General features: G+C 36.3%; 3 protein-coding genes and 3 long non-coding RNA genes across 6 annotated transcripts; 3 read left to right on the top strand and 3 right to left on the bottom strand.

Moving 5' to 3' along the window:
* The first annotated feature begins 203 nt into the window (after positions 1–203).
* Positions 204–20,282, top strand: LOC125654740 (gelsolin-like protein 2). Its single transcript, XM_048884781.2, has 13 exons — positions 204–851; positions 1,486–1,566; positions 4,844–4,917; positions 5,418–5,492; positions 5,587–5,658; positions 6,770–6,897; positions 7,523–7,631; positions 8,652–8,762; positions 9,718–9,804; positions 14,237–14,340; positions 15,710–15,788; positions 15,930–16,025; positions 19,012–20,282. Exons 1-13 carry the CDS (start codon positions 845–847, stop codon positions 19,105–19,107), a joined length of 1,119 nt encoding a protein of 372 aa, XP_048740738.1. The 5' UTR covers positions 204–844; the 3' UTR covers positions 19,108–20,282.
* Positions 20,283–21,742: 1,460 nt separating this feature from the next.
* Positions 21,743–24,741, top strand: LOC130048576 (uncharacterized). Its single transcript, XR_008797356.1, has 3 exons — positions 21,743–21,986; positions 22,533–22,592; positions 24,568–24,741. It is a non-coding gene; the product is annotated as an uncharacterized LOC130048576 (long non-coding RNA).
* An 8,408-nt stretch (positions 24,742–33,149) lies between these two features.
* LOC130048573 (uncharacterized) lies at positions 33,150–35,294 on the bottom strand. The gene is made up of 3 exons (XM_056145487.1): positions 34,867–35,294; positions 34,284–34,315; positions 33,150–33,299 (listed from the first exon to the last, which is right to left on the bottom strand). The coding sequence occupies exons 1-3, from the start codon at positions 35,121–35,123 to the stop codon at positions 33,208–33,210; spliced, it is 381 nt and encodes a 126-aa protein (XP_056001462.1). The 5' UTR covers positions 35,124–35,294; the 3' UTR covers positions 33,150–33,207.
* Positions 35,295–35,730: 436 nt separating this feature from the next.
* On the bottom strand, positions 35,731–51,305 carry LOC130048571 (protocadherin Fat 4-like). Its single transcript, XM_056145476.1, has 5 exons — positions 51,107–51,305; positions 48,840–48,980; positions 48,320–48,480; positions 43,531–43,645; positions 35,731–39,764 (listed from the first exon to the last, which is right to left on the bottom strand). Exons 1-5 carry the CDS (start codon positions 51,303–51,305, stop codon positions 35,731–35,733), a joined length of 4,650 nt encoding a protein of 1,549 aa, XP_056001451.1.
* LOC125670884 (uncharacterized) lies at positions 43,725–47,034 on the top strand. Its single transcript, XR_008797354.1, has 2 exons — positions 43,725–44,095; positions 46,639–47,034. It is a non-coding gene; the product is annotated as an uncharacterized LOC125670884 (long non-coding RNA).
* LOC125657682 (uncharacterized) lies at positions 46,386–48,120 on the bottom strand. Its single transcript, XR_008797358.1, has 2 exons — positions 47,717–48,120; positions 46,386–46,997 (listed from the first exon to the last, which is right to left on the bottom strand). It is a non-coding gene; the product is annotated as an uncharacterized LOC125657682 (long non-coding RNA).
* Positions 51,306–72,089: the final 20,784 nt, after the last annotated feature.

Here is a 72,089-nt window from a genome sequence, read left to right as displayed (position 1 = left end):
AAAACCATTACAAATTAATGAATTAAAATACTTAGAATGAAACTATCTAAGACGGTGTCAGTGGAGTTACATATCGAGAAAATTCAGATAAAATAAGGGGACAAATGTGTGATGGCTGTTCATCTGTTTTATATGTGAGCTCTGACGAGATTCGTTGTTTTTTGTTGTTTTTTTTTGTTTTTTTTTGGGGGGGGGGGTGTTAGAATTTGAGATGGATAGATTGCTTGAGATTGATTTCAGAAAAGCATACAATGCGATACATTGGGCTAAACAAAAAGCGGGAACTAAATTATGCTCGACGACAAGTCGAGGAAAACTCTTCACATACACTGTACATACATATACAAGGGAGGAAGAGAAAGAGGACATTTTAACACGTGTTTATGGGTCGGATGCCGCTCACCAATGTATATTGTATATTTAAATTATCTGGACGTCAGTAACATTCCTAAAAAAATAATTAAAGAAATCAAATCTCATGATCGTTGTGTCATCAGTTTTTTTCCATGTTACATGAGTTATAGTGAAATTCAGTGGATATTTTCTGAAACGATTTGAATTTCATTCCCAGGGTAAATATCGTGTCATCGGCACATGCATATAGAGACTAATAACACCCACCCACCAGATATACGTAAAGGTACATGTACCTCGCCTTAAGTGCAACCAAGCATACTCCCTTGTCACGTTGCATCCGTGTCGATACCAAGCGATGCGGAACACTTGTTATCAGTAATAAACGATCGTAAGTTATATTCTGTAACACATGTTGCGCTGCGGTTCGTGAATAAACGTGTGTATTGATTGTGGGTATTGATTCTTCTTTTTACATATAGCCTCAACAATGACAGGTAAGGGATCCTTTGTTTTTCTTGCTGATTATGGTGTAAAAAGGTTGTTTTTTTTCTTAATTGTTTCTTTTTATTATGAATTTATATTGACTATCTTACAAATTACCGATAGATTTTAGTTAGACGAATGAATAAATAAATCTCATAATTATTAGCTTAAATCAAACCTGAAATGCTTTGGGAGATGGGGTGGGGGGGGGGGGTAGAAGGGACTGTTAGAGCGAAAACACTGTCATGATGGACAATGTAGTTAGTATATACTTTTAGTTTTAATTGTTTATATCCAAATACTTTTTTTTTTAATTTCATGACATTATTGTCAGCTGCATGTGTCAACGCAAATATGTGACGTAGTGCATTAGATTTTTATTTTCATATGCGAACGGTGCATATATACATGTACATGCATCAATATAAAATGCCGTTATTTTGTTTTTAATTCTGCTTTTGAATCGTGTTTAATGATTTAGTAATCAGCAGAGCGTGTCAGCAGATAGTCGTGTGTTACTACAAAACAAAAAATAAAAATAACTTAAACGAACAAAAATCACGCACTTTTGTTACTTTGCATGTGGACGTGAGACCAGCTGGCATTAGTGTACTGACATTTTAAAATAACGAATTATATCCTCAGGATTGATCAAACAGAAACAGTATAACTGGAAGGATTCAAACTTAGAATTTTTCGGATCCAAAGAAGAGCGAGACATCAAAAGTAAGTTATTTTTGTTTCTGTTTGTTTCAGTAAATTATTTTTGTAGTTTATTTGTTTGTTTCAGTAAGTTATTTTTGTGGTTTGTTAGTTTTTTTCAATGAATTATATTTGTATTTTGTTTGTTTGTTTCAGTAAGTCATTTTTGTTTTTTGTCTGTTTGTGCTACGTCACTTCCAAGATTTTTTTCGCTCATATTGAGACGTCACCAGTTGTGATCTAAGTTCCACAGATTAGGACCTACTTATGGTTTCTGTATAGCAGTTAGGTGTCCTTGATTTCAGTTGAATAAATTAAATCATACCTATTTACTAACATCAAGCCCTTATTTTCACGTCTACTTTACCCAAAGAATCCTAAACCTATCTATCCTCATTGATTAGGACATTGCAAGTTTTGGAAATCTCATTGATTGTTTATTTTATTATGACGTCACTTCTTTTTTTAGTATGGGGCACAGCCTGTTTGCTAGTGCATTCAAACCATATCATGAAACTTTTAAATTTCACTACTCTGTACATACATGTATGTACACAAACCACCACCTGTTTAATTCGCCATTATATAATTACCATTTCATTCTCCAGTTCTGTGTGGAATCGCATATCTCTTGTAAATAATTTTTAGATTTTTCGTAATTTAAATTCAAGATAAAATGTCTTGTCAATAAATACTTCCCAGAATATCGCTATTTAATTAAGCCTAAGATTATAGTTTCTCCAGTTATCTATTCGCCATCAAAGGTCAGTTGCTACTGTACCAACAAATCGAACTTCCCTTTTTTTCAAATATTTCTGTGCAAAATGTGAATAATACGCAAAACATGTATTAAAAAAAAGAAGCAACATTACAAATTAATCAAGTTGTTTGAATTATCCATGTTTACTGGGTATTTGTTGTTTGAATTATCCGTGTCACCCTGGGTATTTATTGTTTGAATTATCAGTGTTTACTGGGTATTTATTGTTTGAATTATCCGTGTCACCCTGGGTATTTATTGTTTGAATTATCCGTGTTTACTGGGCATTTGTTGTTTGAATTATCCGTGTTTACTGGGTATTTATTGTTTGAATTATCCGTGTTTACTGGGTATTTATTGTTTGAATTATCCGTGTTTACTGGGTATTTGTTGTTTGAATTATCCGTGTTTACTGGGTATTTGTTCTCAGGTATTTCCCTTACAGACACACTCCATTGAACTCTTTTCTCACATTGATTAGAAAATTGCGCTCGGTGTACATATGTAGCATGGTGGTAAATAAGTTTCAGTAAATACTTTATAAAAAGGAAAGTTTAGAATGTGTCCGAATTTGTCAATAAACTGTAAAATTGTAAGAATAGGAACTCTTAAACAATAACTTAGAAGAATTTGTTAGAAGCAAGTGACCTTAATTTTGAAATATTTTTTACCTTTTTGAACTTCATCACCTGCCTGATTAAAGTAAAGCTTTGATACATGTATGTTACGCTGGCAACACATATATCACGTGTTTGAGCGTCACGTGTGGGTTTTTTTTACACGTACTTTTTGCTTAATTAATTTGCGATTTCAGTTTTGAACTACATGTACATGAGTCACAATTTCAAATAGCCAACACTACAACGCCATTACATATCACCCTTATACAGACCCTATAAGTTTCATTCATTACCATTTGATAATTACATGTATGTTTATATCTCTTTTAAAAGGAAGAAAGCAATGGGTTAACGAAAATCACAACTGTCCATTCAGCTATCATACCAAGTAAAAATCACAACTGTCCATTCAGCTATCACACCAAGTAAAAATCACAACTGTCCATTCATCTATCATACCAAACAATTGCACCATCATCATTTATTGTACCGCACTTCAGTTGATAATTGTTTATAAATATAGAACCAGACATCTTCTAATTACCTTAATCATTAGTGGAACTAATTCTGTTGTCAATGTAAATACCGTTGTGGTTTTCATTCGCTATTTCCTATGTACAAGGCTCGGTACATGTAGATGTCAAATGTCATGAAGACATTATTTAGACTAGACTTAAGTTTGTGTTTACTTTCAGAGACAGACCGTGTTTAATTAACATCACATGGAAAACATCTTACGAGAGACTTTACAAGAGATTCCCACATAACTTAAAACATTTTTGTATTGTCAAATACATATATTATTTCAGATTCACCAGATATAGGTAAGAGCGACAAGGTGATTAAATCAGATTTTTTGCGCATGCATACACACAAGTCAATAATCAATATCCGATTATAAACATCAGAAGGGAGAACTTGCCCGTATGATTAAATTTTCTGAAAGACGTCATGGCTTATTTATTTACTTACTCTAATTTAAGATATTTGCAATTAAAACCGTCCATGGTTGTGTAGTTTATTGCTTTCGTGATTTAATATCATTTTATGTTTCTTCAATCTTAACATAATGTCTTTTTTTTTTTTTCGTGTGTGAATGAAAAGGATTTCGATGAATTTTCCCACAACTGAAATTTCACATACTACATGTATATATAGCATAAGTTATCACGCGCATACCAAAATAGGTGTATCTATCTATCTATATACATGTATGTCTGTCTGTCTATCTATCTATCTCTTTATGCATCTATTCATTACCTCTCTGTCTATCATTATGCACCTGAAGAAGTAAAGAAACTAATCGAGGATACTTAATCAGTCTTGTGATAAATATACATATATATATATATATATATATATATATATATATATATATATACTTCTCTACTACCTACTTCCGCCCCGCCCAGGATTGAACTCACGAGATACGGAACCAAATATATGATAACAACGTATCACTGGCGCGCTAAAGTGCTCGACCATTTAGGGATATGATATTTTCGTCATGCTGTTTATATATATCCAAATTGTGTTTTTAAAAAACCACAGTGTCCGGTATAAAATATCAAAAGAAATAGAATAAACAGTACACAAAGTTAAAAATTTAACGCAAGCGCTTTCATTTTATAATCCTCAGGCGTTACATTTTAAAATAGTTTTGAAATGGCCTGACGTCAAAACTATTTTAAAATATAACGCCTGAGGATTATAAAATGAAAGCGCTTGCGTTAAATTTTTAACTTTGTGTACTGTTTATTCTATATATATATATATATATATAATTTTGCTATTGCTTAAAGAATTGTTTTGTTGTTGTTGTTTTTACAGGAAGAAACTATCTTTATCACTTGCTTTGAAAGAGCGGGATATATGTTGTTTATGGGGTTTTTTAATATTCCTCCGATTACTTTATTTTCAGAATCTGCAGCGGCATGTGAAGTTGCCTGGAAAACAGCAGGAGTAAAGCCCGGGATTCAAATATGGCGGATAGTGGTTTGTTAGCAGACGATATTCACTATACTATATATACTATATATATACTCTGTCAGTATTACCGGTAGTACTTCTAAATGATTCTTATTTATTTTCAGTGTTATAATTAATTGCCTGTTAACATGTACATGCCCTCCGAGGGCCCTTGATTGGTGAATAAACTATATATATATATATTAAAATCAGCAAGTTTGCAGAAAAAATCTCACTTAGGATATTTCACTTTGTTGTACAAAATTGTTCCCTAGAATGCTTACTCTTCTGATTTTGAATTTGTTTAATATTTTGTGTGTGTGTGTGCGTTTATCAAAAAAAAAATGTAAGTCTCGAATTTGGAAATGTTGTGTCAGTTCATTATAATTATAATGTTAATTTTGGAGGAGACCCATGGTTTGGAGCAGTTTCATTGTCCACGAAACGATCACACATAATACATGAACACATGAAATCGTTAAGAATAGAATGTTACTATCAAGCAACTTTATATATATTTACTACAGAACTTCAAAGTCACGAAATGGCCAGTGGAGGATTATGGGAAATTCTTTGACGGGGATTCCTACATTGTCTTAAATGTAAGCGACTTTGTTCTATATCAGATGTCATCTCTCCTGTAAGGTTTTCTTAAACCCCCGTCCATTGTTTTTCTTCTTGTAATTTTGCCTTCAGACATACCAGAAGCCGGACTCGGATGCACTTCTGTACGATGTCCACTTCTGGATAGGAAAATACAGCACACAGGTAAGAAAATACAGCACACAGGTAAGAAACGACAACACACAGGTAAGAAAATACAGCACACAGGTAATTCAACTTCTATATCCCTGGGGATTCGGGTTAGAATACGTTCTCAGTACCCCCACCCCCGGGAATCCGGATTAGAATATGTCCTCAGTACCCCTTGCTTGTTGTGAGAGGCGACTAAATGTTGCGGTCCTTCAGATGAGACCGCAAAAACCGAGGTCCCGTGTCACAGCAGGTGTGGCACGGTAATGAATCCTCCCTGCTCAATGGTCGCAAACGCTGGTCATAAGCCTAACTTTTGCTGTCCTTCACCGGCAATGCAAATTGTGAATAAATATGCAAATCATGGAAATAGCAACACTGCAAACTGAATTCGGTCAAGTTGATCCAATTCTGAGCCTTTACAGGCTTTCTCGTGTAGAGATAGTCTGTGCAGTGTACTGGCTTGGACATTTTTTACACATATAGATTAAAAATAGCTCTGGGTGCATCATGGTGGTAAATACAAAAATGTAAGTATCAATAAATACTCTACAGTAAGGAAAGTTTAAAACATGCCCACATTTTAAACTGTAAACATTAAGGTCGTGAACAGGAGGTAGAAATAAATGTTTGTAGCAAATGTCTTTAGCGTGGTTTTGGAGGCATCAAATGAAGGAGCTCTTTGCCGTGTTTACGTGGGATTTTCTATTATTTACTCAAACAACAATGTAGATCGATCATTAAAACCTGGAATGTACCAACAACAGGACGTTTTTGATGGGTTTAGATTTTGGGGTGATTATTTTCCGATAAATTTTGAAGTACATAGTTGTAAATAATGCAAAAAATAAACGAAGTTATATAGAGCACAACGTTGTGGTAATCTTTGCTTTTAGCAAGATTGAACCATAGATAATTTTACAAAGTTTTATAACATTTTTTGGGAGGGTGGGTGGGTGGGTGGGTGTTATCCCATGTCTTTACTTTCTAGGAAAAAAGTTATTACTTGTATGTTTGAGATGAAACAGCTTTCTGTACGCATTTTTAAATTCAGCTTCACCTGCTTACCTATATTATTCAGGATGAATATTATATATACTGTATATTCTGACACCTCGTTATTCAGGATGAATATGCCACCGCCGCCTACAAGACCGTGGAGTTGGACACCTTTCTGGATGACATCCCGGTACAGCATAGAGAAGTTCAAGGCCATGAATCCAAACTTTTCAAATCCTACTTCAAAGTATTCACGTAAGTTCAACTTTATCACAAACTGTCATTTTCTTCTGCGTTTTACAATAAAATTGTCGTATACTACAAAATTCCATCATTGTAAATCTTTATTAAATAAATAATGTACTTCAATGAAAAGGAGATTCAATATAAGATATAAATTTATCTTTCCAATGTTTTCGCTTACGATATCTCAACAATTGTAACAATAGCCATGTCCTCATGAATGCGATGCAGATGTAAACAATGTGCGTATGAATCTTGAGAAATATAGTACGTTTATTTTAACATCTGGGGATTCCGAAAGAAATAAAAGTAGAATGTAAATATAAAAAAAATATATTTTTGAAAATGCATGTGGGTATGAACAGCTACAAGCCGACATACTTTTCAGGAAGTACTAAAATGCTTCTGAAGTTTGCTGGTGGAAAGCATCGAAGTTCATGCCCTCATGTATTTTCAAAACTGAAATTTATGTCTTTTTAAAAATATATAGTTCGAGGCCAAGGTCACATAAATGACACACATTTCATATCTTTCACCAAGAACACTCCTACTGAAATGATTATGTTATGTATGATTTTGGTACGTGTATCAACATGGTGACCCAGTAGATCATGCTTTTCTTACAATATATATGCAGATATCTACATGGAGGTGCAGAGAGCGGTTTCCGACAAGTCAAACCCGAACAGTACATACCGAGACTTTTCCATTTCCATGGCGACAAGAGGGGCGTCACAGTCAAGGAGGTGTTGTACTGAAATTATCTATTTCACAATTAGATTTACGTCTTACAAGAAGATAGGAATACGAAATCATGCCCATGCGCAATAAATATGATGGGAAAGGTGACATCACATTTAAGAACAATAAATGTTAATTAATTCAGAGACCTAATTAAGTTACATCAGTATTGCTGTCATTCTTCCTACTTTCTTTATTGAATGTGAGTTAACAATGCCTGCTGGTTTTGTATGCTAACAATGTTTGCTGATTATGTATGCTGACAATGCTTGCTGGTTTTGTATACTGACAATGTTTGCTGGTTTTGTATGCTGACAATGTTCTGGTTTTGTATGCTAACAATGTTTGCTGGTTTTGTATACTGACAATGCTTGTTGATTTTGTATGCTGACAATGCTTGCTGGTTTTGTATACTGACAATGCCTGTTGGTTTTGTATGCTGACAATGATTGCTGGTTTTGTATGCTGACAATGCTTGTTGGTTTTGTATGCTGACAATGTTTGCTGGTTTTGTATGCTGACAATGCTTGTTGGTTTTGTATGCTGACAATGTTTGCTGGTTTTGTATGCTGACAATGTTTGCTGGTTTTGTATGCTGACAATGTTTGCTGGTTTTGTATGCTGACAATGCTTGCTGGTTTTGAATACTAGGAATGCTTATCTTAATCGTTAGGAATACATGCTAATTTGAATTCTAGTACTAGCAATGCTGGTTTTAATCGTTAGCAATACATGATAATTTGAATGCTAGCAATGTTTACTAAAGTAATGCTTTTCTGATAATTCATGATTTTTGTTTATTTCTTTATTGTTTACAATATTTAATAGATAGATGCCAAAGTTAGGTTTATCTAATTACTTAAACATGTGATCTTAATGTTGATGGAAATTGATATCTCTATGACATTACAAGATTGATAAATACCATGCTTACAATTAAAAAAAAAACACGGTGATAAGATTAGCAAATCATTTTAAGAAATAAAAACGATATAGGATAAGAATTTAATTTCCGTATTCACCAGATTCCCCGGATGGAGAAGTATATTGACGACACGGATGTGTACATCTTAGATCTGGGTCTGCAAATTTACCAATACAACGGACGGGGCGCCAACAAGGACGAGCGAATCCGAGTGAGATTTTTCTTAAACCTTTATATGCATGTAAACCAGCGTACCTTGTTCCATTTTTCACAAATGTATTACAGTATGATGTCTGACGAGTTGCAAATAATTGTCAGTTCTGTAAATGTCACGCGTACGTCTTAATACATGTATGTATGTAATGTCGTTTGCATCTATGATCATGGTTTTTTGTAAAATGAAGGCAGGTACTGACAAATGAGCAGTACCAGGTGGTTCAACAGTGTTGTTTAAAGTCAGCATTTTGCAAATACAACGTGTCATTAAGTCGACTGTTCTCTGAGGTGTGTCATTCTACATACATTGTAATTATCAGGTCGTTCTTTATATACTGTCATTAAGTCGACTGCTCCCTGAGGTGTGTCATTCTACATACATTGTAATTATCAGGTCGTTCTTTATATACTGTCATTAAGTCGACTGTTCTCTGAGGTGTGTCATTCTACATACATTGTAATTATCAGGTCGTTCTTTATATACTGTCATTAAGTCGACTGTTCTCTGGGGTGTGTCATTCTACATACATTGTAATTATCAGGTCGTTCTTTATATACTGTCATTAAGTCGACTGTTCTCTGAGGTGTGTCATTCTACATACATTGTAATTATCAGGTCGTTCTTTATATACTGGTTTTGATTACGGGTCACTCTGTTTACCTGATCAAGATATGGGGCTCACTGCGGGTATGACCGGTCAACAGAGGATGCTTACCCCCCCCCCCCCCCACCACCCACCCACCCACCCCAAGGCACTTGATCGCCCCTCTGGTGTGTCCAGGGGTCCGTGTTTGTCCGTATTTTAATTTTGTATTCTTTAGAGTAATTCTAAAATCGATCATTGTTTGTTATTTTCACCTTTTCGTTTATTGTCATATACATATGACTTTATTAGTGCTTCCAACACGTTACTCTTAAACTAATATTGATTTCAAATTTAACTTTCTAGGCCTTGCACTATGTCAACGATTTGAGAATGGAGAGAAGCGGCAAGGCTGTGAAGGCGACTGTGCTGGACCAGATTACAGGGGGCACGGTAAGTCAGGGAATGTACAGTGCTGAAGCAGATCGCGGGGTCACAATAGGTCGTGGAGCAAGCTGTGCCGGACCAAACCGGCTGGTCAAGGTAAGACGTGCTGGACCAGATCGCGGGATCATGGTAGGTCGTGGAGCAAGCTGTGCCGGTGTTGTAGCATAGAATTTACCCCCGTATTGACTTTTCCCCCGAAAAAAAAACACGGGCCAAGGATAGACATTCCCCCCGGAAAGATGGGCCTGGCATAGAATTCTCCCCTAGGAAGAATTAACCCGGGCTCAACCCCTCCCCCCCTAGGAAAAACCGCCCCAGTATAGAATTTCCTCCTAAATGATAGTACTCCCCCCCCCCCCTTTCTCACTTTTTATCTATGTATCCGTTTCCAGTTCTATTACTAGAATTCTCTTGCTTATCTACACCCAGGAATTCCTCTTCTTATTCTTTTTTTTAATTTTGAGCAGGGTCTTGTGTATTACGATTATCATCTTATGTTTGTTTGGGTTTTTTTTTAAAGGAAATTATTCAAATCGTGTAATGGTATTTCAAAATTCATTCATACATCTCAAGTCTTTGCTGTTATCTACCAGTATCTAACATCTGAAACAATCTGATTAAAACCAGATCCTGAGATCCGCTCACTTAGATCGCTACACTAGGCGATTTTGAGCGTATTCCAGGATCTGATTAATTTAATCAGATTGCATCTGAAATAGTGAAGTTGGGAAGAAGATAATGTCTTCTTAATTTAAAATTTCGAATTTAAATAAGCGGGAAAATTAAATTACTTTTATTTACATAGTGCATTTAATTTACGTTTTAGATATTTTAATTGTATATCTTTTAGTCGACTTTTTACGAAAAACCCTAATGATATTGACCATCGTTATTTAAAGTCTTTTGGGAAGCAAATTGTATTTACTATATGCAATTCAAAGTTTTCAGCGTGTAAACCCAACTTCAACATCTCCAAAAATTCCTTTATTTTATGAATATCGTAATATTAATGAGCGCATATCTATTTGATTAAACTATAACAATTTAACAGCACATATTTGTTTCTTTTTGTAACCTTTTTTGATACACTGTAAAATGTACCTCTTTATAGCAATTATAACAAAATTTCATTGATAATTATCTTCAACTGCATGAGTTTGCACCATTCTATATTTATTCAAAAGCTTCTACATTAAAAGAAAAAGATTCCGGTCGATGAAATCCGGAAACAGGAGGGGGGAAATTCTATACCAGGGCGGTTTTTCCGCCCAGGGGAAAATTCTATACTGACTTCGTACATATGGGGAAATTATATTCTGGGGCGCTTTTCCCCCCTATAAGGAATCTATCCCAGGCCCGTTTTTCCGGGGGGGGGGGGGGGGGTCTATGCGGGGGGACAATCTATGCTACAACACCGGTCCAAATAGGCTGGTCACGGTAAGTCATGAAATGTACAGTGCTGGACCAGATCGCGGAGTAACGGTAGGTCGTGAGCTATCAAAGGGGAGACAGGGAAATTATTACGAGAATATAAAACGCATGTGCAACTCGTGAAATAATGTTACCTCTGTTTATCTATATATACAGATGTAGATATTATTATAATTCTATAATTAACTTGATGCAAAAAATATGAAGAAATACAACACAACAGGATGGAAGGATGGTTTTTATTTTAGTTGCATACAAACATAACCCTCACCCTCAGCCTCTCACGAGCACACGAGGCAGGCATGACTTCAATGTTTAAATTTCAATTAGCAAAAACTATTTCAACAAAAAGAAAATTTTACGTAAGATTTTAGTTCGTGCACATTTACTTTTAAACAAAAACAGTAGCCTAGGAACCGTCATATTATATCTTCCTTGTGTTAGTAGCATTCAGTAACACTTCATACAACTCCGGAATTGTACGTTTCCGGTTTTCTTAGCACCTGTCCAATTAACTATAGTGGCGGTCAACAACCGCTTATTGACTTTCATATCCCCCAGTTTATTGCATTGGATGCTGTCCAATATTCCCCGATTGATCATAAACTTGAAAGCAGTAGACGTTATTGGTGGTCGGTTATTGCAATTTAGTCATTTGATATTGTAAAATTTTCATTTATAACGTCTCCATGACTTCCGATTGATTTCTTTTGATACGCTACATCGATTTAGTAGTGAAATACATCACTACATAAATTACCAAAATTGCTGGCAAGATTGAATGAAGCAAAATTCGATTTAACTTTTACTTCACTCTAATACACCGGACATACTTGGCATGTTTATAGATACTAGAAATTGAATGGAAGCTGATATCAATTTTTTCATAGATATCAGATAAATATGAATTACTTTCAGAAAATGTCTCTTCAGTGAAGTTCTGCAATTGTCCAATACATTGGGGATATTGTGTTTCGAAAGCCAAGAGATACAAATGAGTCTGTTTACGAAATCAACATTGGTACAATTTTAAACTTGACCATAAACAGTTTATTTATTCAATATAGCAATATATTTGATGAACTTAAACGTCAGCGTCCTTGATAAAAGCAATTGATAAAAATCAAGGTCATTCACTAAAGTTATATATCAATGCAGCCACGCCCTTAGGAAAGTTTCAGATTTGTTGGCATGTAGACATATATTTAACATTTCCCTTGTATACATCGTGGATTGTATTTTTATTCGAATATTTCCATTGATAAAGCTTTTGGGGGGGGGGGGGGGCGTGACTTTTTTTATCAACATTAACTACTTATAATTGAATTCATTAGTAAATCCTTAGCTGTACTGCGCCTGATTTTAATACATATTATATACTAGTTGTGAGTACTTGTAAAATTTAGATCTACATCTTGTAGGACTATAACCGGAAGTCTGCCATGTTACGTGGACGCGTCATTCTAACGATCCACGAACGTGTACAGAGTTGTCGATCTTTGAGAATTAATTTGAAATAATGCTAATTTTACATGTAAGTTCTATGAGATTCCAATGAAGTGAAATCTTTAACATAAATTGAAAAAAAAACATTGCTATTGATACATGTACATTGTACATATTCAGATGATGATAGGAATAATTTGTGAACTGAATCTGGACTTGCAGATATATCAATAATGTATTCCTTGTCAATACTTGCTTATAGGAGATTTCGGACATTGTTGGTTAAAAACGAAACCTTCGTATCATATAGGATATATTTTATTACATGTATATCGTTCCATCGAAATAACGTGACATCAGTTTGTTAGTTTATTTCACATGTACCAATCAAAGCGATATGACGTCTGGATCATTGCATGCAGTTGTGCAGACAAGTACTTTTCTAAGAATGCAGTTGTTTTCGGACGTTTTCTCCAATATTTCGAATAATAACGTGCAGTGTTGTAATGGGAACGTTTCCTCTTCGTTAGTTTCATCCATTGTTATTTTTCCCCGAAGAGTCTGTATTACATTATTTTCCCCCAATCTTAGTTTCGCCCTGTTTTATTTTCCTCCAATCTTAGTTTCGCCCTGTTTTATTTTCCTCCAATCTTAGTTTCGCCCTGTTTTATTTTCCTCCAATCTTAGTTTCGCCCTGTTTTATTTTCCTCCAATCTTAGTTTCGCCGTATGTTAACCCCCCCCCCCCCCCCCCACAACTTTAGTTTAGCCCTGTTATTTTCGTTCGGTATCATTTTCGCGCAGGCGCATTGAAAACAAGTTTGGAGACGTCTTTACGAGTAAAAGAAATGTCAACTAGGGATGTAAAACAACTACCAAACAAAATTGGCTTAAAATAAAAGTTTTTTTCCCTGCTACTTTGACTTAATAATCGTGAGGTAGTTCAGATTTAACAGGTTTTGAATTCGCCAGCTTAGAAAGGTAGAGTGTTATGGAAGAAACTAGATTTAAGGCAACAATGCCTCTTGAATGCACAATTTTCTAGACATCAGCTCCTTAATGTGAGAAATGTTCAATATTCTCTTCAACGCTTGCATGGGCGTAGGATGAATGCATATAGTTTAAAACATGTCTATAATCTGATAATATAGTAGACGTAATGTTAGTAAGTAAAAGGGGTTTTGGTTTATATTAACCAGGTGTGTATATTTAGAATCACAGTAGTAAGAGGGAATTTATCCAGATAAAAATATTTTATGAAAGTTAGTTTACCGTTTTATTCAACTTCGACATAATCAATAGTTTGTGTAAAAAAAACACGGTGAAGATTTATACTTGTTTCTTATGCCTAATCCCCAAATACTCCTAAATTTACTGCATTGCGTTTTATATATTCCGAGCTGTTACACGACAGCTTGTAATTTTTATAAAGGCAAATGATATTAATGCGTGCACAATACTCTTCTATGTTTATCACATAAGAGTGTTCAACGAAGGGAAATAACTACAAGATAACTCGAAATTTGTTAATTGTACAAGGTTTCACTGCTTCTTCTTTGTAGGGACCATTCTTCCGATACCTCAATCAGACCGATGTAGATGAGGACTTTGATACAGAGAACATTGCCGACCAGACAGACGACAATATAGAACCGGAACTGTACAGGTAAGAACCGGAACTGTACAGGTAAGAACCGGAACTGTACAGGTAAGAACCGTAACTGTACATGTCAGAACCGGAACTGTACAGATAAGAAGACCGTGGTTCCCATATAGCAATTGCTAATGTAGTGATTAGGGCTATGTGGACCATGGACATCGACCTGGACAGTAGATCAGTGCTTAGAGCAACTGACTAGTAATGCAGGGGTCTCGGGATCGAAATCGTATCCAGCCACATTATTACACTGAATATTTACTTATCATTAATGTTGCATCTCTATCCTTTTTTTTTAGCATCTGGTGGGGATCCGGGTTAGAATAGGTCCTCAGTACCCTTGCTTGTCGTAAGAGGCGACTAAATGGGGCGGCCCCTTGGATGAGACCGCAAAAACCGAGGTCCCGTGTCACAGCAGGTGTGGCACGATAAAGATCCCTCCTCCCTGCTCAAAGTCCATTAGCGCCGAGCATAGGACTAAAAAAAATTAGCCCTTCACGGGCAATGGTGACGTTTCCATATGAGTGAATTATTTTCGAGAGGGACGTTAAACACTATACACCCAACCAACCTTTTTTGAGTAAAGCGAGCATTTGAAAGTTTTATTATCTTAAAGGGAAGCCTTGAGAGATATGCACTTAATAATAATAATACCATATTTATATAGCACCCTTTTCATACACTATGTACGCTCAAAGGTGCTTTACAAATGTAATGTACATTATTACCCCGGCAGACCTTATATCAATCTAGAACTTTCTCAGCCTCCTAGGAATCATACAGTGCAAGCTGCCATTACAAGCGCTAGAGCACTAACATGCTAACAATATCTTTCACTATCTATAGCCAGGTACCCCTTTTACACTTGGGTGGAGTGAGGAAATTCATGTAAAGTGCCTTTCCCAAGGACACAGCGGCCAGGACTCGAGCCCACGACCTTTCGGTCGAGAGTCTGACGGCCTAACCACTCGGCCACCGACGCCACACTTCATTGTACTAACGCAAAAGTCTGTGGTTTATCTTCGTCCGCAAAACTCTGCGCAGTTGCAAGATCATGATGTTTCGCTTTTCATGTTCTATATTGACATCAATGACAATTTCAGTCGTAATAATAACATAACTTATCGATTGCGGAAATGACCGAGTACTTACGATTGTGACCATACATCAGTCACGTTTTGGAACCATTTTCCCGCCGTCGGTCTGGTCGTCCAATCATCTGTCCGTTTGTTACTCTCCATGATTTAAGTGCAGACGACACATGTATTACTTATGTAATCTAATTGAATGAAGCATTGCAACCTTGTTTTACCGGTCAGGTGTGAGTGCTCACTCTGTAGATTTCAAACAAATATATTTTAAGATTTTTCTTTCTCAGATTGTCAGATGCAAAGGGATGTCTTGAGTTCTCTCTGGAGAAAACGGGTCCGGTTAAAATCGGCGATTTCGATAGAAACGTAAGTTTTATACAGTTGAACAAGAAACTGCATACCGGATGTGGACATTGTTTTCTACATTTGACATTTAACATTATTGTAGAAAATTGTTTGAAAAATGCAATATCTAAAATGATATCTCCCTTGTTGTTGTTGTTTCAGGACGTCTTTATTTTCGACACCAAGCAGGAATTGTTTGTGTGGGTGGGCAGTCAAACAACCCACCAGGAGAGGAAGAACGCAATGACCTATGCACATGTAAGAATCTCGGGGTCACGTGTCACACAAATTGTACTCATAACGAAGAGCATCAGAAGTACGGAGACAAAATGCCGTGTTGATACACTTTACATACGTACACTGTTATGCTCTGACGTCACATTAACATTATTCTATACATACGCTTAGAGTGGAAAGGAATTTGTTACCTACGTTAAACTTCATTTGTTAACAGCAGGAACTGCATCTGCTAAGAGAGACGTTTGAGCTTTAAATACACATGTGATATCACTTATCAAGTGTGATGGTGGAATTTTGCACATCAATGCAACTTGATGTCAGATGCTGGATGAAATAGGCCTATTTGAATATAAATAAGAAATAAATTTCACTTTTGAAAATACGGGGGTATGAACTGCGATGCCTCACGCCGACAGAACGCGCTTCATGCAGTGCACCGACAGAACGCGCTTCATGTTGTGTACCGACAGAACGTGCTTCATGCTGTGTACCGACAGAACGTGCCTCATGTTGTATACCGACAGAACGTGCATCATGTTGTGCACCGACAGAACGCGCTTCATGCAGTGCACCGACAGAACGCGCTTCATGCTGTGTACCGACAGAACGCGCTTCATTCAGTGTACCGACAGAACGCGTTTCATGCTGTGTACCGATAGAACGTGATCCATGCTGTGTACTGACAGAACGCCCTTCATGCTGTGTACCGACAGAACGCGCTTCATGCTGTGTACCGATAGAACGCCCTTCATGCTGTGTACCGACAGAACGCGCTTCATGCTGTGTACCGACAGAACGCGCTTCATGCTGTACCGACAGAACGCGCTTCATGCTGTGTACCGACAGAACGCCCTTCATGCTGTGTACCGACAGAACGCGCTTCATGCAGTGTACCGACAGAACGTGCTTCATGCTGTGTACCGACAGAACGCCCTTCATGCTGTGTACCGACAGAACGCGCTTCATGCTGTGTACCGACAGAACGCGCTTCATGCAGTGTACCGACAGAACGCGCGTCATGTTGTACCGACATCAAACGTCACAGTTCATACCCTCGGTTGTTTCCAAAAGTAAAATTATGTTTACATTGTTCTTTGATTTATTTTGGAATATCTCCAGCCGTAAATAGATGTACTACATGTATATTTATCAAGATTCATACGCGCAATGTTTACATACAAAAAAAAATATCAAAGTAAAAAACATTGGAAATGTAAATATTTCCTGATGAATCCTCTGTGTCCCATTTGTCATAGAAATACGTTACAAATGATATCATACTTTCATTTGATATATCGGCGAACAAGTAGAACTTTATTTATCTGAATAAATGTATGTCATATACCTTGGTGGCAATCGTTTGCGATATTTCAACTTCTTTATCTAATTTTTAAAATATGTCATATTTAATTGTATTTCTTTGGCAAAACATTTCCTATAAAACTGTATCTTCCCCATTAATATTGCATGTGGTCGGTCCTTTGTTAAATCCCTGACTAACCGTGATTGTTTACATCCATTGCAAACTAAAACATATGAATATACGCTTTGTGATGATAAGTACACTGTAGAAATAAGTTCTCGGCAACTTTCTTCCCAGATATATACCTCAAGGAAACATGAGGTGACAGATTTTGAGGATTGCAAAGTGTAAATGTGTTGCCTTTTTGTTTCATTATGGTATAGGAAACGATGATGTATACAAAACTTATTTTCCTACAATATTCATAGGAAACGAGTCCCTCCCTATACTGTTCGTTATCTTCACTTATTTGTTATCTTCATTTGTTCGTTATCTTCACTGTTATCTTCACTGTTATCATCACTTGTTCGTTATCGTCACTTGTTCGTTATCTTCACTGTTATCATCACTTGTTCATTATCATCACTTGTTCGTTATCTTCACTGTTATCGTCACTTGTTCGTTATCGTCACTTGTTCGTTATCTTCACTGTTATCGTCACTTGTTCATTATCTTCATTTGTTTGTTATCGTCACTTGTTCGTTATCTTCACTGTTATCGTCACTTGTTCATTATCGTCACTTGTTCGTTATCTTCACTTGTTCATTATCGTCACTTGTTCGTTATCTTCACTGTTATCGTCACTTGTTCGTTATCGTCACTTGTTCGTTATCTTCACTTGTTCATTATCGTCACTTGTTCGTTATCTTCACTGTTATCGTCACTTGTTCGTTATCGTCACTTGTTCGTTATCTTTACTTGTTCATTATCGTCACTTGTTCGTTATCTTCACTGTTATCGTCACTTGTTCGTTATCGTCACTTGTTCGTTATCTTCACTGTTATCATCACTTGTTCATTATCATCACTTGTTCGTTATCTTCACTGTTATCGTCACTTGTTCGTTATCTTCACTGTTATCTTCACTGTTATCTTCACTTGTTCATTATCTTCACTTGTTCATTATCGTCACTTGTTCGTTATCTTCACTGTTATCGTCACTTGTTCGTTATCGTCACTTGTTCATTATCTTCACTTGTTCATTATCGTCACTTGTTCGTTATCTTCACTGTTATCGTCACTTGTTCGTTATCGTCATTTGTTCATTATCTTCACTTGTTCATTATCGTCACTTGTTCGTTATCTTCACTGTTATCGTCACTTGTTCGTTATCTTCATTTGTTCGTTATCTTCACTTGTTCATTATCTTCACTTGTTCGTTATCTTCACTGTTATCGTCACTTGTTCGTTATCTTCATTTGTTCGTTATCTTCACTTGTTCATAATCTTCACTTGTTCATTATCTTCACTTGTTCATTATCATCACTTGTTCATTATCTTCACTTGTTCATTATCTTCACTTGTTCGTTATCTTCACTGTTATCGTCACTTGTTCGTTATCTTCACTGTTATCTTCATGTGTTCGTTATCTTCACTGCTGTTTTCACTTGTTCGTTATCTTCATTTGTTCGTTATCTTCACTTGTTCGTTATCTTCATTTGTTCAAGAATCATTTCCATTCGTGTGTGTATTTATTTTTCAGAATTATTTGATGAAGACAGGACACCCCTTGATTCCAGTCAGTTGTCTCAACGAGGGCGCCGCCAACAATTCCTTCAATATGGCTATCACTGCTTGAGAAAGCCGACCACAGAAGAGCTTGAATCAACATGAACTCAGCTCATCCACTTCGAACGCTTTCTGCGTAACTACTGATATTTCTATAAATCAAAATGATCGTCTATTTCGCCATTCGTTTCGACTGAGACTATTATCTGCTTAATATATCCTTAAACACGATTTTTGACTTCGTTTTGTGAAAAAAAATTCAAATGTGAATATGCTGAATGTCGTCTTTATCTTATGTTTGACTGCTCCACCGGGATTTTACATGTATTCATATCCCACAATATAATGTGTAGACGGAAACACCCTGATCATTTCATTTTGAGCATTAATGGTGTCTGGAATTAGTAGTGTATAGTCATAAGGTATTGTTTGGTATAGCAATTTATGATTAATGTAGTAGGAGTTATTTGCATTTATCTCTCTCTCTCTTCTTCTTCTTCTTCTTGGTCGCGAATCAAGATTTTGAGAATGCGAGGTACTCCCCCTCTGAGGCATTAGTGAATTTGTGAATCCGCGTCAGACTGATGGTATCATTTATATACTAGATCATATCATTGTAATGGCAATCACCAAAAAACGGGCCCCTGCTTTGAAAGGAGGTACTCTACATCGTCATAATGGCTGACTTCCTTTAAAAACATGATGAAAAAAAATCAGTATCAGCAATATTTGACTTTGCGTTATATGTGCTAAGCCAAGATCCATAACTCTTTGAATCATAGATAAACAAAATTCATTGATACATGTATACATGTAAGTTCGCATTTAATCCTCAGTTCAGTAGCTACAGTAATGGTTCTTTGGTTTATGCTATTTAACTCTATGTTTTCTTTGTTTTGCTTTTTATTTTATTTTATCATTTGTTTTATTTTTGGTTTTGTTTTGTTTTGTTTGTTTTTGTTTTTATGATTATTATTTTTAATTCTTCTAAGAATCCAAGAACTGTAACAAAATTTATGAATGTTGTTTTTATAGTGAAATTTTCTATATTTTTATAATATATCTATTGATTATAAGGAGTAAGATACTTCTAATCTGTGCACTGGTGCACGTGTCTTTAATTTTGGAACAATGAATTTAACGTGATACCCTTGTTAACAATTTTAATCATCATGTTTTGGTTGTCTGTTAATGTTGGTAATTTTTTAAATTGGTTTTCATATGAATAAAAGAGATTATTTCACACCATGCGTTGCCTTATTCTTATTGTATTATTCTAATTTTACGGCACGGGGGAATTTTCAGAGCGGAACGTCTTAAGACATTCATTTTAATTACTTTCTGTTTCTCTTATGCTATTGGTCCCCGTTCTTCTTTCCGATAGACCATTTCATTTCATTCAAGTAGTGCATTTTCTATCAAAAGTCAAGTGCCCGCCCAGGTTTTTGTTGTTGTTTATTTTAATTCCCTTTGTCACTTGGGATTTGACAGATTTATAACAAATAGTTTTTGAAAGTGAAATTTTACTCAATATCCACTGCACGTTTTCGCACAGACGTCGCCCATCGATATTTTTGGCTTGTTACGCTGGGTTGATTTGGTTTGTTTTTGTTTTGTTTTTTATGAATTTTTTTTGTAAGTTCACTTTGTATACACGAGGGAATGACCTGCCACGCTTTACGCCTACATATATATGTTAGCGCGCCATGAAAAGTACGCCGCCATGAAGTGTCGCTGTTCATACGATCATGTATTTTCAAAAAAAATTGTTTCTTATATTTACATTATAGTTTTATTTTTGTCGGAGAATTCCCAGCTAATAATCGAACTATATCTATCAAGATCCACACATGTACACACCTTGTATATATTCATGAGGAAATGGTTTTCATTTCAATCTGTGAAGATATCGAAGGCAGAAACATTGGATTTTTTTTTTTTTTTTTTTTTTTTTTTTTTTATCAAACACACTCTGAAAAACTTTCAAAGTGGGCATATCTTACCGGGACATAAAAGTGGGTACAATGTATATCTTAACGGGGCATAAAAGTGGTTATATATGTGTACATGTGTATATGTATGCGTATATATGTACATGTATGTATATGTTATTGTTTGCTTTTGTAAAAATATTGTGAATATGAAGGTTAATAAAAAAAAATAATTAAAAAAAAAATAAAAAGTGGCTATATCATAACGGAGCAGACAAGAAGTGCACTGTTTTTCCTTAATTCATAGCTATAACTTTTTTCCAAACTACATCAAATGATTTCTTTTCCAATAACTACTAAATATCAAATAAATCATCATTATTTTTTTAATTTTCGTTAGAGAAACCCGCTTTTCAATAGGAATTATAACCGACTTCCTATGAAATACTTCTCCAAAATACATTATAATCTATGACATGCAAGAACGCATGTGTTGGAGACATATTTGAAGAGAACCTGTCATGCATAATTATGACTATAAAAACGGCAATATACAACCTTAAATATAAACACACACAAAAGTTAACAGTGTATAATGTTAATTATCCAATCATTGATATCACTCCATCAGTGGTATACAATAACCATCAATTACGCCATATAATATATTGACGAGTCTCAATTACAAGATTGGGGATTTTTTTGGAAACCACAAAACGAAACGCACGCAAGGAACCAAACGGAAATTGCCGATATCTATCAGCCAATTCTTCTCAACACAAAACCTGTCACTTATTGTCAAAAGAGTCCGACAGGCGATCATTAGTCTTCTATCACTTGTTTATCCCCTGAATTGCGCTGAATGTAAAGACACCCTCCAAGGGTAGGCTAATTTTCATGCAGGAGAAATGATATTTGTGTGGACTTCGTAAAACCGCATTACTTACACCTGTGTGTTACGTGATGTTAGCGGAACAGGTCGTCTCGCTCCTTGTAGGAGTGTGTGCCGTGTTGAATGGTAAGTTTGACTATATATCTATACATTTACTACTATGAACGATTCCTTATAGCACACAATGTTTGGTATGATTTTTAACAAAGCGATGAACATTATGATTTTAGTATCCAAACTTCAATATTGATGAAATATGAAATAAACATTGGTTTACACGTTCCCCTCTAATATCTAATAATTATAATTACAATAAAAGTACAGCAATTTACCCACCGTTCATCGTCTCTTCAAGTTAGAAAACAGAACCATTTAACACTCAATGTTTACATTTTCAATGCTTTTGCCTTTTATATCTTTTCCTTATGAAATACTTGTAATTGTGAACAATGCGCGTATGAATCTTGATAAATATAGTACTTCTATTTTAACAGTAACTGTTGGAAATTCCGATGAAAGTAGAATGTAAATATAAGAATATATTTCATTTTTCTTGGAATATTTCATGAAGCGCTTTAATGGAATTTCAAACAATAAATTTCTTCTTCATACAGAATTTAGTTTGTTTCAATTTAGTTTCCGTCTGTGTATAATTGTTTTCATTTCATGTAGAGATTATTCCTGCGGAGGCATCTGACCTCGACGGATGCGATGCCGGTGTTGCATGGCAAGGTGAGGATTCAACATTTGTTCAATGAATTTGATTATTTCCCTATATACAAAATATTCTGCATGAAAACCATGTGAATAATTTGTGCGAACACCATGCGTCGCATCGTCTTCTGCTCATGCTAAATATTTTCTTGAAACCTATGCAAATTTATATGTAAATCACGTGATCCACTTCTTTCTTTGTAAATCACTCAGTCAATCAGATGTACTCCTTAATTAGTTTTCAATGCATTACCACCTAAATTATAGCGTAATGTTAGTATTACTTGCAATTACATTACATGTTATGGTAATTTAATGCATAACCCCTAAATTATAGTGTAATGTAAGAATTACTTGTAATCAAATTACACGCTACGGTAATTTAATTCAATACGTCCTAAATTATAGCGTAATGTTAGAATTACTTGTAATTACATTACACGTTGTGGTAATTTAATGCATAACCCCTAAATTATAGTACAATGTAAGAATTACTTGTAATTACATTACACATTACGGTAATTTAATGTATTACTACCTAAATTATAGCGTAATGTTAGAATTACTTGCAATTACATTACACGTTACGGTAATTTAATTCAATGCCTCCTAAATTATAGGGTAATGTTAGAATTACTTGTAATTACATTACACGTTACGGTAATTTAATGTATTACTACCTAAATTATAGCGTAATGTTAGAATTACTTGCAATTACATTACACGTTACGGTAATTTAATTCAATGCCTCCTAAATTATAGGGTAATGTTAGAATTATTTGTAATTACATTACACGTTATGGTAATTTAATGCATAACCCCCTAAATTATACTGTAATGTTATAATTACTTGACATTACATTACGTGTAGGAAATACATGTACGTACAGTGTTTCATGTACACAACGAAATCCTAATTTCCTTAAATCCATAAATCAGAGCATTATGAACCTTAGAATCAGTAAAAACAGATGTAAAAATGTTTTTAACCTTTCTTCTTCATATAATACCTGGAAACTTAACATTTGGTTTGGTGATAGATGAACAAGGTATAAATTATGATAAAAATAAAACAATACACTTAACAATCAAACTTAAAGGAATCAGACCTCTAAAGCTCATTTATTTTCAAATATATTTTTTTCCTTATTTGTAACAATTTGTCAAAATCAATTACATCTACACATTTATTTTATGTTAAACTTTATCATTAAACTTGTCATAAAATTGATGATAAGAGTTTAAATTTCCCTTTACAAATGTTTCAAATGAAGGGTACCCAATTTAGAAATGTGCACTATGTGTAAGAGTGACAACACAAAATGAGTCCTATCCAAACAATGCGATACTCGCCATTGTGGTTCTTACGACAATCTGAAAATGTTAAGGTATGTTCCATAAATGAGAATCGGTTGTACAAATTGTACTTCTTTTATTAATCCCCAAAAAGTACTGCTAATGCATTGCTCAACTAAAGTAATGGTGCTGTAATGCCTAAGAGAATTTAATGCCGACTGTTTACAGTAAATGGTACTTGTAATGCATCACTTCACAATGTAATTCGTCTTTGATTTCATCAGTTGCTATGGTTGCAGCTGTTCGGGAGATATTCCTTTTTGTAGCACACGGAACTTATTTCATTCGATATGCATGGTGGATCCCCCCCCCCCTATTTTTGGTACTAAGGAATGACAATTACTACCTATGTATAATTGATACAAAAGCATTACTATTTTCTCCAATAAACTGCAAAATTGTCTTGTTTCAAAATTAGTACTTCCTTCAACATTATGAATAGTTAGTTTGTCCCAAGCCTAATTCACAATACGAGGATAGAAAGACGTGTTCTTCTTCCGCAAATCGTAACTCATGGTCATTGTTTCTGTGTAAAGGGGCAATAACCAGACACGGTAACCTTGCTTCTACTATATTAACTTTCCTTTCTGGGGTGCCCCCTGTTTAAATCTTGCTTCAGGATTTTGTTATATTACAGGGAACTGGGCTGTATTGACCATCGTCTTCTTCCTATTTGTGATAGTCCGAAGAATAATGGCAAATTAGAAGATGGTACAAGAACTGAAGAAGCCGGACTGAAGTGCGAGACATTGATTTTAATATACAAGTATACGTTCTCAGATTTCAAGGATATATTAAAGTTTTAAAATTTGTTTGAGTTACAAAATGTTGTAGAAGTCTTCATATTGTTTACCTGATACATATGCAAAACATACAGGAAGCCGGATTTCAAAATTAACTATAAAATCATACGTGGAAGATTGCTCAAAAAGAAAACAATTACATGAATGTTTTCTTTCTTGATATGCAATATAGTTCAAACATATTCTGCATAATTACAGCTAATACAAGTAAACCTACAAGAAAGTAATAAAGTCCATAAAAATTTATTTATCAAGATCAACCATACAGATATAAATTCTAACAAATTCCAGGACATGACATCATTCGATCGTAATGTTCCTTGGAGTAACCACCCCTTCTCTCCGGGAGAGGTCGCTTCTTTCCTTCCGACCACCTCGCTGGAAAAGTTTGGGTGGAACTGTAAGAGATAAAGAGACCGATTTCAGTGGGGTGTGAAATCATTAATCCGCAATTGGAAATCGAAACGAAACCCAGAACGTCCTTCGTACTACATCGCATATTCATTTCTCTCTGTAACCTTTAGGTGATTATCAAATACATTTGGACCCAGTTGCACGACGGTTATAATTAACTTTAACAGACAGTTAACTTCTCATTAACTCTAACATTTATATAGCGTTAACTATCAATCAAACTTCACTCAACTTCGTGCAACTGGGCCCTGTACAACATACATAGTTTAACATATTTGTACATATTTTATCTACTTTCCCAGCCAGTTCCTCTCATGTGTTGTGGTATCTAATTTTGAAATAAATCACTTTGGAAAACTACTTATATTCAACTTTAGTAAAGAAATCCCACACCTTTATTTCAACACGGTAAAATATAGTACTGAAATAGTCCGAACAATAGAAACTGAATTCGAGGTCAAAACCTTCGTTCTCAGGTTGATCCCAAATATCCATTATATATTTGTTGCTCTCTCCTCCAGAATCGCGTTCATTTTAAATCAGAAGTGTTCCCTACTCAACCGGACGTTCAGTATTCCTCTGAGAGAGTAGGACGTTCCGGGGTTTGTATGGTTGTGTACACAGTGACTTTTAAGTATGTGTAGTGTGTATATAGTGACTTTTACATGTGAGTGCAGTGTGTATATAGTGACCTTTACATGTGTGTACAGTGTGTATATAGTGACTTTTACATGTGTGTGCAGTGTGTATATAGTGACCTTTACATGTGTGTACAGTGTGTATATAGTGACCTTTATATGTGTGTACAGTGTGTATATAGTGACCTTTACATGTGTGTGCAGTGTGTACATAGTGACCTTTACATGTGTGTACAGTGTGTACATAGTGACCTTTATGTGTGTGTACAGTGTGTATATAGTGACCTTTACGTGTGTGTATAGTGTATACACAGTGACCTTTACATGTGTGTACAGTGTGTACATAGTGACCTTTACATGTGTGTACAGTGTGTACATAGTGACCTTTACACGTATGTATAGTGTGTACATGTGACCTTTACATGAGTGTACAGTGTGTACATAGTGACCTTTACGTGTGTGTACAGTGTGTACACAGTGACCTTTACATGTGTGTACAGTGTGTACATAGTGACCTTTACATGTGTTTACATAGTGACCTTTACATTTGTGTACAGTGTGTACATAGTGATCTTTACATGTGTGTACAGTGTGTACACAGTGACCTTTACATGTGTGTACAGTGTGTATATAGTGACCTTTACGTGTGTGTACAGTGTGTACATAGTGACCTTTACATGTGTGTACAGTGTGTACAGTGACCTTTACGTGTGTGTACAGTGTGTACATAGTGACCTTTACATGTGTGTACAGTGTGTACAGTGACCTTCAAGTGTGTGTACAGTGTGTACATAGTGACCTTTACATGTGTGTACAGTGTGTACAGTGACCTTTACGTGTGTGTACAGTGTGTACATAGTGACCTTTACATGTGTGTACAGTGTGTACAGTGACCTTTACATGCGTGTACAGTGTGTATATAGTGACATTTACGTGTGTGTACAATGTGTACATAGTGACCTTTACATGTGTGTACAGTGTGTACACGTGACCTTTATGTGTGTGTACAGTGTGTATATAGTGACCTTTACGTGTATGTACAATGTGTACATAGTGACCTTTGCATGTGTGTACAGTGTGTACATAGTGACCTTTACATATGTGTACAGTGTGTACATAGTGACTTTTACATGTGTGTACACGTGACCTTTACGTGTGTGTACAGTATGTATATAGTGACCTTTGCATGTGTGTACAGTGTGTACATAGTGACCTTTACATGTGTGTAGAGTGTGTACATAGTGACCTTTGCATGTGTGTACAGTATGTATATAGTGACCTTTGCATGTGTGTACAGTGTGTATATAGTGACCTTTGCATGTGTGTACAGTGTGTAGATAGTGACCTTTACATGTGTGTACAGTGTGTACATAGTGACCTTTACATGTGTGTACAGTCTGTACACAGTGACCTTTACATGTGTGTACAGTGTGTATATAGTGACATTTACGTGTGTGTACAGTGTGTACAGAGTGACCTTTACATGTGTGTACAGTGTGTACACGTGACCTTTATGTGTGTGTACAGTGTGTAGATAGTGACCTTTACATGTGTGTACAGTCTGTACATAGTGACCTTTACATGTGTGTACAGTCTGTTCACAGTGACCTTTACATGCGTGTACAGTGTGTATATAGTGACATTTACGTGTGTGTACAATGTGTACATAGTGACCTTTACATGTGTGTACAGTGTGTACACGTGACCTTTATGTGTGTGTACAGTGTGTATATAGTGACCTTTGCATGTGTGTACAGTGTGTAGATAGTGGCCTTTACATGTGTGTACAGTGTGTACATAGTGACCTTTACATGTGTGTACAGTCTGTACACAGTGACCTTTACATGTGTGTACAGTGTGTATATAGTGACATTTACGTGTGTGTACAATGTGTATATAGTGACCTTTACATGTGTGTACAGTGTGTACACGTGACCTTTATGTGTGTGTACAGTGTGTACATAGTGACTTTTACGTGTTTGTACAATGTGTACATAGTGACCTTTGCATGTGTGTACAGTGTGTAGATAGTGACCTTTGCATGTGTGTACAGTGTGTACATAGTGACCTTTACGTGTGTGTACAATGTGTACATAGTGACCTTTGCGTGTGTGTACAGTGTGTACATAGTGACCTTTACATGTGTGTACAGTCTGTACACAGTGACCTTTACATGTGTGTACAGTGTGTATATGGTGACCTTTACGTGTGTGTACAGTGTGTACATAATGACCTTTACGTGTGTGTACATATTGACCTTTATGTCTGTGTACAATGTGTACATAGTGACCTTTACCTGTGTATACAATGTGTACATAGTGACCTTTACGTGTGTGTACAGGTGTACAGAGTGACCTTTACGTGTGTGTACAGGTGTACAGAGTGACCTTTACGTGTGTGTACAGTGTACAGTGACCTTTACGTGTGTGTACAGTGTGTACAAAGTGACCTTTACGTGTGTGTACAGTGTGTACATAGTGACCTTTACGTGTGTGTACAGTGTGTACATAGTGACCTTTACGTGTGTGTACATAGTGACCTTTACGTGTGTGTACAGTGTGTACAGAGTGACCTTTACATGTGTGTACAGTGTGTATATAGTGACATTTACGTGTGTGTACAGTGTGTACATAGTGACCTTTACCTGTGTGTACAGTGTGTACATAGTGACCTTTACGTGTGTGTACAGTGTGTACATAGTGATCTTTACATGTGTGTACAGTGTGTATATAGTGACCTTTACATGTGTGTACAGTGTGTATATAGTGACCTTTACGTGTGTGTACAGTGTGTACATAGTGACCTTTATGTGTGTGTACAGTGACCTTTACGTGTGTGTACAGTGTGTACATAGTGACCTTTACATTTGTGTACAGTGTGTATATAGTGACCTTTACATGTGTGTACAGCGTGTACACAGTGACCTTTACGTGTGTGTACAGTGTGTACATAGTGACCTTTATGTGTGTGTACAGTGTGTATATAGTGACCTTTACGTGTGTGTACAGCGTGTACATAGTGACCTTTACGTGTGTGTACAGTGTGTATAAAGTGACCTTTACACGTATGTATAGTGTGTACATGTGACCTTTACATGTGTGTACAATGTGTACATAGTGATCTTTACATGTGTGTACAGTGTGTATATAGTGACCTTTAGGTGTGTGTACAATGTGTACATAGTGACCTTTACGTGTGTGTACAGTGTGTACATAGTGACCTTTACATGTGTGTACAGTGTGTACATAGTGACCTTTACATGTGTGTACAGTGTGTACATAGTGACCTCTACGTGTGTGTACAGTGTGTACATAGTGACTTGCATATACCAGATTAGTATATACAATAAAGTATACTGGAGGATAAATGCGCTGTAGAAATTATTCTAAAGTATGAAAAATTCTGCATAGTGTCGTCCATGAAGGACATGGTTTATACCTTATGTGTGCAGCATTTTCCAAATAATGTATATAAACAAACGTCCACTGATTATAATCTGAATGCAGGTAATGTGCAGAAAAAGTGCAAGACAAAATATATGAATATAAAATAAAAATGAACTGCACACAGGCGTGGCATATAAATGACATTTTCTCAAATTCGCAAAATCTGGCAATGCTATACAATGCAAACCATCTACAGGAAGCGGAAGGTTTTTTTCTCACTATGATAGTATACGAACGTGTTATCGGTAAACATTAAAAAGGAAGAATAATAATATTGTCTTCTGAAATCATTACTGTGTAAAGGGAGGGTATGGAATGTGCTGGTATCAGGACGATTTGGCGGGACTGCTCAGGTGCTGCTAAGTGAATTTATTATTCCAGAACGTAAAGAAACCTGTCAAACATTAAAAGAATCAAGGTGAAAAAAAGATCTAAAGACTAGAAGACAGCAAAACAATAAATTATTGACTGTGGAAATTCGTGTACGTTTTTAATACGCCGGTTTCGAGATACGTCCGAGTTTTTTTCCTTTTGGAGAACTCTCGTACATAGTGAGGCGTGAAACAATTTGTTTACATGTGGGAGTGGGACTAATAGTAAGTTTCAGTAAGTTTCTCATACGCTGTTTGATCACCAGAATTCGACTGATACCACAGACTAAATAAGTCGTAAGTATTCAAGGAATAATTAGATACACGAAATTCTTATCATATCATTTCATTCGATAGTATTTTGTATTTACCACATTTACATATCTAAAGAGAAGCCGCTTTTAGTGCATTTTGTCATCTTTCTCCCTGACTGTAGGTCCGATCTGCCCACTTACGCATTCAAAGTTCCACTAAATACACCTCCTACACAGAAGAGCTCGTATCTCGAAACTGGCGTATTGGATATTTTATTTCCGCTGGTATATGTACGAATTTGTGGGCGTTATAGTTCAGCCAGTAGGTTACATACATGTATCAATGGAAGCAATGCAATAGAAATAATATATCTCATTCTTACTTTCGTCAGTCCTCGACGAATCGTTGAATTCCGTCAACGAGATATGCTTACTTGTTTTCCGAATCGGAGCATCACTGTTCTTAGCGACTGAAGAGAAAGTAGAATGTAAGTATCAAACCAAACCAATAATGAAATACAGTCGATTCCTACACATCGTGGCTTGTGGTTACATTGATTATTTCCAGATAGCATGCATGATATTTCGCAAGAAAGGACATAAATGCCCAGTTTTTAAGCTCTCGGATAACCAAAACTGGCGACTAGCTGTTGTACATTAAAATGAATGCAAAATAAATTAGATTTAAACAACAAACAAACGGATATTTAAACACACTACAACACAATACAACATATGCGGTGATGCGTCTTTTAAGAGAATTAAATTGAATTAGTCGCCTCTAGACTTACATTTTCTGTGATTGTACAATGTACACGTCATGTTTTAGAGACTTACATTTTCTGGGATTGTACACGTCATGTAGAGACTTACATTTTCTGGGATTGTACACGTCATGTAGAGACTTACATTTTCTGGGATTGTACACGTCATGTAGAGACTTACATTTTCTGGGATTGTACACGTCATGTAGAGACTTACATTTTCTGGGATTGTACACGTCATGTTGTAGAGACTTACATTTTCTGGGATTGTACACGTCATGTAGAGACTTACATTTTCTGGGATTGTACACGTCATGTAGAGACTTACATTTTCTGGGATTGTACACGTCATGTAGAGACTTACATTTTCTGGGATTGTACACGTCATGTAGAGACTTACATTTTCTGGGATTGTACACGTCATGTAGAGACTTACATTTTCTGGGATTGTACACGTCATGTTGTAGAGACTTACATTTTCTGGGATTGTACACGTCATGTAGAGACTTACATTTTCTGGGATTGTACACGTCATGTAGAGACTTACATTTTCTGGGATTGTACACGTCATGTTTTAGAGACTTACATTTTCTGGGATTGTACACGTCATGTAGAGACTTACATTTTCCGGGATTGTACACGTCATGTTGTAGAGACTTACATTTTCTGGGATTCTACAATGTACACGTCATGTAGAGACTTACATTTTCCGGGATTGTACACGTCATGTTGTAGAGACTTACATTTTCTGGGATTCTACAATGTACACGTCATGTAGAGACTTACATTTTCTGGGATTATACACGTCATGTTGTAGAGACTTACATTTTCTGGGATTATACACGTCATGTTGTAGAAACTTACATTTTCTGGGATTGTACACGTCATGTAGAGACTTACATTTTCTGGGATTGTACACGTCATGTTATTGGGACTTACATTTTCTGGGATTGTATACGTCATGCTGTAGGGACTCTCTGTATGTGGGGATCACTGGTAAAGCTTCTGGAGGAATATCCTGAAATTAATGAGCCTATGTCAGTCAAGGAGGAATTAATGATCATTATTCACTCAACAGACATTTTTACCTATAATAAGCAAATGTACAATTGAAGATTACAAACAGTGACCAATCTCATTCATGTGAACCCTTTACAGAATACACAATTTGAAGAAGGACAAGACTTTAGTATGGCCGCTGGATATACTAGAGGTGGTATCCGGTGCCTAGGAAGGGTAAGCATCTCCTGCCCACCTTTTCGATTCACGTCGATTTTTGGAACTGGAATCAAATCCTTAGAAATATTTCTTTTCGTAGTTTGTGGGAAAACCAATTTACTGGAAACTGAGTATATAATTCTCTGCCTTAAAAGTCGTTTGTTCGTCTATTTCTATTTCCTTAAAAGTCGTTTGTTCGTCTATTTCTATTTCCTTAAAAGTCGTTTGTTCGTCTATTTCTATTTCCTTAAAAGTCGTTTGTTCGTCTATTTCTATTTCCGACAACACAGTAAACGACAATATCGACCATTATTGAGAACGTAATAATATTCTGTGTTATTTTCACATTTACTTTACTTTTATAGACTTTTTTGTTTCTCAGATTATCCATTTATTCTAACATGCGCAACGTATCCCTGATACAGTTTCATGATTTGGGTACATGAATGCTAGTACACCGATAAAGTACGTCTAGTTCCCGGTCAACAAGTTTACTTCACTCGGTGAAGCTCACGGGGATTTGCCAATCTTTCCGTATCTCTAAACGATATACGCAATTATTGATTGATTGATTGATTTTACATCCTGTCGAGAATTTTTCAATCATATTGAAACGTCACCAGCTATGGGTGAAGTACCACAAATTTAGATCTATGCTTAGCGCTTAGGTCCGTAGCAGTAAAGGTTCTTTATCGTGTCGACGCCTGCCGCGACACGGGACCTCCGAATTTAGGGTCATATCCGAAAGACTCGTAATTCTCACTTCTAGATGCCGAGTGTTTGGCGAAGGAGCAATCACTACCTATTCTAAGTCTATTATAGGTTTGACGCAGCCATGGTAGATATAATCAATGGTAAAATGTTACGATATCGATATCAACATTAAAACTAGAATAAAAATTGAAATTGATACAAACCAACACCCACTTACCATGATTGTTGTCGTTTGCTTCCGTACACTGGTTCTTATTGATTGATGTTCCAAGTATTCGAGGACTAGTCAATTTCGTGATTCAGTTCGATCTCATAATGAATATAATTGGAATATATAGGAAATTTTCACGAGATGTCAGAAAAGCTGCTACATGTATATGCTCCGAATGAATTTAGTAGGTCTGTTATCGGTCCATCAAGCTGACCTACTTTTTGCAGGGAAATTAATAATTTTACGATGGTAATCAGGAATCGGTAAAATAAATCGATTTACTTTTATATTGTTCAATATTAGTATGAAAATGTATGATATTTGTGTCCTCGAAATAAGTTGCACGGCTAAAAGTTTATTAAATAGAAATTTTAAAAAGTGGTTGATCTAGAAATGACTATACGCGAGTTATCTCATATCAAGTCTAGCAATATGCGCAAACCATTAAACTATCATAGCATTCTTAAGTATACTTACACTTATGACGAATGGCTCCTGGTTTGGGCGTTTCTTTTCAAAAATTGTCTTTGGTTTACCTAAACATGGTAAGAATCAAAGACGCATGAATTCAATGAGTATCCCTCTCAAATTCGCTTATATCTGGACCAGCATTAAAATTGAGTACATACAGATATCAATCGGCCTACAAATACAATAAGACTGAGATGGAAAATGTGGAGACGAGGCGTACAATCATCCTGTAGGCATAGCTTAACAAAATATTTTTTCCTTCCGACCCCAAGTTAAGTTGTTCGCGTAACGTTCTGCTTGACTGATCTTACGTCATTCCTAAATCAAAGCATAGGGGAAAAAAAAAGTCTCGGAAACAAAAATTAAAGACCCTGAAGTTCATTCAATATTTAAACTAAATTTTAAAGTGGTTCAACCGTAACAAAAGTGAGACTTGATCTGTATCTCTTCACTACGTAACCACATTTCAAATTTCAGATTCCTAAGTTAAAGGATACTACGGGGAACTAATTTCGTCAAAACGTCCTATAAATCTCGTAAACATTTGTCAACTGTGATGAAACTTTAACTTGATCTGAAAATATGAGAGAGTAAAGCAGTGATCAATCTCAAAATTCCTATCAAGAACATAAAATTAAGGACACACCAAAGGATGTATCGATTGTTTAGGAGAAGTAAGCATCCCCTGCTGACCGGTTAAACCTGCCGTGAGCCCTATATCTTGAACATATATCATATTATTAAGGTTGTGACAGACGGACGGACGGATAGACGGACAGTCGGGTGGAGTACAAACTAGTATTCCCCTTCCGGTAATGAGACTGATAAAACAATAACAATGAGTACAATATCACGTGTACTACATAGATAACCATTTGCATATCTATTGACATAGTTCGATATTAAAGAATCCTCCGTTCAGCTGCGAGAATACAGTGTGTCACTTCTCTTTAAATAATCATTTTCTCGAAATTGAAAAGAATGTTGTTTTAATTAAACTTTTTGACCATCAAAAAGAAATTATACGTATATTACATCTATAATTTTACCTCTCTCATTGCCATGGTCGTCATCTCCCAGCCTATAAAGACAAGAATATAAAATCATGACCAACCGCCGTCATGGAATTTGATTTAAGCATGAAAATGGAAACAAAATAATGTGATTAATTCACTACTTTATACAAAATATACTAAATGCTGTATGGTCTGTATTTTGTTCTCTGCAAACTTCAACATATTTTAATGCAAAAATTCAAGCACGAATTTCAGTTGTTGATCACGACACCAAGTGCTCAAAATGGTGAAAGGTTTGCTGATCAAAGACGCATATATAGAGAGTGAACATGGAAATATGTACAAATCAATGAAACTATAGTGTTGGCAAATCCATGAAATTTGATACCTAAGAATGTTTATGAAATAATAAACTACATGACGCTGTTAACGACAGACATTTGCCTGTGAGACAAGGCCATGTACATTCCTTTTGGGAAACTCTAATGGTATTCAATTCAATGATATTTACGAAGAGTGAGGAACATAATATGTCTTATATGACTTAATATTCGAACATGTATGAACTCTGTTCAAGCTTTGTTCCTCTAAAGTACTTCAAACTTCAAATACTTACTTGTATTTACGATTTCTTGTACAAACACAAAACAAGACAAAGAACAGAATCGTTAGTAAGATGGTCACCCCAATCGTCGTCAACACTGCAATACCCTCGGATGTTTCCGGCCAAGGCTTCGTGCTGGATATCACAGCCTCAGTTGACGGATTGACTGACGTCACAGGAAATGTCGCAAACGTGGGCGTGGTTAAAACAGAAGCAGGGGTGCCATCGTTTGATTGACGTAAGACATTTAGGATGTTATCTTGAGACATGAAAGGTTTATTCCCCTCTATTCCGGACTGAGAGTCGGCTGACAGACTGTTCACTACGTAAAGACTAGACTGCGAACTAAACAAACACACACGTTGAATTTAAACATACACACACTGTCATCTTGTTTCTATAGCTTTTTCTACAAGTACAACGTTTTGCAGCACATGACATTTTATAGCTAGATCAATATGCATGTATTGTTGTCGACTTTACAGTCAATTCATAATTCTACGTACTAGTTATGAAATTCATATGTATTGTCTGACAGTATCTACAATCTACAATTTTTTAAAACCAGTATTGCAGTTTTAATTGATTAATGTTTTGTCCAATTATAATAATGCAAATTAAATACATGTATATAAAACTCCAAATAGTATTTACGTTTCCGCTAACAGACGACGTCTGGCGGCAGTCGTACTTCCGGTGATTCGCCACATACCGACCCTTGTGTTGGCGGGAAATAAATTTTGTAGAGAAGCAAGGAGCAGGTGCCTTATAGAAAAAAAAATATTAATTCAGGAATGATCATCAAATACGATGTCATTTGAATAAAACAAATTTCCAGTACTTACTGGTATGGATACATGTAGCTATACTATTTACTTACTTTTGAGATTCCAAAGTTGTTTTGGAAATACTGTGGGTGAGAATGACCATATGGGAGCTTGGGGTCATTGTGTCCACACGTAATAAAGCGGAAGTAGCCGTGACGTTGTTATTGGGTGCCTGGATTCGAATAGACATCGTAAAGAAATATCGCGTGTCTGCAAATAACTTAGAGCTGTCCTTAACATACAAATTCCCGGTAGTGGATTCCACACCAAAGACGGTGCTTCCCCCAATCAGTGTATACCGTATGGTGTCGGTGGGATCAACAGTAAATCCAAAATCAGTAGCTTTCACTGTTACGATGACGTCACCATTCTGTGTAGTTACCGGGCATTCCAGTGAATAAAAGGGAGACTCGCCATTGCTTGAAGCCGAACGAGGGTTATCGTATACATCCACTAGGTCTATCACAACGTTCACAGTCCCCGTTAAAGAAGGTGTTCCCTTGTCTTTTGCAAACATTACAAATGCTATTCTGGGAGCCGACTCGTAATCTGGAGAGATGGAGAGCTTTAAGTGTCCAGTCGATGTGACACTCAACGCTGTTAAGGCCGTAGTATCTGATGGGTCGATTTCGTACAGTACCTGTCCATTCAGACCACTGTCGGCATCTGTTGCTGGTACCTGTCCAATGGTCAATCCAACTGGTGAATTCTCAACAACATCAGAAAATGTCATCGTCGCTGACTGAAATACTGGAGCATTGTCATTAAGGTCGCTTATTTGTACGTACACATTTTTGTTGTAAACAAGCGCAGTGTTTACAGAATCCTGGATTTTTACCACAAGATAGTAATTATTGCGTTCCTCGTGATCCAAAGCGCGCGCAACTTTTACGACACCATCGTTAAGCCCTATTTTCAAGTTATTATTGTAGTTGCCTGAGAGTATGGTGTAAATAATCGTTGTACCGGGGTTGTGTATAGGATCAGGAATAACAGTTCCTATTGGTGTTTCAATAGGCACGTTTTCGTTCACAGTAAAGGAGAAATCACTGATAGTTGGCGAATTCGGTGGGTCAATTCGCACCGTCAGAGTAGTAGTGGAAGTTCTCTTTGGAACTCCTTTATCAATAGCATGGACAACCAGGGAGTATACATCAGGAGAGGAAACAAGGGACGTAATTGTTGTTACCCGCCCCGTATCTTTGTTTAGATAAAATGTATCAGATGTATCACCGCTGACGATGAAATATTCAATCAAAGCATTTTCTGCGATATCGGTATCATTACCATTTATTGTAGCCAGGTACGTTCCAACAGTATCAGCTCGGCCCAGAGAGACAGAATAGGGTTCTCCAATGAAGTAAGGCGTGTTGTCATTGGCATCCATCACTTCGATGTGAAGTGTCAGACTTCCTGTCTTAGTCGGACTTCCGGCATCAACAGCAACGATAACCAGGCTATATTGGCTAACAGCCTCACGATCAAGTAGATTCCTGAGAAGGACTTTTCCATTGTTTGGGTCAACAGAAAAACGAAGGTCGCCATTTCCGGAAAGGATAGAGTACGTTAACCTAGCATTTGCCCCAGCATCGGCGTCCGTTGCATATACAGAGTATATGGCACTGCTGATATTTAGCATCTCATTGACTTTGATGCTAACAACTAGTGGACTGAAAATAGGAGAGTTGTCATTCACATCTGTCACAGTTATATCAACTTCAGCTGTGCTTACAAGAGAAGGGGTGCCACCGTCGACCGCCTGCAGAATGAGTGCGTAGGAACTTCGGAATGGAGCATTTAGAATTGCATTTACTTTTAGTTGACCAGTGGAAGAGTCAACGGCAAAATCATGACTGTTTTCACCAGAAACAATAGAAAAAGTAATCTGAGAATTCACCCCTATGTCTTTATCTGACGCTGTCAATGTTCCAACAAGGGTATTGATCGAACTTGTCTCCGATATTGTAAATGCGTACTTAGGAACGGAAAATAAAGGCTTATTATCATTGATATCATCCAACGTGACCGTGACCGTAATTAAATCGCGCAGTGTATTCTGCTGAATATTGACTGCACTTATTGTTACGTCATAACTCGCGGTGGTGTCCCGGTCTAATATTCCTATTACGGTGAGTTGTCCGGTATTTTCATTCACTGCGAATTTACCAGCTGAGTTACCTGCAGTTATCGTGTACGCTAAATCTTTATTTTCTAATGCACCAGCGACCGTTGCGTCGGAGTCGTAGACAGTTGTACCTACTATTGTGTTTTCTGGTATCGTAATCGTTTGTGCGTTTGAAGCAAATCGGGGTTGTGGATATACGGGTGTGATTTCTATGTCGACCGTCGCAGTAGAGGACCTACTTGGAATACCTTTATCTTTGGCCTCAATAAGTAAAACATATTTATTAATCGTTTCATAATCTAGCACTGTGTTAACTTCGATAACCGCACCCGTCATACGAAAAGCATTCCCAGTGTTTCCTCCGACGATTGATAAAGCCAGATCACCATTTAAGGCACTGTCTGCGTCTGAACATGTAACACGTGTGACTGACCCACCAAGGGGATAGTTCTCGATGACCTGGGTAGTATAAACATTTTGAGAGAATTTGGGGTCATTGTCGTTGACGTCTGTTACAGACAGAGCGAGAACCGCGTCCTTAACACCTCCTTGACCGTTATTTGCTGAGATCGTCAATGAATACGAAGGAGTTGCCTCTCTGTCTAGCAATTTGGTAAGAAAGATGTTCCCTGACTGACGATCTATTGTGAAAGAATTATCATTTCCAACTGTGATAGCGTAGGTGATTTGGGATCCAACATCGAGGTCCTGAGCCGTGACGGTAAATACGAGAGCTCCCAGAGCTGTGTTCTCTGACAGAGAATGAGAATAAGTGCCTCCTGTTGTCAAAAACTCGGTCTGAAACTCGTCAATGTTCGTCACTTGTAGCAACACCACCGTCGTCCCCGTCAGTGCCGGGGTTCCACCATCCGTAGCCGTCACCGACAACATATAAACCCGAGTTGCCTCTGCGTCCAGTGCAGCCTTCAATTTCAGTTTACCAGTGGTATCAATTTCGAATTTGTTTTCAGCATTTCCACTGACAATGGCGTACGAGATGGCACTATTCACTCCGACGCCGTCAATGTCTGTTGCCACTAGGTCCTGAATCTGGGTTCCAACTCCGATATTTTCAGCTACCGACGTTTCGTAGAAAGATGAGGCAAATGTTGGCGAGTTATCATTATTATCCAGAACTGTTATTGTCAATGTGCTGTCGGCAGTCTTCGAAAAATTGATATCAGTAATTCGAATGCCTAAAGTGTAGGAAGATGTTGTCTCCCTGTCAAGAGCAGAGTAAATGAAAACATTCCCAGTGTAAGAATTTATCTTAAATTTATTGTCAGTATTGCCGCTGGTTATTGAGTATGATTTGTACCCTGAAGCAGAAATCCCTAAGACGTCAAACACTGAAGAGCCCAGGGGTGACGATTCATCAATGGACGCCGTGCCAGGCAGGGTCGTGAACCTTGGGTCCGACTGAAGAACTACATGAAGAAACACCGATATTGTAAGGGGCGTGGCAGCTGAATCAGATGCTACAATCGTTAGTTGATAATTAACATCACTGGGGATTTTATTGTATACCACGCGGCCGTCTGTCTCTACACGAAAATCCGTGTTTGTATTTCCCGCTAATATGGAATACACAATGGCGCCGTTTGGCCCTGCATCTTGATCAGTACACACCATGGTGTAAATATCCGATCCAATTGTATATGGCGGACTCCCGATCACCTCGGCGCTTATCGCACAGTCTGGAGGATATTCGTTAACATCCTGTACTGTAACCGTCAAGGTGGCTGTTCCGGTTTTGCTGTTCGCTGGTGCTTGGTCAACAGCTGATATCACCAATTCATAAACAGCGAGTGTCTCTCGGTCGACAGGACGAATTAAAACAACTTCATTTGCAGAGCTTTTGATGGCGAACGTATCTGTGTGTGTCGTCAATGAGTACACTATCGTCCCATCTAAACCCGCGTCGTTATCCACCGCAGCAGGGAATGACACAGCGATTCCTAAAACAACATATTGTCTGAGCTTTTATTGCATTCATAAGAACCACCGTCCCATCTATAGGCATTTATATTACTAATGAAATAGGAAGTAAAAACCGGGCTGGGCTGGGTTTTACTAACGATTTCAAATAACATTTTATTTTACTTGAAATTCACAAATACTAGTACACCAACAAATCACCGGCTGTTCTATATCCGGTTGGGAAATTAGGGAGCAAACCTGGTTTACACATTTTGGTAGTTTATTTTGCAAAAGGAAAATAGGGAGCATTTGTATTGTATTGTTCTTTACGTAACAAAGAATCACGAACCCATTGTGAAATTATCAAGATTTCATTTGGTTTTATTATTGATGTTTATCATCACCTAAATTGCTATTTTCAAAAAAAGCTCTAACGAGGATACATTCACGTGGCTAGTGTCCGGTAATGCCACAATAGTGACAGATTATTAAAATATCAACTGCTATGTTCAATTTTCATTATTAATTCGGAAATTCGCAGTCCATCCTGGGTGAACGTGTTCTGATGGGTTCTGAGTATAGATGATTGGCACACTTAGACGTCATTCTAGGTCAAATGGTCATAAGGGAAAAAATTTACATCCGGGCTCTTCATCAATGTGAAAACAGCGAACGACGACGGCTGATCAACAACTTCTATCACATTTTCTCAAGCTCGTAAGTTGATACAATTATAACAATATTAAAATATACACATCAAAGTTACCACTAAGAGTTGCAGATAGGAATGTTTCATTTATAGTTACATGGTTTGAGCTGTCGAAGTATTCAAATAATTGCATTGTCCGGAATAACATTGGTCTTTGGAGAGATTCCATAAAACTCGGCTCAGTAAATATCACACAGTTGATGCTAAATGAAGGAAATTGACCTCTAATTCGAACATTGTGTTTAATGAAATTTCACACATACCCGCTACAGAATTCTCTTGTACATTTCCTGTAAGAGGACCCGGAAACGTAGGTGTGAATTCGTTAATGCCGGTTATAGTGACGTAGACATTCACAGTGGAAGAAAGCGCTGTTGGTGTGCCACTGTCTGTTGCTTTCACGACAAGTGTGCATAGAACAGACGCTTCGTAGTCCAAGGCGGAAGTAGCAGATATCATACCGGAAGCAGCATCAATAGCGATGGAGCATCCAGCTCCTGTATTTCCATCTGTACAACACAAACATAATATCGTAGTATTGTTACAATGTTCAGTCTTAAACAATTATATATTGTATTACATAAGGGATTTATGAAAGGTGAAGATAACGTACAGTGATCAATCTCAAAACTCCTATAAGGAATACAAAATAGAGAGTTGGGCAAACACGGACCCCTGGACATACTAGAGGTGGGATTAGGTGCCTAGAGTAGCAACAACCATGCTCGCTAGGTGGCGCGTCATGTTCTATTTTTATTTCTACAGAAAAAGTGGGACGAGGTTCCACTCTATTTTTTACGGGCTATTATGGATAAACCTAGAGCCTACGAATGATTCCACATTCCAGAAAATCCCTTTGAGATTGAAGCGATTAAGCAGAACGAGTATATGTAAACATTTACTTAACGGTGAAATACGCAAGAAAGAGTGACATATTAATACATTTTATGCATGAATAAATTATACTGAGGTCAAACATGGACGATGATTGCCCGTGTTCATATAGTATTTGATTGATTTAGATATCCAAGGAAAGATAACTCCCATTATTAACGTACTCACAACGTACCGGTGGTATACAATAATACAATGTTTATACATTTCTGAATGATGAGTGAATCTTTATTTTCATCACAATCTTTTTCATCACACTCACAGACCAGGTCCCCATACCCCTACCAGTGTCAATCTGTGACTGATAGCAGTGCGGTATTTAATTTGATATAGTCTAGAGGAAATTCGAAATATGGTAGTGACATTTCTTCCTCACTGAATTTGCTGGATTTTTAACGTTTAAAGAAAAGTGGGATATGAACTGGGGGGTTAAAAATGCTATTTGCCAAATTTTCAACAATATTAATTACAAGGCAAGGCAAAAGGGGTCATAAGCTATAGATGATGCAATTTTCACTAATGTCTTGCAAGTTGCACTGCCACTAGTTACACTTAATTAGTGACTTATTTGCAGATAAATAAAGTAACTTACAAACATTTTATTTATTCATTTATCTATCATTTCATTTTTTTAATATCATGATTTGTACTTGAAGAGTCATCGCAATAAAGGGACATTGATTATTAGTGTTACAAAAAAATCTGATCATGCCGTTTTTAAATTTCTGAATTTTGAAAAAATAAAAATAAATAAATAATAGATTCTGATACCACTCAGCCCCCCGACTGGCCAGAGAGTTCTGCTTCTGTCGGTTCTGATGCAACTAGCTCAGCCCCCAGACTGGCCAGAGAGTCCACTGTTTCGATAAATTCAGATAATGATGCAACTCAGCCCCCCCCCCCCCCCCCCCCCTCCTTTTGCTCCTGTTCATCAGTTCATTAGGCTATGGCCCAATCTGATTAAATTTAAGATCGTTGTTCCGCTCCGTATTCCTCTTCCTTTCCTGTATCTGTGAAATCCAGAGGTGAGATATATTCTTTCCAAAACAACTAAGAATGTTCATGTAACAATTTAGTATTAATTGTTTTCCTTTTATGTTGTATGTCCTATTTCAAGAAATAACTTTCAGGTCACTTTTTAATGTGAAATGGAACATTTTAAACTTTTGACAACCTGACGGTAGGGGTGTTTAAGACACTATACCTCATTTTCTGTAAGGAAGTGGAGTAAAAGGAATTCAGAATTGGACTCAGCATACTCAAAATTGGTAATTACACCTGCTTTTTATTGTTTTGGGTAATGGTTTTTCACGAAATAAAAGTTGGGTCACTTTTTGATGTGAAATGAAACATTTTCCGTTTTTGGCAACCTGACGGTAGGGGTGTTTAAGACACTATACCTCATTTTCTATAAGAAATTGGAGTAAAAGGAATCCAGATTCTGATGTCTTTCTAAGATATTTTGTTGTAATATGAACAGGAAATCTTCCGGCTTCTAAACGAATCCATTGTTTAAGGCAATGTAAATGTAGCATACCGTACTTGCAAGTTGTTTTAATCCACGATGCTTTATTACAATTAAGACACAAGCGCGACTGGTTTTGATTTCACATGGTAGGAAGTCTATTTTTAAATTTCCTATTACGGGAGCATTGAAATATTATAAATATATTATTCGCTATGGATTTAATTTTGCGGGAAAATAATAAATCGTGAACATACTGAGATTAAAACCATCGTGTTAATTCCCAATCTACAATATATGACGTTATATGATGAATAAGAATTCACTTCCGGTAATGGTTAACCAAGAAATAGTATTCGAAAAAAGTCAGCAATATGTATAATAGTTTATCAATCTTTTCTACACATCATCATCATAATTTGATTGACAAGGAAGATTAAAAAGAATCATAAACCAAATAGTAAAGAACTATCTTTAATTTTGAATCGGTACTGTAGATAATCGTGATGATGCACTGCCGCACAGTAAGTAGGTTAATGTACAATAACTGGTGTTGTGTTCTGTCATTGTAATCAAGTTACTCCAGTGGCATTAGATAATCTGGTTGCATTTAAATGAAAATGAAAACTCAATCTTCAAGGCGTCTTGTAAGGGTTTTCTAAAACCTGTGACTCTTTAGTTGATGATTTCGAGTAACACGAAGATCAAATATAACTTTATAAATATCTCGACTAACTTGTTATAGAATAAGAAATTTGTCCGTTGGTTCCCAGATCTGGATCCTGCGCAGTCACTGTTAGAATCCCGGTGTTGGTAGCAGTGTTTTCCGGTACTGTGACTTCATATGCACTCTTCAAATAAAAACTAAGGATCTGTATAGTTCTCGTAGAAAAACAAAACGTAAGCAATATGCACTTAAATAGCCGTGTTTCGAGTTACTCCGGAACACAGTGTTTATTCTGTGTTTAGTCACGCCGCGTCAAAAATGTTCCACAGGGTTACTTCCGGTTTATCGTTGTTTACCTTTGTAAACCAACAGTCGACACCTCGTGTATTATGCCTAGGCTTAATTTTGTCGATCATCATGAAATTGAAATACACATTTAATAGTTTGGGGTGTATGCGGTGCACATTTGTTTATGAGCGTTTGATAAGCTACTATTGATCTAGGAAATACAACGAAAGACTTCGTCAAGAACAGAAGAAGACGATGTCGTGTAACTCACACAAGGCCCAGCTGTCTAGTAACCGGAGGTGTAAAGGCAAAGAACGTATTAGACTCACTGAAACCTGTCAAACAGGTAAAATGAAAATTATGACGACATTATATATATATATATATATATATATGATTAAACAAAACACAATGTGCACTGCTTCATAAAGCAGGCATTAGGTCCAGTACAGTCTATAGGGCGTATGTGAAATAGAATTTACGTTACCAAATCGGGCCCAAAATGGGCATAAACATGTAACATATATAACCAGGTCCATTCCAAAGACTATTTCTACCTACGTAGCTATTAATAGCTACCTAGGTATTTAAAGCTACTTAAAGTAGCTACTATTACCTACTTTTACATGTTTTTAAAGATATAAATAAATAATAATTAAGGCACATCTTTTAAACAGGTCAGTCGTTTTATGTATCATGTTGTGCATGTGCATGACAAAATTCGGAGTGTAAATTAAATACTTTACGAGGGTGGAAAATGTAGAGGAAATTGCATGAAAAATCGACTCAAAAACTTTTAATGTAAGAGTGCATGAATGTTAACTTTAAAATTAATAAAGATTTGTAAAACATGCTAGACTTCTTATCATGTATCTTTGATCCTAAGTTCCTAGAGAATGGAAGTGGGTGCAGTTATTGATGCAAATTTGAAAGTAATCATTTTTTTGTCCAATGTTTTTGTGGTATTCATTGTCAGTATAAGTGAATCAAGAAATTTGGTACACACCATGTTGCGCCGTTCCTGCGTTTGGCCACGAAATGCAAGTAAAGGAAAACGTAGGTAAAAATAGCTACCTGGAGTAGGTTTAAATACCTAGGTAGCTATAAGTAGCTACATAGGTAGAAATAGTCTTTGGGCTGGACCTGATAATTATTGATATAAAATATAGATAATGACAATACGCAGTGAAAAGTAATAGATTAGCTATAATATTATAGGTATTTGAAATGGCTTTATTATTTAAAGCTAGTTTAGATTGAATTAGATTGGGTCTCTGAGTGCAATGGTATAGCCATATGTGAGTGAGGATAAAATTATCTACTTGGGTATAGTCAATATGCTGTCTAATTAGAAACAATCTAATTAAAATTAGATCTTTGATCCGCTCATGCAATCGCTACACAAAGTGTAGCGATTGCATGAGCGGATCAAAGATCTAATTTTAATTAGATTGATTCGACTTTTAATTTACTTGAATTTTCACTATGCTCAGGTGATCTCTAAGAAAAGACTGCACTTGTTATGAAACTGGTGTATAGTCCTTTGTGTAGCGATTGCATGAGCGGATCAAAGATATAATTTTAATTAGATTGAATTTGAAAATAATTATTTATCAAGTAATACTTGTGATACAAATTAAGTCTTTGGAGTTTGACTTCTAATGATATACTCATGTAATTGGAAGAATTTTTAGTATGACTATTTATTGTTGTAGTCATTTTATTGACTTTTCACAATCCAGTAGGTATTTGTGATTACTGCTCATATTTATATCGCTGAACAAAATATATATCTGGTCATGATTAAGGTAATATTATTCCTTTCAGCAACATAATTTCAATTATGTGCTCATAGACTGGTCCAGCACAATCTCTAGTATAATTAGCTATATAAATATGCTAATCAAGCTATATAGCTTTTTAAAGCTAATTGAAATATTTCAAATCTTCTATCAAATATATTTTTAAAGCATAAAAATTGAATTTCTAAGTGAAAATATTTCATCCTTGTACTTGAAACAACACAATGTAAACAAAAAAAGCTTCTTAAACTATGTACCTTAGGAAGAATTTTGATTCAAAATTGTCAAATGTTTAGGATTATTAAGTTGTTACAGATTCCACATTGTAAAGTCATCATATACTTATCAAAGCTTCGACACACATAAGGCAGTGGACAGTTATCAATACAAAAGAAATTCTCTTTTCATGAAAATTCTTAAAATGACATATGATCTATACCTAGAATAGTGTTGTGGTTAGTTCAAAGTACATGTATATTGTTATGTGTCATTGCACTTAAGAAATTTAATCGAAACTAGCTTAATGAAGCTGTTTGAAATAGCTTTATAAAACTATATAGCTAAATATAGAGATTGTGCTGGGCCTGATAGATATAGCAATACAGAGGAAATCCGTCATATGCATCAAAAGTTTGAAAAAGGTGAATTGACTTAAATATAAATTTATGAACAAAATTGAAAAAAAAAAGAAATTAGGAAGAATCTTTTCTCTTCATTTAAAACATGTTGGGTAGATTTTGAAGTTGTTTAACTCGGCTTTATACATGATGTCAGATCTCTGAATGCAAGCAAGCTCTCATATGACTACAATGTATAGGGGAAATCAGATATATGTACAATAAATATGGTAAGCTTTATTGATAAAAATCATGAAAACTCATACATTCAGTTTTAATATGAATTACTTCATGTATTTCCAAATAAGTTTAAAAATATATACATGTATGTACAGTGAACAGTATTTTTAACAAATACATGAATTATAATTTCAGCATTATTTATTTATTTTATTTTATTTTTTACATCTTTGCTTCTCAAATTGACAAAAGTCTATTATCAATATTGTGGCATCCCTCCTCTTTTTCAGGTTAATGGGAACAGGATAATTTTCCATGCCTTTCACTTGAGGTCTTCAGTTTCATCATTAATCATCTGAATGTCGGTATACCAAACTCTCATGATGTCATGTCATTACTGGATATTCCTTAACACTGGTTTATTTAAACCACACTACCTATAACATTGCCAAATATTAGACTGAAAATTTTCAAATACACAAGATTTGAAGCAGCAAAAGAAAAGAATTACATATGTATAGCACACAAAAAAGAAGAAATTAATTCTCACCTGACTGATATGAACTTTTTACTCCTTTTTAGCTCCCTTTCACTGCATACCAGCCAATAACTAGCAGTCATTATATGCAGATCAGCCATTGTTATCAACCTGTGTATATATATGTTGAATAAAATATGAATGAAAATTGTTGTTCTTTGTTATTCTTTTTAAAAAATATATATACTCAATAGTATATTTCCTTACACAGTACTGAATCAAAGGGGTAGGAGAGCAAATATATAATATATAACCTGGCTCATGTTCAGCTGGTTCCATTCTTGTATACAAGTGGTTTGAGTGGAAATGTACATATCTGATGTACATGTAAAGTACCTTGATTGCACAGGCAATATGCATCACTTGTGTTCGAATTTACTATTAAAGAGTACTCTTTAATAGTAAATTCGACCCCAAGCGATGCATATTGCCTGTGCTTGATTGGTATTAAAAGTTGGAGAAAAGATCAATGTTCTTTGATATAATTCAAAATTTTGCAGTGAATGAACCATCAGTATGGAGCTTGAATAAATGATCATGCAAATTCTAGTATAGATCCGTAGGGATATATTATCTGGTGTTCTCATATTTTATTTCATTGGCAGATATATATACCCCCCCCCCCTCTCACTCCCTTGTGAAATTGCTTCATAATTTTTATGAGCCTGAACCATAAGTTCATAATTGAAATTATCTAGTTAATGTCATATGAACACCGTTGTAAAATACATACACTGCTCAGATGTGGCTGAGGGTACAAGTATACCTATTCTTAAAGATTGACAAGATTTTGCACAGTCTATATTATAATTTTAAGAGTCAGTACAAACCTCTTGGTTTTCCTAAAAGTTAATATAAGCAAACTGGCTAGAACAATGATGTTTCTTTGTTGGTTCAGCTTTCACGGAATGTAATAATCGCACTCAGTTTCGGCTGCTCGTGGTTTTCTACACAAATGACACCATCGTTTCCTCTGCGTGAACGCTTTTCCCGGGTTTGGGAAAAGGTAAACTTTGACATCTTCCCAAGTAAATATATATCCCTTGCTATCCTTTATCTGATTTGCGACAGTTTGTGCCGCAAAATCTATATTTTGTCAAAAACAATTTTGTTACCAGTGTAAACAAAATTAACCGGAAGTACCCCTGTGGAACATTTTGCTCATATCACGTGACCGGCGTGGCTAAATACGAAAAATCCCGGGTGTTCCGGAGTAACTCGAAACACGGCTATTAAATTCCTATATTGTTTTCGGAACATGAATACTTTTGACTAACCATTAAGTATTATTTCGTGGACTGCATGCAAACCTACATTCATCTACTATTCCACTGAGAGAATAATTAATGGATTTCGTTTCTCAGTTTCACCGATATCTCCAATTCTTGTAAATATAACGCTTTTGTGTCGAAGGTTTTAATTTTATTTTTTACCTGGGAAAATGTCGGGATATTGTCATTTATGTCCGACACTGCGACAGTTACAGTCCCCAGAATCTTAGCTGCCACTTGATTGGAGGAATACGCAGAAACACTGATGACGTAATTATCCAGGACTTCTCGATCCACCACGTCTCTTGCAAGGTAGACTCTACCTACATTTGTAATTAGAAAAATATCAACCACTACTTTCCCACCATGGACTTCGTTACTGAAATAAACTTGATAAAAATTTATGTTGTCATTGTTTTAAAATAGAGCTAAACATCCTGATGGCAAGGTTTTTTTTTTATCAACAACGACACCGGCTATGCTGTTTACAATAAGAAATCAACAGTACTATTTCTTTCCCCAACTGCCATATACGTGGTAAATAGGAGGTCTAATACTGGTCTATAATTAGAAAGTTTCTTTATGCGGTGTTTACAGCGGATATTGACGATCCAACAAACGCATGCGCACGCATGCATAAACGACAGGAAGATAATACTATTTCCTGTAACGAAATCATCACCTGTCTCTGGTTCAATTCCAAATATCGTGTTCGTGTCCTCAATACTGTAGGTAACTTTCGCATCGAACGTCCCTGTCAAGTCTCCGTCCGTGGCGCTTATCAACTGCACAAATGTTCCCGCACCAGAACTTTCAGGCAAAGCTAGAAATAAAAAGTCAATCAGTGTCTGGGAGGACTGTGGACAAAATAAGAGAGTGTACATGTAATGATGAAGGCCCCTCCTCAGGAAAACGTGGATCCACCCCCACAACGAGTTCCCATCAGGTGTTATGTATGACAAAATTTGTCTTCATTTCTTAATCAAAAGAAGGCTAAACCTTAATGTTGCAGCTCCTAATTGATTAATACAGCAAAAATCTTTAAGTGTTTTACGTGCAATACATAAATGATACTTGATTTGGGGGGGGGGGGGGGATGGGGGGTGGGGGGGGGGGGGTGGGGTAAATACAAGTGGATGAATCAAGGTCTTGCCAGTACTGTTGTGTTTTTCTGCACCATTGTACATGGTTCTGTAAGTAAGACTGTATTTTGAAAGGTAAGAAATAATAAAACATTCGATGGTAGAAAAATGTACAAATGACTGCATAAAATGTGAAGATAGGAAACACCGTTATGTCTGCATGTACTTACAGTGTATATTCTTACTTAGAATAACCTTAACTGTATGTGGGGGGAACAAGACGACGGACGTGTCATCTAAAGGTGTAAAAAGAAAAAAATATCAAGAATAAGTTTTGTTTTAGTTCGTTCTAACTCCTGGAAATTTGATCAATGTTTTGAAACAAGTCATTTTGTTTGACGAATGTAGACAAGCACCTTTTATGTACAACAAATGATTCTGACAAGTTGGAGAGAATTGCAAACATGACTATGATAATATGAAGAAGAAATATAACAAGTCTGATTTGAAAACAACAACACGACAGTGGTGATTGATATAAGGGACTATTGGAACTGGGTCAAATCTAAAATACTTGTCTTTAATGCCATTATCTATCTAGATGAACAAATTGCAGTGCCAGGACTGCGAATTATGTCATAGACGATTAGATTTTTATGACCTTGAGTTAAGATCATAATTATGATAAAAAAATGTTACATGACAGATTTTTGCAAGCACGTTGACGCCACATATTTTGAGCAAATATACCTTTTTATTATTGTTTATATGTTCATATTTTCAAATTCAATTTTTTAAACATTAATTGGCAAAAACGAGTTACTAAACTTTTTAATTTGCTTTATATTCAATAATAATGTCACAATTCCAAGTTTTGTTGACAACCAACTAATAATACTAATGTGATGAAAAACAAAGAATTTCTGAATAGCGAATTGCAATTCATATGTTTGCATTACATAAAGAAGGCTGCAAATAAAATTAACAAACATTCTGAGAGTATTGCATGGCAATACATAGTCCCCTACCGGTTGCAAAAATTACTGTACCACAACATCATTCAAAGTTCATTATGTAGGTTATGGTAAAAGGGAAAATTGGGGAACCAGGAGAGGAATGATTGGAAATCAACTACTATTCGAGTAGAAAAAAGACAAATTTATAATTAGGTTTAGGTCTTTAACCAAGTCAATAAAATGTGACATGTTGATAATCATGAATAATCACTTTGTAACCCTGTAAATGTTATAATTGCTCTACTAGTTGTATATTCACCACATACAGTGAAGGTTATAGTACCACAACGCGGAAGGATTGAGCAGGAAAAGTATTTCCAAAACTTACAGTGATAGAAAAGTTTGGGGAGAAGGAGAAATGTAAAATAAAGAAAGCAGCATGTATGATAGCAACATATCTAAGTAAAACACAAACTTTTAAAACTTTCAAGAGAGATCTAAAATTACCTTATATCTCATAAACAAGATCATGCCCAGTGTAGTTTCATAAAATCTGTACACTTTACAGTCCTTTGGAGTATATAGCATCTAAAATGGTGCATTTCTCTTATTTTTCTGCTCTAATTACATGATCTACATATATGTATGAATTATGTGTGATTTTAGTAACCTTAATACATGTATATCCAAATGATCTTGGCGAGGAATTGCAAAAAACATCACATTATGAACTTTTGTGTGTCGATGTATTAAAATGTATCTCTCCGTGTTGAGCGTTGAGAGAAGGTACAGAAAAATGTGGAAAAATTAACAACGACAGGGAAAATACTTACAAATCTATGGGTGGATTAGATGGTTTTGATATACTTGATTTGCAGGATGTGAAAAAGCTAGCAGGAAGATCGTATTACTTGCGGTGTAAGCTCCATTGGTGGGTGTAATCCACACTGGAACGTTGTCATCGATACCGGTGACGTATACATCAATCGTCAGGGTGGTTGTTAGCGCAGGCGCAGGACCACTGTCAGCCACCTCTATCGTTAGACTGTACTGAATGGCCTCGGTATCAGCATCAATCTGATTCTTCAGTTTTAACAGTTGTCCGACCATTTTAAACTTGTCTAGGGCATTACCTAAATATTTAAATGATTTTGTACAGACATGAGAAGTATTTCTTGAGACTTGAGACATATTTCTTTTGCCCGTGTATAAAAAGATTCAGAAATAAAGAACAAAGTGAAAATAGCATGCAGTGACCCTTAAACGTAAGTATTTGTGAGTTCGTACATAACGTGTTATGAATATATTGCAATATCGGAATGTTTGAGAGAGAAAAAAATAATTTTTTTAGTGCTAATCAACTGAAGTCAGTGTTATTTCAGTCCGACAAAATGACGAAGCTTTCAGTATAATTCCGAGGCAGGAAGAACCAACTAGCAAAGTTGCATTCATTTAAAAGAAGTTTGAGACAATAAGAATTTCCAAAGTATACCATGTGTGTTAGCATTTTCACAATATAATAATCACTTCATAACACTGTAAATGTTATAATTGCTCTACTAGTTGGATATTCACCACATACAGTGAAGGTAGAAGTTAATGATATCTGTATATTGCTACACACAGTGAAGGTATAAGTTAATGATATCTGTATATTCACCACATACAGTGAAGGTATAAGTTAATGATATCTGTATATTCACTACATACAGTGAAGGTATAAGTTAATGATATATGTATATTCACTACATACAGTGAAGGTATAAGTTAATGATATCTGTATATTCACTACATACAGTGAAGGTATAAGGTAATCATATCTGTATATTCACTACATACCATGACGGTAGAAGTTAATGATATCTGTATATTCACTACATACAGTGAAGGTATAAGTTAATGATATCTGTATATTCACTACATACAGTGAAGGTATAAGGTAATCATATCTGTATATTCACTACATACCATGACGGTAGAAGTTAATGATATCTGTATATTCACTACATACAGTGACGGTATAAGTTTATGATATTTGTATATTCACCACATACAGTGAAGGTATAAGTTAATGATATATGTATATTGCTACATACAGTGAAGGTATAAGTTAATGATATCTGTATATTGCTACACACAGTGAAGGTATAAGTTAATGATATCTGTATATTCACTACGTACAGTGACAGTAGAAGTTAATGATATCTGTATATTCACCACATACAGTGACGGTATAAGTTAATGATATCTGTATATTCACTACATACAGTGAAGGTATAAGATAATGATATATGTATATTCACTACATACCATGACAGTAGAAGTTAATGATATCTGTATATTCACTACATACAGTGACGGTATAAGTTAATGATATCTGTATATTCACCACTTACAGTGAAGGTATACGTTAATGATATATGTATATTGCTACATACAGTGATGGTATAAGTTAATGATATCTGTATATTGCTACATACAGTGAAGGTATAAGTTAATGATATCTGTATATTCACTACATACAGTGAAGGTATACGTTAATGATATCTGTATATTCACCACTTACAGTGATGGTATAAGTTAATGATATCTGTATATTGCTACATACAGTGAAGGTATAAGGTAGAAGTTAATGATATCTGTATATTCACTACATACAGTGACGGTATAAGTTTATGATATCTGTATATTCACCACATACAGTGAAGGCATAAGGTAATGATATATGTATATTGCTACACACAGTGAAGGTATAAGGTAGAAGTTAATGATATCTGTATATTCACTACATACAGTGCTGGTATAAATTAATGATATCTGTATATTCACTACACACAGTGAAGGTATAAGTTAATGATATCTGTATATTCACTACGTACAGTGACGGTATAAGTTAATGATATCTGTATATTCACTACGTACAGTGACGGTATAAGTTAATGATATCTGTATATTTACTACACACAGTGACGGTATAAGTTAATGATATCTGTATATTCACCACATACAGTGAAGGTATAAGTTAATGATACCTGTATATTCAAAACACACAGTGAAGGTAGAAGTTAATGATATCTGTATATTGCTACACACAGTGAAGGTAGAAGTTAATGATACCTGAATATTCACCACATACAATGAAGGTATAAGTTAATGATATCTGTATATTCACTACATACAGTGAAGGTATAAGTTTATGATATCTGTATATTGCTACATACAGTGACGGTATAAGTTTATGATATCTGTATATTGCTACATGCAGTGATGGTATAAGTTAATGATATCTGTATATTCACTACATACAGTGACGGTAGAAGTTAATGATATCTGTATATTGCTATATACAGTGACGGTATAAGTTTATGATATCTGTATATTCACTACATACAGTGACTGTATAAGTTAATGATATCTGTATATTGCTACACACAGTGAAGGTATAAGTTAATGATATCTGTATATTGCTACACACAGTGAAGGTATAAGTTAATGATATCTGTATATTGCTACACACAGTGAAGGTATAAGTTAATGATATCTGTATATTGGTACATACAGTGACGGTATAAGTTAATGATATCTGTATATTGCTATATACAGTGACGGTATAAGTTAATGATATCTGTATATTCACTACATACAGTGACGGTAGAAGTTAATGATATCTGTATATTGCTACACACAGTGAAGGTGTAAGTTAATGATATCTGTATATTGCTACACACAGTGAAGGTATAAGTTTATGATATCTGTATATTCACTACATACAGTGACGGTAGAAGTTAATGATATCTGTATATTGCTACACACAGTGAAGGTATAAGGTAATGATATCTGTATATTCACTACATACAGTGTCACAGTGACAGTAGAAGTTAATGATATCTGTATATTCACTACATACAGTGAAGGTAGAAGTTAACGCTATTTCCATTTCCTGTATATTCGGTACCTGCAGTGATGGTATGAGTTAACGCCCCTGGTTCTACGTCACTGCAGCTGAGGTCCTGTAGCTGACTGTCGACTGCACTAGTCTCGGGCACGGTCACCACGAAGTACACAGCGGAGCACACCTACCAAGTTCAACAACAATTACTTTTCTCATTACATGTATGCACTGTTAGAATCATTGAACTTTTTTTCTATATTTCTCCCTTATGTTAACTGTAATACCGAGATTAGTTCCCGCGAATTTCACACATACTGGCGCATTGTCGTTGACATTAAGGACGTTGACCGTCAGGGTGGCACTTGAAATTTTCTGAGGTGAAATTCCTTGATCCGCCACCTGAATTGTGATAGTGTGCGTCTGAGCAGCTTCGAAATCTAGCGGCTCCTTAAGATACACTGCAGCCGTGGAGGGATTTATTGAAAACTTGGCTGCATCGGCGGATGCTATGGATAAAGATTGTGTACTTATGTAATAATGGCATGGTATTTGAGTTAGATTATTTATATGAAATATTTAAAACCTATTCACGCTGAAAAATGAAATAGGAGTCCTAAAGACTTTGCGAATACAACCTGCCATTAGGCAGAATGCTGTCTGACGTGTTCCATATCCTTTGTCTAGCAGTTTTTACACACTAATTTTGACTACTGATTACTCCTGATCAACACATAGCACTCACGAAGGGTGTGACCAGCAATCAGACGATGCTTACTCCTCCTAGACACCCGACCCCCACCTATGGTACGTCCAGGGGTCTGTATTTATCCTACTCTTTAATCTTGTATTCTTTATGGGATTTATGTTGTTGTCGTTATTTTCACGTTTTCATCCTGTCTAAATCGCTACATGAGTTCTGTGACTGGTTTTATCTCGCTTTTCTTTTTACGTCAAAATATATATTTAATCAACCTTAAGTTTCAAGATGCTTCAGCTAAATGTTTTCAATTCTGCTCTCAAAAATAAAAAAGGTTAAAGCATTCACGAAAACTTACACATGACGACATTTTATTTTATTTATTTTTTGTGCCCGGGTTTGAATCCTGTTACAACAGTTGCAATGGAACAAAAATAAAACGTTCAACTCTTATGACGTACTATGACATTTGAACTCTACTCAATACTAGCACTGCCTTCGACGAGGGTTAGTGTGGTAGCATTATGGTAGTATTGTAATGATTTTACACATGTGTCCGTTTTAGAACGATGGGTGTGATTGGTTGGAGCATTAAACATGGAAGTAAGAAAGAACATGGGGAATATTTGTCCTACTAAGGAGGCACGCAATGGGGTAGAAACCAGTCGCGCACGGTGGTTTTATATATTTAGATAGACAATCACCCCGCCTCGACGTTACTAAGACTATAATTTCGAAATCAAACTTCTCTTTCAACCCTTTACATTACAGTTATCTCAGAAAATTAATCTTCATTATGTACGAAAGACAGTAACCATATATAGGTACATCTACAGACACAGTCGTCATTTGTTACAAATTAAATCCTGACCAGAAAAAGTACCTTGAATGGTAGCTATGGTTGCTTGTATATTGGCTGCGTCTAGGTTGTCCGTCTCCTGAACAGTTAACTGATAGACAAGTGTTCCCAGTGACGTACTCTCGCTGACGTCAACCGTTGGCGTGGTCTGATGAAATGTTGGCGTGATCTCGTTAACCGACGAGATCTCAATATCGATGGTGACATCGCTCGACAATGTGGGAGTGCCCCCATCCATAGCCCGTACTACCAACTAAATTAAAAACAAGTACATTGTATCAATATATATATATATATATATATATATATATATATATATATATATATATATAAATCTCAGATCAATGTCCTGGAAGTGAATTAACATTTCACATGCATGCATGTATCTTTACATGTACATTGTACCAATATATATAGATATGTTGGTAGCCTCTAGCAAAAGTTTTATTAGTTAGATTCACATACTTTACTTTCAAACGCAGAATATATAAAAATAAACTTTGTTTCTGCGATGTAAAAGAAAGCGGAAATGACTAATTCTGTAAACATAGACAAAGTTTATGCATACGTGCAACTCTAGATCACAAACAAAACAATTGAGAGGTCCAGTTAGGTTAAATTCTATTAAAAGAGTGATCATGGGGACAATAAATGGTTTGTTACTGGAAAACGTTAAGATATATATCGGTTACTTGAAATGCTGAATTTGCGGGAGTCTCAAAATCAATGACGCCATCAGTCACGAGTCTGACGTCACAGTTTCCTGCGTTATTCTGCACATCAAACGCGCCGGCGGCGTTCCCGGATATGATGGAATAAGTCAGGGTCCCACTAGCTCCGCTGTCGGCGTCCGTGCATGTGAGCGTGGTCAGAACGGAAGTAGCCTTCTGATCTTCCGGTATGCTGAGATACACAAAGCTGTTGGTGCATTTCTGCAGAAAAAGACAGTATAGGTCTACATGTAATTAGTTATATCCGCTGTCACAGTGATTCGGTGGCATTGTAGTGAAAATGAATACTATTCTAGATCGGGTTTGGACTTCAGTAACTTTCAACCCTTTGGTTGTAAACAAAATCCAGTTGCAATCTCTACCCAGAGTTGTCGTTCCTTGCTCTCACTTACACCTCTGTTAACGTTTCAAAATAATCAATGTTATTCCATATGTAAATACACCTTTTTTACGGCTAATAAAACTAAGAACTATTTTATAAAATATCGGGAAAATGTAGGACAAGCAACTATTTGTAGATTTTTTTCCATTACTATATATTCTCCATGTACCTATGTATAGGCCTGGTGCAATAGAACTACCCAATATCCACGCTTCAACCCAAATCAATGCTTCTTGTGTCACAAAAAGACTTGACATCTGCTCAATATTTATCTATTTACGTATATTTTTGTAACTGAAGTCAAAACCATACTTTATTTGAGCTTACGTGCCATTTTACAAAATTCTTGTAAAACCCTTGAGACGTTGACAGAGGTGTAAGTGGGTGTAAGGAACGATAACTCTGGGTAGAGATTGAATTCAGTTGCTGTCTTGACTTCCCCCTGAGCTGAGGTGTGTTTCATACCGCCGGACTTTGAAAGCCCAGACCTTATAGATATCCTAGCAGCTCATTCATATATAAATACCACGCATTACTACAGTTTTAAAAATAGTCTTCTTGGTGATCATGAGGTAGAAGAAGCTCATTCGTACTTGGCTGAGTCAAACCTAAGACTAAAGAATGACAGTAACCTCTCCTCCGTCGAAAACTCGGCATTTAGAAACGAGAGTCGCTCTTTTGGATGAGACCGTGAAAATCTAGGCCCTGTGTCACTACATGCAATGATAACATAGAGAAAATCCCTCGCTGTAACAGACCTGAACGTCATGCATAGGTGAAAATCTGAAGCATTTCACTTATTGGGTCAAATACTTTCTGACGTGTTTCATATCAATTCGTATGTCGTTCTTTACATGTACACTGATTTTAATTACAGATTACTCCGTTTATCAGTTCACAGTTTCTGTGACCGGTCGAAAAGGAAAACCTTACTCCTACATGTACCAGGCCTTACTCCTGCCTCTAGTATGCTCAGGGTCCGTGTTTGTCATTTTCTTAATTTTGTTTTCTTTATAGAAAAAAAAAAGATTGATCACTGTTCGTTATCTCCTTCTGTCATCTACAACTGGTGACGTCTCAATATGATTGAAAATTTATCGATGAGATATAAAACAAGCAATTGAAAACAATCTTCCACCTTCAGATACCAAACACTTTATGACAGATTTAGCCCGTCTTATCATGTGTTCTATGTTTCTACTGCATGCTAGTCGTTTATGGTAATTGTAAATAATTCTTACCGGCATGTTGTCGTTAACATCTTGCACGGTGACGAGGATGTTTGACGTCGCCTGTTGTTGTGGTAACAATCCCTGATCCGTGACGACAATAGTGATGTCATGGGTCTGAGTCACCTCGTAGTCTAGACTCTTTCTCAAGTACAACCCCGCCATGTCTCCGATAAAGAATTTGTCGGACCCCGTACCCCCTGGTAATGCATTTTTGAAAACTTGAATACAAGACATCGTGCATTATGACGCGTTGTGCTTTAAACTTCAAAATTGTGCAGTGCTTTTATTCTGGTGATATCAATTGATAGGGAGTCATGGAGAATGACTATACTTATATACCACGTGGTGCTTACATGCTTATGTGCAATTCAAAATTTACTTACAATGTAATCTATGGCTAATACGTAATCATGTTCAGTTACAGTTACTTGAAATTACCCGTTATAGTTATTGTGTATCCCTGTGCGTCATCTACTCCATTAACGAGGATGATGTCGTCATCCGTGACAGCGACACCTAGCATCATCACGTTCGTTGCTTGATTCTCGGGAACCGTGACTGTATACGGCACACCCGCAAATACAGGGACGTGATCATTAGCCGACAAGACCTCAATGTTCACTGTGACGTCACTTGTCAATGAGGGCGTTCCTCCATCGGCAACTCGAATAACTAGCTAAGAATATATAGCATTTTATTTAGAAGCGGAAAAACACATTTTGCTGTTAATGTTGAGAATATTTTGAGTTACCGTGTAAGATCGAGTTCCGAAATCAAAATCTGGCTGTGTTACAGTCTTCAAATCGCACGAAGTACCGAGGCCCCAAGCCCCTTCGCCATTACCGGAAATGATAGAACACGTCAGAGTGCCGTCTGCTCCGGCATCCGTGTCAACACATGCTAAAATGACAACAGTGGCGGCAACAGCGGTGGTTTCTGGGACCGTCACCAGCCGGGTGGTCGGGGTACAGTCTGGAGCGGTGTTGGCGCCTGAATTTATCGAAAAAAAGAGACTTTCTGTTATATCATTTACAACAACATCAACGACACTAACTTTACAATTCCACGTTTAAATCACTTTTATGAAAGAATGTTTTCTTCTTCATAATTTGAGAACATATCACAAAAGATTGCTCAGTGACAAGTTTGGTTGACGTTAATGCACTGGCAGCAAAAGGAATAACTGAATGAACCAACAAAATTTTGATTTAAAAAATTCAACTGGACCTTAATAAGCTCAACGAAAAATTGTTTAAACATCCTCTTGCTTGCAGATTAGAATTTCCTTAAGGAGGGGTATGCTACACCAGAGAAATTTGATGTAGATGAAAAGTGGAGGATATGACAACAATATTTTGAAGCTGAAAATTTTCAAATTTACTTTATTTTGTCAAAAAATACAGTTTTAGTACAAGATAATCTGAAAAAGAATTAAAATCCCTGCTGGACTCCAACCTGAGACCTACGGTTCAACAGTCAGTATTCGAACCTACTGAGCTACTCGGCTAGGTATTTAAAAGGAAAAGTAAAATATTGCTGATATCGATTTTTTTCATCCATGTTTTTACAGGAAGTCAGCCATTATGACGATGTAGAGTACAACCTTAGTTAAACCACAATTTCACAAACAGGAAGTGTTATAAACTGGATCCAAGGAATTACATAAGAACATATAAAAAGGGCAGTGGTCGATTTAAAGAGGCGAAAGGGATTGCACCACTACCCCCACTTTACTTGAACATTTCTGGACAAAAAATTCTATTTTGTTACATATATATTGGACCCTTCAATCCCACCCACCGCCATATTTCGGGGTGGATAGGGTACAAACATGGGTCACAATCCCTCACTTCTTTAACATTTCCTGACTGGGGGTATTCCTTTGAAATAAATAGTCCATCAAAAGTTGGGTACCTATCTAATTACATATAATCCCGTGGACATCCGGGTTAGAATAGGTCCGAATAGGTCCACAGTGCCCCTTGCTTGTAAGAAGCGACTAAATGGGGCGGCCCTTCAAAGGTCGTAAACGCCGAGTATAGGCCTAAATTTTGCAGCCCTTCACCGGCAATGGTCACACCTCCATATGAGTGAAAAATCCTCGAGAGAGAAGTTAAACAATATACAATCAATAAATTTAATTACATACATGTATCTGACGAGCATGATGGCTTATCTCCCTTTGTTGACGACGTCAATACAGCCCACGTTGACTCAACGGTGCAGTATTTTTTACAATTATTTTTATTTTTTAGGAATTAAGGAACATCCTAGTTAGATCCGGTATCCATCATCTATATAAAATGATTACGTGTGTGATTTACAAGTTCTGTAGTGTTATAAGAATTAAGGAACATCCTAGTTAGATCCGTTATCCATCATCTATATAAAATGATTAAGTGTATGATTTACAAATTCTGTAATGTTATAAGAATTAAGGAACATCCTAGTTAGATCCGGTATCCATCATCTATATAAAATGATTACGTGTGTGATTTATAAGTTCTGTAATGTTAGAAGTCAGAAGGTGATTTCATGTACTTACATCAAGTTACGTGTACATATGTAGGTTGAGATCAGAGATCGAGAAAATAAAGATAAATTCAATATATCATCTATCAAGATAATTACATGTGTGTAAATTCAATATACCATCTATCAAGATAGTTACGTGTGTGTAAATTCAATATATCATCTATCAAGATAGTTACGTGTGTGTAAATTCAATATACCATCTATCAAGATAGTTACGTGTGTTTAAATTCAATATATCATCTATCAAGATAGTTACATGTGTGTAAATTCAATATATCATCTATCAAGATAGTTACGTGTGTGTAAATTCAATATATCATCTATCAAGATAGTTACGTGTGTGTAAATTCAATATACCATCTATCAAGATAGTTACGTGTGTGTAAATTCAAGTAGTGTAGTAAAACTATCATAACTTTCCGTCGTACGACAACAATTACATGATTTTTTTTTTGTGTGGGGGGGGGGTGAAATTTTTTAATGCACACTTACATGTAAATACTACATGCACACTTTCATTTTGAATGATGACCGCCGCGGTGGCCTAGAAGTTAGAGCACCCCCCCCCCCCTCCTGGGGAAAGCCGGGGTGTCCATGTGTGAAAGAGATCTGGTACGGAATTGAAGAATGGCTTTGCGAAAAACTGGACAGGCATATTAGTTTTGATAGACAAGCAATTCTTTTTGGAAAATTTGCTAATAAGAATGTACACAAGGTGGAAAATTTGATAATTCTGATGATAAAGCAATATATTTATATTAGTAAATTCTCAAGTATAAGCAAATTAAGTATAGATGCGTCCAAAAATATTATCATTGATAGAATTACAGTTGAAAAACTTTTGTTGTTGAAAAACTGCAGGTATAGGGAGTTTGAGAGATACTTACATGTAAATACTACATGCACACTTTCATTTTGAATGATGACCGCCGCGGTGGCCTAGAAGTTAGAGCACCCCCCCCCCCTCCTGGGGAAAGCCGGGGTTCGAATCCCGGCCGGGACAAACTTAAGTCGTAAAAACAGGTAGTGACAGTTCCATCGCCAAACGCTCGGCATCAGGTGTGAATGTCACAGGTCATCGAAGATGACCTTAAATACGGATGTCCCGTGTCACAGTAGGTGTGAAGAACCCTCACTGCTCAAAGGCCGTACGCGTATGCGCCGAGTAAAGGCCTAAATTTGAAGCCCTCCACCGGTCTTGGTGACGTCTCCATATGAGTGAAAAAATCTCGAGAGAGAGAGACGTTAAGCAAGGTACTTTTTGTTGTACAATCAATCAATTATTTTGGATGAAAAGCAGAAAATGTATATGGAGAGTGTAATGAACACTTGTATTTGATAATCGATTTGGACATTCATCACAATAAGTTCTAATGAAGAGAGGTGTCTTGATGAAAACTGCACTTGAATTTAGGTTTTTGTCAGACATTGTACTTTTTTTATCTTACCCCTTACGTCCAAAAAAAAAAATTTTAAAAATCAGGAAGAGATACAAAGTCTATGTCAAAACCAACGCGCAGTCAACGAGTTGGTTCATAGTCGCTAGCCACGACTTTTGTGTACGGGAGAATATTCATCTACCTTGCCTCTAGCCGTGGCTATATAATCAGCAACACCCCCCCCCCCCAATGTTCATGAATATTTATGAAATAACAGTCATTTATTGACCAAGCACAGTCACGATAACATATTTCTATATCATAATGGCTGCATTCACAGGTAAAACGTGTAGCGTTTGTTTACAAATAACAATCGACAAAACCGCGCACAGATCTTAGAAGCAAGTCAATTATATGACTATAAGCATGTATCGATTATTGAAATCCGCCATAACAACAGAGGCTATGCTTGCACATTCTGTAAAATAAACTTATTGTGTCACTTTTTCCAATCGGCAATCCTCGGTTTATTTCATGGCTACGAGAAACGCGATGATCTCCGCCCAGTGGGTTTTTTTGTTTTTTTTCACATCCTAAAATGTGGGAGCTCCCTGATTGGTTGATAAATGAATATCAATACAACCACGGCTGACGTAGTGTGAACGGAAACAATAGGTGGGGTTTACGACGATGGGGTTTGGTAACCAAGCACTTTACGGCTGGTAAATATGAATGTTGACAGGGTACAGGTAATCGCTGCAGTTAGACAGTTTGGCTTGTTTTCTTTATAATTTACGCCTTGCTAAAATTGTCCGACACAGACCTTCCGGATCAACGGTACAATTTTCAATGCATTTTAACGTTTTGTAGTAAAATATGACAGTCCGGAACCGAAACCCGAATTTCCAGATTAATGATGCAAAATAACGTATAAAAATTCCGTTCCCTAGAAAAATCGTCCGGAAGGTGAAGCGTCCGGATTAATGGCGTCCGGATTACCGAGGCTACACTGTACATCAAAAGTGCGGCTATATTCAATCAAATTTTAATTCTGATAAACATTCACAAAAATGCAACAACGGGAGAAAAAATACAAATTTAACGTCAACGTAAAGCTTGTAATTTCAAAAAGAGAATAATGTGCTGTAATTTATCATAGCGAGCAAAGATCGCGTCGGGAAACATTCTTCCATCGCATAGAACGAGTTTCTGAGAAAACAAAGCCTTAAGTTGTTTTCAGTATTCAGCAAACTTCGGTATATTTCGGTACCCTACATTTTAGATGGAATCGGCCGAGGTGATCCGAGTGTTGCTTTCGCATCTTTACGCGACGTTGCGCGGTAAAATTACTGCCCTCGTAAGATCATATGGTAAACTTTCTACGCATATGTATGTCATGAAAGAATACAATGCGAAGAAACGTCACCATGCTTAGGTAAGGATCAAAGTACTACAAAACACGGTGTAATTTGTGGTTTGAGAATAAAATGAAAATAAATTTCTACATGTAATTAGCTTTTTAATCATGATATGAGAAACTGAAATACATTAACTAGAGTTGTACTTCTGTCAAAAACGGGGGACGATCTCTCAGTTTTACAGGTACCGGGCGCTTAATTTTAAGGTATAAAACAAAATGCATATCATTTCTCGTTTATTCTAAATCATTGAAGATAAGTCTGCATCTCTGAAACATTCCAACAAGCGGGTAACATCCGCAAATGTATAAAAAGTGGCTAAAAAAAGATTGATTAATTGTATCTTGTTTACGGTTTCTTTCGAGAATTTTTCACTCATAAGGAGACGTCACCAAGACCGGTAAACGACTTAAAATTTAAGTCTTTGCTCGGCGCTTATGGCCATTGAGCAGTGAGGGTTCTTTAGCATGCCACACCTACTGTGACACCGGACATCCGTTTTTAAGGTCATCATCCGAGGACCCGTGACATTCACACCTGATGCCGAGTGTTTGACGATGGAACTGTTACTACCTGTTTTAACGACTAAGGTCTGTCGAGGCCGGGATTCGAACCCCGGCCTTCCGCATGCGGGGCGAACGCTCAGAAATTATCATCTTGCTGTTATTCAAGCGTCCTCGCGTCGACTGGTAGTAATTTCTAGTGTCTGTGATACACAGTGGTACTATATTTTTAAAATTTCTCTTTATGAATATGATCAGGGATGTTTTTAGGGTCTGTAGAGGGCCGAAATTCGGCCCCATTCCCAATGCTAAAGAGCAGGTGTTTTTTCCCAAAATGATGCCTTAAGATTTTCAAGTGATGGATGTTTTGATGAGAATATGCCATGAGGCGCCATCCAATCTTGGTGCCACTCTGTTGCAAAACATTTTTGACAGGTTTTTTTTCTCTGCCAAAGACCGGAAATTAAAGCTTGTTTAAGCCACATTGATAATGAAATATCAAATGGTTAACTTTTTGCTTGTTTTTCTTATTTATTTGTATGAAATAAATTTCCCAATTTCAATTAAATATCGTCATTTTTCCCAAACTTGAGGGCCCTGGCCCCTGGATTCAAGGGGTAAAAACATGCGTGATATGAAATTAAAAACTAGTATAAGAAATGAATTTTTCGAGTTTATCAAATGAATGTGATCATGCAACTGATCTCATAAATGTTTTAATAAGGTTTGGTTTACGGTGTATTAGCGGTAGTACAAGTTTTACATGTACATAAATTCAATTATACATATGTTCATAATTTTTATGTATAAGGGGAAAAAAGACAGATACTCACGGACACAGAAGATCAGCAATCCTGCCAATAGTATAAAAGCGATGATCCATTTTCCCTCAAACATTGCTATGCCCTTCTCAAATATCACATTACATTTTAATCGTTTTTATCATTTATCGTACTGTACACCCCAATATGAATGTGTGCGAGACTGAGACACAGTATTTTCAAATTCACTCCAAATGTACCCCCACTAAATTAAATTTTCTTCTAGTTTTAATTATAATGATATCTGAAACTTATATCTTTAAACCACTTTTATGTTTCTCTCAAGATTAAGCATTTCAATTAATCAATAGATGTTTATATCTTCATCATCACATACAAAAAAATGTTTGTGTAGCTCGTTGGGTTTCTATGGGTGACAGTTCGTAAGAAAGATGCATTCAGGTTTTATTAAATCGGGCATGAATAATAAACCGCTAGCTGAATACAAAGAAGCTTTGAAATAAATTCAGTTAATTTTATTAAAGCTATCTATTTGTATCTTTTAGAGGTAAACGACTGGCGAGCTGGCCTGATGCCTTTCTGATTTCAATGTACCATAGACTGCTTGCACTCGAGGGGAAAGGTTTGATCCCTGTAGAAAAAAGAGGGATTATTTCACATCGCTGCGCGATTCAACCCTCCAAATTTCACTTATGAATGGAAATGGAACCAGGGATTGACGATGTATAATTAGTACGTGCGTTATTCGACTAATTGACAGTGTACATACTTCATACCTGTATGTACATGTATATTAATATGGATAAAAACATACATTGTAAAAACAAATAAAAAAAAATTAAAAAAAGAAACACTATAGTATAAGATTTTAAAAAGAAAATGCATGTATAGTTATGTTACAAGTCATGTAATATTAATTCTATCTCACACACAAGTAGTAATTTACGTTCTGTTAGAAAAAAACCCACGGACTTCAAATAAAAGTATTGTAGTCTCGTCAGTACCACCACGATGTACTGTAAAATCGGGATTCAATATAAAGGGACTATTGTTGTCTTTAGTGATTTCAGTGCTCGAAAATTTTCATTTTTCAAGGCCGTAACAACCATAAAAGCAAGTGAGGTAAATGTCTCACTAAATGTTTGTTTTGTTTTTAGATTAAATAACTTCAATCATATGACTAGTACTTTCAACATCACTTCCAATTTCAGAAAATCGTAATACCTTTTGCTCAATATTTGAAAGTTTATCCTAGTCTCCGTATGCAAAATATACAGCTTTGATACAGTATTTTCATAAGCTTTTTGCATATGTTTAATAATAGAAGGCAGGAATCTACACGACTCATTTAACACCCTTTTCATAAATATTTTAAAGTTTTATTTTTTAAATACTTTAAAATTCCACAGTATTGTACTTGCTATAAACTTTTTAGATGATCACTTTGGAATAAATGATTAGTGTAGCCCAGAGTGGGCATCTGACTGACTATTCAGAAGCAAATTATGAAGATATTGGTGGGGAAATAACATAGTAATTATTATTTTAGAGAAAATAAGAACTCTGTAATCATTTAATTTTACATGTTGCACGCTTTTTCATTGGTTGAAAAATTATTGGAATATCGTATTTAACGGGGGGGGGGGGGGGGGGGGGGGGGGGGGGGGAATGGCCGTCCTTTCTATTGGAATGTTGGGGATTCCTCTGGATGCTTCGTATCTATATATAGATTAGGGAATCCTGAAAAGAAAAACTTATTCTATCGATCTATATAAATTTATTAAACAAAAACAAACACATATCAAATATAAATAATAATTAATTATGCAAAATGAAATAAACATGGTTATTTGAGGACATCCCCCCCACCCCCCAATATAACAACACACGTCTGCTTCTGCAATTCCAGGCTGAGAGTTAAATGTATTCAACCGGAGGTGACAATAGTTCAGTTTGCACCTTGCGACAACTTTCTTCAGGTCACGAACCCAGATACCAGATACACCGCACACCGCCTCAGAGATACTGCAACTACTATATGGTTTCGAACTCCGGCATAATATGTTGATGTGTGGGCACCGAAACGAGGCTTCCATACGATGTTACAACAGCTGTGACGCCTTAGCAATTCACTGATAAAACTCGGAAAACCCTCTGTGACAGTCACTTGTCCACCTGGAAGCCGTGACAACCCTCAAGAGAACCCTATACCTGGCATCCCACATCATGATTATGCACGTGTCCCACGCTTTCCGTTAGTACCGACATCGAACTTTGCACTTAATTCCAGTTCCACTCAACAAAATTCCTGCAATTTGCTCTCAACAGAACCTATCTCTAACTCATCCTTTCAAAACTGCATTCTCCAGTCCTCAAGAAACCCGTTTGCTCAACAGTAAACAACAGTTCGTGGAAGTCGCCATTATGCATTAGGCCTAACGGATTTAGGTGTTGTTGTTTTTTAAAGTGTATTCACAAATTACTACGCCCATCTCGAAATGACATAGAATGTAGTCCAAGAATAACTCGTTAATTCAACTCAAATCATATAATGTTTTATCATATAAACTCAATGTTTTAAAATATTAAATGATAAGGAATGAATTTATTATTTTTTCGTTGGAATGAGGTATTCCATGATAAAAAAGACGGAAAACTTTTGCATCATGCGCTACGCCCAATGATGCAGTTTTCCGTCGTCTTTTTTCTTTTCCGTTGAATACTTCATTACAACGAAAACATAATAAATTCATTCCTTAAATTCTTCTCTATTTGGGAGTTTGGGGTATGCACACAAGATCTAGGACGCTATGCATCGTTCAGGTGCCTGTGTTTTAAAGTCATTAAATAGATAGCTGTTTTATTAATTCTAAGTAAAATCCCTTTCTCTCATAACCACACTCCCACTGACCTACAAAGAATGCCTGTCAGAATCTGACATGGAAGAGGGTGGGGTGATTTTAATCAGCTGCTTTATATTAACCATTTACAAAGAGTGTAAATATTTTTTTATATTAACATTTCCAATGTTTTCGCTTTTGGTATGTTTGAATAATATCTTTGATATCGTTATATAAAAGGCGACACCAATAAAATTTCTTGTTCTTCGGACAAATGACCCCAAAAAATTGGGGCGGGCGAGCGATTTACTATTTATAAGACTAAAATTTATTTTCAACATAATTTTCAGGCGGTATCGTAATAGAGCAAATCGAGCGATTTTATTTCTTTTTTTCTTTCTTAAACTTTTGTATTGTAAAACAATGAAAAATATATTCACCTTCACCTTCCCCTGAACATGTGAAATAACCCATTTTCTCCTTTTTTTCAAAAAGAGACATTAACTGTGAAAGTCATGGTAAATTTTTTACTCAAAATTTCTCAATGGCATAGAAATATATGAAAATAACTAATAAAAAGATTTATTTTGCACAAAATCAAGAGAAACCCTAATAAGACTATGCTAGATAACCGCTTTTGGTGTAAAGAATACATATGGATGAATAATTGCCTTGCAAGACATTAATTATTTAATCATAAAAAATATGTACATAATTCATGTGCCTGCTTTGAGGATAAAAAGTGTTTAAAATAATCAAATCGTGCAGTTATTCCTGAAATATATAATATTGAGCAGTTTTCATTGAATCAAATATTTGGTGACAAAATGAAAGCAAATGCCCCTTTGAATACACATATTGATAATTCAGTACATGCAAAATTACAATATTTCTGTATGACATTTTGTTTATACCACAAATGTGATAATATATTGCTTAGTTTACGTGTTCAAAGCATTGTGTATAGAAGTTCATTATTTGATGAAGAAATGAATAACAAAATTCAGTGAATGCATTTAAAATTGTATTTGTACATGTACATATACATTTCAAGACTAAATATACTGTCATTTGCCCAGTTCCGGTGTTGTATAGTAGCCTTTCCTCCTACCCATCTTTCCCCCCGAAAAAATGGCTATATAGTAGTTTTTTCCCCCGGAAAAATTGCTAAATAGTAGATCTTCCCCCACGGAAATGTGGCTATATACATGTAGTAGGATTTTCCCCCTTTAATAGCCAGATGACCCCCGCGGAAAACCTACTATATAGTAGATTTTCCCCCTGCTTTTCATTCCGGTTACGTTTACGGCGGACCGTAAGAACTTTCGTTACTATCATCCTCGCTGTTTTTTCAACGAAGAATTTTCTGTTCATCTGAGCCGTATATAATATAAAATAACACCTGATCGTAATTGTTGCTAGTGTATGATATTTCTTACCTACATATCATTCGCAAATAAACAATACAAATAGATATAATAAGTAAACGTGGTCTTTCTGGAATTTCCTTCCGCCATCTTGGGATGATAGTAACGATCGTTACTATGATCAGATTAATACCAGTGTCTATTGAATATAAATCCCATATTTCCGTGTTTCTGTACCCACAGGTTGATGCGGTGGTCCTGTTAAATTGTCTGCAGTCTGTGTATTGTTTTATCAGCCTATTTTTTGGAAACACAATTTTGGTGGAACTGGGAAAATTTGATCGACAAGTTGATGAAATTAGGAGTTGTAGGAATAGTGAAACCAACATGTTGTATATTTCAATTGTTTTCAGATATATCTAAGTTAGAAAACTGTGACAACACCAACTCTAACGTTTGAAAACAACACAGATTTGCATTATATTGATACTTAGATTTATAATAATGTAACTGAACTGCATAGTGTAAGGACAGAAAATAAAATAAGATAGATAACTGCTAGGTTCGTTTTGGGTTGGTAGATTACTTCTACTGAATGCATTACTACCGGAGATGTTCGTGTTACACACAAGGTCAGGTGCGTAGCCAGAGGAAAAATGAAGTGAACGCAAAGTATGACGAGGGGACTAGGGGGCCGCTCTGAGGTACCTTGTGGGTTTTGCTCCTGAATGAAATCACTTAGTTTTTGCGCATAGAAACTGGGTTTCTTGTCAAAAACAAAAAGAATGCACAAAAAAGGAAGTCAAAATTGAATTTTAACTTTAATATCAACATGATGGTGACCCGGTTAAATTTTGTAGTTTTTGTGTACATGTATAACTTTTACTGATGACAAAAACGTATTGTTTGACAAACATTTATTCAGATATTTGCATCCAGTATATATGTATATACTTTAAGGGTGATTATTATGCGTAAAACAAACCCAGAAATAGACTGACCGAGTTTTCTAAAGAGTCACGTTATGGTAGCGTAACTGAAAATTTCACTTTATTCACAGATAAGTAAAGTTTAACGCCATGACGAACCTTCTTTCCATGGACTGCTATCGGATCTTCCTTCGATTTCTCCCCCTTATTGTTCACCATCTTTTCCTTTTCCTTCCCCATGCTTTTCACCCTCTCCATTATGTTCCCTTTTTCTTGAGCTATCTTGTCCCCTTTGTCCCCCTTCTCCTCCTTGTTCACCTCCTTGTCCTCCCATTTCATCATTCTCTCTCTTTTCTGAACCACCTTGTCCTCCTTGTCCACCTCCTTGTCCGCCCCCTTGTCCTCCTCCTTGTCCGCCCATTTGACCTCCTTCTTCACCTCCTTGTCCTCCCATTTCTTCATTCTCTCTCTTTTCTGAACCACCTTGTCCTCCTTGTCCACCTCCTTGTCCGCCCCCTTGTCCTCCTCCTTGTCCGCCCATTTGACCTCCTTCTTCACCTCCTTGTCCTCCTATTTCTTCATTCTCTCTCTTTTTTGAACCACTTTGACCTCCTTGTCCGCCCCCTTGTCCTCCTCCTTGTCCGCCCATTTGACCTTCTTCACCTCCTTGTCCTCCCATTTCTTCATTCTCTCTCTTTTCTGAACCACCTTGTCCTCCTTGTCCACCTCCTTGTCCGCCCCCTTGTCCTCCTCCTTGTCCGCCCATTTGACCTCCTTCTTCACCTCCTTGTCCTCCCATTTCTTCATTCTCTCTCTTTTTTGAACCACTTTGACCTCCTTGTCCACCTCCTTGTCCGCCCCCTTGTCCTCCTCCTTGTCCGCCCATTTGACCTTCTTCACCTCCTTGTCCTCCCATTTCTTCATTCTCTCTCTTTTTTGAACCACTTTGACCTCCTTGTCCACCTCCTTGTCCGCCCCCTTGTCCTCCTCCTTGTCCGCCCATTTGACCTCCTTCTTCACCTCCTTGTCCTCCCATTTCTTCATTCTCTCTCTTTTTTGAACCACTTTGACCTCCTTGTCCACCTCCTTGTCCGCCTCCTTGTCCGCCCCCTTGTCCACCTCCTTGTCCGCTCATTTCATCATTCTCTCTCTTTTTTGAACCACTTTGACCTCCTTGTCCGCCTCCTTGTCCCCCTCCTTGTCCGCCTCCTTGTCCTCCTCGTCCTCCTCGCCCGCCCCCTTGTCCACCTTTTCTACCCCCTTGTTCTTCTTCGGTATTTTCTTCATCCTGGTCATCATTCTCATCATTATCTTGTTCTTCGTCAGTAATTTCTTCTTCGTCGTCACCATTTTCATTATCAGTTTGTTCTTCAGACCTTTCAGATGCATTCGCCAGTGTTCGTTTTCCTGCATATTATAATGAAAAAGAAACTCAAGTAATGGGCTAAACAAAGTTGGTTACGACAATTCATCACATTTGTATCAACATAACAACTTATCATCTATCTATTTATTTTTCATTCAGTTTGCAATTTTGCCAATTTTCAATATGACGTTACACTTTTGGCTGATGTAGTCTTTTGGTATACACTGACTTATTAACGTTTAGATTGTGGATGACGTCAAGATTTATCATGTCGAAGTGTAAACGATTTGTCCCTGATATCACCTATTTTTTAACAACATTCTCTTTTGAAGACTATATACTATAGATTAGCCTGGAGAAATATTGGCATCGCTGAACTTACTCTGGGTCCGTAATTTGTTCAGATCTTCAAGTTCTTTGTCAAATTCACGAAGCTGAAAAACAAAAGAAAAAAATTATAAAAGAAGAATTATAATTTTGTGTCTGTCAAAATCAAATAATTCCATCTCCCATACTTTAGAATAAAGTTGTAATGCGTGCTAAAACACAATCTTTGATATGTGCACTGTTTGATTACGATTCATCGACCTTATTAATTTTCGCGGATTTTCCCTCACCGTTGATTCCGAAGAAAGATTGTAAAGAAATGAACTGCAATGCAGTTGATGTACGTACAAGTATTTCTTTTTCAGTTAATAACTTTGATATGCAAAAATACAAAATACACTGTCTACTAAATATTATCATTACCGTCTTCCATGGAAGACGGTATATATATATAATTGAAATTTCTTTTTGTCTCCGTACTATGCATACCATCTCAATAGTGATTGGTGGAAAAACACATGGTGTGAACATTAACAACATTTCCATTGGTTAAAATACTGTTATTTGCAAGGGAAATAATTGGTACTGATCTATTTTACGTACAACTTTACAATTTTACAAGATTTCCCATCTTGAAAAACTTATAACGAAAAGT

This window comes from Ostrea edulis, chromosome 7 (genome assembly GCF_947568905.1).
Source record: "Ostrea edulis chromosome 7, xbOstEdul1.1, whole genome shotgun sequence".
Taxonomy (NCBI): Eukaryota; Metazoa; Mollusca; class Bivalvia; order Ostreida; family Ostreidae; genus Ostrea; species Ostrea edulis.
The sequence above is the reverse complement of the archived record's forward strand: the minus strand, read 5'-3'. Positions and strand labels throughout refer to the sequence as shown.

Excerpts from the sequence above, each read along its gene's own strand:
- LOC125654740 (XM_048884781.2), top strand. Across the intron at positions 5,493-5,586 it reads ATTCCTACATTGTCTTAAAT|ACATACCAGAAGCCGGACTC; the intron begins GTAAGCGACTTT and ends TTTTGCCTTCAG. Across the intron at positions 8,763-9,717 it reads ACAAGGACGAGCGAATCCGA|GCCTTGCACTATGTCAACGA; the intron begins GTGAGATTTTTC and ends TTAACTTTCTAG.
- LOC130048573 (XM_056145487.1), bottom strand. The coding sequence starts at position 35,123 with ATGTCTCAAGATAACATCCTAAATGTCTTACGTCAATCAAACGATGGC. Across the intron at positions 34,316-34,866 it reads ACAAGAAATCGTAAATACAA|GCTGGGAGATGACGACCATG; the intron begins GTAAGTATTTGA and ends TTGTCTTTATAG. Across the intron at positions 33,300-34,283 it reads CGACCATGGCAATGAGAGAG|GTAAACCAAAGACAATTTTT; the intron begins GTAAAATTATAG and ends TACCATGTTTAG.
- LOC130048571 (XM_056145476.1), bottom strand. The coding sequence starts at position 51,305 with ATGGTCGGACAACTGTTAAAACTGAAGAATCAGATTGATGCTGATACC. Across the intron at positions 48,981-51,106 it reads CAATGGAGCTTACACCGCAA|CTTTGCCTGAAAGTTCTGGT; the intron begins GTAATACGATCT and ends TTTTATTTCTAG. Across the intron at positions 48,481-48,839 it reads TGGAATTGAACCAGAGACAG|GTAGAGTCTACCTTGCAAGA; the intron begins GTGATGATTTCG and ends TTACAAATGTAG.